Genomic DNA, 72089 nt, shown 5'->3' on the forward strand with positions numbered 1-72089 from the left:
TCAGGGAGCGGGAACAGACACAATGGATCAAATTACCTCCATCAGCATTGTAAATTCTATCCTTCTATGAAGATTATTTTATTTGATTCCTTTCCATTTGTCTACCAAGGTATTTGTCATAGATGTGAGTGTATTTGTAAGTGAAACAAATGCAACATCAAGAAGAAAGTACATCAAGCGCTACCCCACATGAAGGGTGCTACATAAATGCAAGTTGTTGTTATTGTTATTGTGCATTCCTTAGGTTTCGGTAGCTAAGGCTAAAATTAGACAGCAAGAGCAGGCAATCAGGCAGTAAGGTTAAGAGGGTAAAGTGTAAAATTAGAAGCATTAAAAAGCATTAAAAATAAAATGGTGGAACTAGAGGCACCAGAGATAACAAGTATTTATAATGTGGAAGGAATCACAGAAACATTGCTAAACCAGGATGTTGAAATTGAATATAACGTATAAGGCTACAAGTTATATTCAGGTATATTTAGGAATGAGAGAAGGGATAGGAAAGGCAGAGAGGTGTCATGTATGTAAAAGATACCTGGGAGGTTAAGGTTGTTGAGCCAACATTCCATAATTGCTCATGATATGAAATATTTTGGCTGGATGTGCTCAACAAGAAGAGCCAAAATAATATTTGGGGTTTGCTACAGATTGTCAGGCCAACGTGGGGAGAACATCTTGTTATTTTATAATAATATTAAGTGTATGGGAGAAAAAGGAAGTAGTATTGATGGGGAAACTTTGATTAATCCAATGTAAAACAAGTAGGAAGGACTATGAGCTTGAATATGAGGGCATGAATATACGATAACTAATAAGAAATCTAATAGTGAATTTAGGAGGAGATCAGATGGAACTCATTGCCAAAAGCTGTGGTTGAAGCAAATAACATCAATGTATTTTAAAATTACTTAATGCCAAGGTGAGTGAGGAACGAAGTGAGGGTATAGGTGAGGGTGTTAAATTCTGATTGCGATTGCTTTTAAAGACCTGAAAAACTCAACATGGAGTCAGTGCAGTAAACACTTTATTTCATATATGAGGTGCAGAGCGGTAGCAATAACTCTTTCAAGATACTGCTATCCACACTCCACACCAGATAAAACCAACATCTGTCTTTTATACAGGTTCCACTTTCCAAAATTGTCCCGAGTTCACTTCGTTCCTCACTCACCTTGGCATTAAGTAATTTTAAAATACATTGATGTTATTTGTCCCGAGTTCCTTAGCACAATAACATATACATTGATAGTTGCAAACCAAAACAAAGCTATTCTTACACCAAATGCGAAAACATGTTTTGTCTCATTGTCTTTGCTTATTCTATAACTTTTGCGATTGCCCAAAGATGAACAACATTACCACACTTTTCACAAGGGGAAGAGGAGACGTGGGGGCTTATGTGGTGCATAAACACATAAGGAGTAGTTGGACCAATTGGCTTGTTTCCATGCTGTATATAAATACCTATGTACATTTGCATAGGTATTGCTCATGATTTGAAATGAGCAATACCTATGTAAGTGTAAATAGGTAGCTATCTTACCTGTGTAAATTCTATGTAGCTCTATACATTACTGATTGGAATTGTTCTCAACAACAATTTGGGGAGTGGACACTGAAACAGTAGCCTTTTTAAAAAAATTAACCGAATCATACAAATTCATTAATAACAGATTTTTGCTAACTTTTTAAACTTTTAATAATTGATATATGGCAAAACAAATGTGAAATCTGTGTTGCGATTAAAGAATCTTTCATTGCTGTAAGTAAAGTGAAGATGTGCAAGGATCAACAAAGCCTTTAGCTAAGCTGCAGAGTACAGATTTTACACTTCTTTTTTGCCAGCTAAATAAACAATATTGTAAAAGTTACAATTTCAAGTTAAAAACCATTCTCAGAATATTAATTTGAACTAAATGTTCATTTCCATGGCGCTTTGGTTCACCAGTTGCTCAGATCATTATTTACTTCACTCTGCCACCATTATCCTCCCAGCCACTATTCATTCAAGTCTCTCTCCTTGTTACTACCCTTTTCAATTTCGTGCACTCTGCCTCCATTAAAAAAACTGAAACCATCAAGTTACCTAGAGTCATACAGTGGAGAAACAGGCCATTCATCCCAACTAGTCCATCCAACTAGTTTATACTCCACCCCTCCTTTTCCTATCCTCTATACCCAGCTATTCTCTTCTCTCTCATGTACCCATCAAGTTTTCTTTTAAATACATTGATGCTATAAAATTGGTTATTCAATGCATCGCTGTTGGTGGGACACTGCTGTGTGCATATTCGCTGCCTCATTTACCTACAAATTCACAATCACTGTATTCACAGTAAAGTGCTTTGAGACATTTCAGCAACATTATAAGGCACCAAAACAAAATGCAAGGATTATTATTATTAGTGGTATTTGTTTTGAGTGCTGTTTCCAATAGTGAGTTCCACATTCCTTCTGCATGAAAAGTTCCCTGGGATGTCTTTAGAATGGTTCGAAAAATAATTGGTTCATTTGTTATGAAATGTTGCCCTTTTCATCCCAAAGTTTCACATGTGCAAATTTTAAAAAAGTAATAATTTTAATAGCAAATTGATTCTCATCAACAGTCCAAATTTGTAGCTTTTTTTGTCAGCTGGGTGTCTGACACATGCGGAAACCCATTACCATGCTTAAGAGTATCCAAACCAAACTGAGAATTCTATGCATTCCACCTACACATGGAAATTCCAGAAATGTTTATTGGAATGCGCACTCTCTCCCTGGAGGGAGGCATCATGCTTACCTAATTCTGGAAAGTATTAATAATTATAATAATCCTTGCATTTGGCATAGCATCTTATCATGTCGGAAGGACATCTCAAAGCACTTCACAGGATTTACTGTGAAATGGAGTGATTGTTTATGGAGACAATTGCGGCAGCACAATTACACAGAGCAATGTCCCACACACAGCCATGAAATGATTGATCGAATTTTTTATTTTGGGGGTTTGTTGGCCAGGAGAAACTCCCTTCTCTCTTCAAATAATGCCATGGGATCTTCAACATCCACCAGAACAGGCAGTTGGGGCTTCGGTTTAACATCTCATCTGAAGGGTGGCACCTCCGACAATGCAACCCCACCCCCCCACCCGGTACCGCATTGGAGTGTCAGCTTAGATTATGTGAGTTCAAGTCACAGCATGGAATTTGAAACCACATCTTCTGACTCAGAGTCAAGAGAGCTACCACTGAACCAAGCTGACATGCTATTAGGCATAAGTTGGCAAGAGCTGGAGCATGGGGAACCTAAAGTGTGCGCTAGGGTACTGCTGGACTCTAACCAGCTAAAATTGCAAGGCTTGCCATTGAGAGCACTGCCTGGCAAGCGTTCCCACTAGTTGCACAGTTAGGACGACCCTACTCATTTAGGCTTTTGCTTGCAAGATTAATAGGAGGTGAGTGGGATGGCTCCCTCCCCCAGTGACTGGTCTGGTCTTCCAAGTCCTGCCAATGAGCCAGGCTGGCTGTGCTGTCATAATCAGTGCCCCAGAATACTGAGGACCATCCTGGCTCAGGAACTGGACTACCGAGACACAGAGATCTGGCTCAATTCCGACAATCCTTTGCTAAGCATGCCAGCTTGAAGCCAATTCAGCTCCAAGGAGACTCCGCTTAACCCCCCCACCCCCCCGAGGAGAAAATGTTAACATTGATAGGAAAAGTCATTGTATCAATCTTTTTCATGGCTGATGGTATTGTACCTGTGTGGCAAAGAAGCTCCGAGCACACAGGGTCTAACCTAAACTATGTAATGGGAACCTGTGTTTGAGCAAGGGTGCTGGTGAGAAACGTGAGATATTCTAAAACACTGGCATTTCTACGTCTAGGTCAGTAAATTTTTTTTTACTTCTCAGACTTTTCCCCAAAAACCTAATTGTTATTCTGGTTATTGCACCCCACACATCCCCAAATTGTTTCTCTTTCTAAACAAGGATATATTTACATAACTTACGTTGAAAACAAACATGCCATTTTTGTAACAACAAATGCAACAGAAAATTAAGCAAAGGAGATCTGTGGGGAGATGGCATGCCTGGTGGCATTGGTCCTGGTACTTAACATTGTGGACGCAAACTGGTGCTTGTCAGATATCAAATGACCAACTAGTGACTACCCTCCTTGGGGTAGGCAGGAAATGGGTGGAAGCAAGCAGGGTCTCCTGATCTGCTTGGCAACCGAGTGCCATAAACCCATTTATGGGATATAGCAGTGCACAAATTAATCGCTGTGTACAAATACTATCACTCTACTTTATTGAGTAAATCTGTATGTCAAATACCAAGGATTTTTATTGTTTTAAAAAAATAAACACGGTATATTGTCTTCGATTCTTTTAGGTCCAAATTCCATTCATTGTTCCATACATGTCTTTTGGACACTAATGGAATTCCCCTTTATAGCTGTGCATTGCCATGGCATATACTGATGAATAAAAATTTACTGTATTTTAGAAATGGGATCCCATGACATTTAGGTGTACAGGCAGCCGTGCCACATGTCTTTAATAAAAATGAAACGAGCAGTTATTGATTGTAATTGAATTCACTTTTCTTTACCAATTACTGTTCTGATGCATTTAAAATTCTGAATGAATATAATTATTTTGCAATGATTTGGTTTCACTTTGCTCTTGGCAGAGAGCGGGGAGATGGGAATCTGTTTTCCCTCAAAGTGAAAATTATCTGTGGCATTGAAGACTCGAAAAGGGGAAAGAAAACAACTTGGTGATATATGGCTATCATGGGAAATCCCATCAGTTCCGTCATTGCCTACAGAGTACACAGTCACTAAACTTTCGTGCAAATCCAGTGAAGCGCTTTGAGACGTACTCCCAATGTGAAAGATGCTACATCAAATGCAAGGATTATTCCTACTATTACTAATTGTATAAAATGACTAAAAATTATGGAACTAAAAAGAAATACACAGTCCTGAGACAGTCCTGAAGCACATTCTGAACTTATTGTTGGAAATCTTGTCCAGGATATGTTGAACTCTTGATTGTACCAGCATTTACCTCTATTTTTAATTTATAATTTATTTATTAACTTGTTGGGAATAATATCACAAGGTCAGTCTGGATGAAGAAGACCCTCCAGCCTATTCAAACTCTTCCATCCAGGACTCCCAGCCTACAGTTCCCACTATCACAAGATTGCTCTGATGAAGAAGGCGTTTCGGCCCATTTGATCTCATCTCATCCCTTCAACAGATGCTTTTTAAACAAGTCCAGTGTCTTGGTCTTTATCACCCTTCCTGACCACCTGTTCCAGTAGTCAATTCGCCTTTGTATAATGAAAAACTTCCTAATATCTCTCTTGAAATTGTCCTTTACAACCCTAAACTCTTAGAGGTCACTTTGTTCTACTCTCTTGTTTAAAGTATTTATCTGGTTTTACTTTTTCAATCTCTTTGAGGTCCCCTCTTAGGCATATTCTCTCAAGACTGAAGAGTTCTAGCTTGTATAATTGTTGCTCTCTTTGCCCTCCTCTGCACTTCCTCACGGAGACCACAACTGTACGCAGGATTCAAGGTGCGGTCTGTGCAGAGTACTGTAAGGCTTGGTTATATCTGGGGATCTAAACTTGACGTATTTAGCAATATAGCCCACCATCCTTTGTTTATTTGTTTGCCTTGTTTATTGTTGCCGCAAGTTGATTTGACATAGTGGCAAAGTCAACAACACAATTACACAAATCTCGTTCAGCTTCCCCTTAGCAAAATCAATTCTATCCATGGAATGCTTGTGTTTCCTATTCTTGCATCCTATATGTAGTACCTTGCATTTATCTGTATTAAACTTCATTTGCTATTTAAAGGATAAGTATTTTTTTGATTATTGTGTGCAATAGGAAAACAAGTGAAAAAAGAAAGTCCAAAAATTAAATTTTTACTGCCCTCATCACATCAAAACATCTCAATTTATCTTGTAGAAAAGTTGCAAAGTTCTTCACTGCTGATTTCAAATTTAGTGACTGATTTTGCAGGAAAATGTCAGCCATTTGCACCAGCACGGTTCCACAAACAAATTAGATAAATAACCACTTAATCTGGGAGATTGTTAGCTGGGGTGATTCTCTTTTCAAATAACGTTGCATGATCTTTTAATGTCCAACTGAATGAGCAAAGGTAGGCCTCAGCTTAATGTCTCATCCAAAGGATGGTATTGCCATCAATGCAGAGCACTCCCAGAAATGCCACAGGAGTGTCATCTTAGACAATAAGATCAAGAGGCCAAGGGGATTTGAACCCAGAAACATCCAGTCTCTCAATGGGCAGGCATTTGGTCATTTTTAAAGGAAACTAGTTGACCAAAAGTTAGTATATTGATTTGGTGGGTCACTGACAGGCCAACTCCAGCCTGGGTTGCCTTACTCAGGTATATTTAAAGGTATGCTGTTTTTCTATGTTATCAGCGCATAACAGCCTCTTATTGTCTCGAGGAACCTGAAGAATTTAACTGGTGCTACTTGTGACAGTGCGTTCCTCTCTCGAAGCTCGTCTCTTATCTTGCAACTAATGGGCTGTTAACCTTTATGGCTGAACCAACTTATCAAGCAAATTCCTAACATTTTATTCCTGGTCGAAATCAACAGTTTCTAACAGTTTCTATTTTACCTTGGTGCTACAGTCTTATTGTTTACATACATGGCGAATATAGATACACATATATATATATATATTTTCCTTTACTACAACCCTTTATAATACTATTTCAATTTCAACCTTTTCTAACATTCCTGAACATCCCTCCCAATGTTGACAAACCACGTACTGGGTTTCCGCAGTGGAAACATACCTGCAGCTTTGACCCAGCTGATATGGTTACAAGGTGGGTCTACCTTTGTGAGAGTTCGGATCCCCAGTCGTATTTTGTTAGGCCTGAGACTTGCTGTTTTTCCTTCCTGAAACCCTAAAGTGGTTGGAAGAGAGTGGGTGAGAAGAATCATCTGGTTTTCTGCCCCATGTTGGGACCAGGCCACTGAGAGCAGACTACTGACTCATGGTGAGTCATTAGTGAGCACCTGCAGCCCTAACTCAAAAAAGTTTAATCTGCAAGCATGGAGTTCATCCTGCATTGAGGTACACTCCAGATAAAGGGATCGCAGTGCTACCTCTCAACAGATAGAACCTCCCACAGGTAAGATGTCCTGCATTAAAACGAACTTTCTGAATGGGGCAAGCTCTCAGCAGAAGGCTGGATGGACAACAACAACTTGCACTTATATAGTGCCCTTCATGCCTGACGGCTTCTTGGAAGGCTTGGATGGTGGTGCAAGGCTCTTCCTGAGTGGGCTCATGTCTGCAACTGGGTCAAGAATGAGAGAGTTGGGCGTAGACACCGGGACCTGGATTTTGGTATGAAGACCATGCTGTCGCCTGACACCGGGACCTCGAAAGGTTCAGTTTGAGATTGGTGTTCAGGAGGCGATGGAAGCTCATGCCCTTGATACTCTGCAAGCCAAAGGATCATAGGTGCTAAGTGCCCCCCAGCTGGACGTCGTACTGGTCAGCATCCTCAACCTACCTCGACAATCTCATCACAAAAGAAATGTAAGAACATCTCTCAAAGGCCTGGTCTGGTCTCTCCTTCACCATTTGGAATGCCAGTTCCTTGGGATGTGAAAGATCTGAGTGGGTGACTCCCTGCCCCCAGTGACTGGTCTGCTCTTCTAGGTCCTGCTGTTGAGTCAGGCTGGCTGTGCTGTCATCAGCAGTGTCCTGGAATACTGCGGCCCCGCATGACTCGAGAACTGGATTACCAAGACCGCCACAGAGGGCTGTCTCAATTCAGACATTCCTTTGCCAGGCATGTCACCTTGGAGCCAGTTCAGCTCCAAGGAGACACCACTTACCTTAGCTAACCTTGTCTGGTCAAAGGTATTCTTTAGAGGATCTACACCCTGGCTCATGGGTTAGGCGTACATTCCTCAAAAGCTGCATGGTGCTGAGTGCCCAGAGATCCTTAAGGCCATGGGTACCTCATTGATGGCCTTCACATTGGTTTTCTGACTGTGCTTGCTCATTATGGGAGACTGAAACATGTCAAAACTGAAACTTCAAAGGTGGAGCAAAATCATTTGATCGCGGTGCTCACTGCTTCCGTTCCGAGGTTCATCAATTACATGGCATCAAATCGAGTGCAGAATGGAAAAGCAATTGATCCTGTGGTGGTGATTGGCTTAACACGTCCTATGCTCTCCTATTGCAATGTTCGGCATCACTGGGAAACCTCCGACCACCGGCTACTCATCTTCTGTGCCAAAAGAGCAGCCCTTGGTCTTGTAGGGCATCTGCTGACCCTGAAACTGCCAGGGTGGAAATGTTGATGTGCTTTGTGCTATGAGTCGATCATGCCATGGTACTCCGCCATGCAAGGGGTATTGACGATCATGAAACCTATTCTGTGCGAGCACGGACTTGATGACTGATGATGTGACCTAGCCTTTCTTGCTTCTGCAGCTGAGGATGTAAAGAAACTGAAGCTACAGACTGCAAGGCACTGATACCTGAAATGGGACTGAAAGGGAAGGTAACCACAAAGGGAAGGAGAGCTTTTAAGTGAAAGCCAGGGCTTTTAAACCAGTTTCGGAAGCTTTCTTGGAGCAAGCTAAAACTGCACAAAGGCAATTTGTAATCAAACATGGCATGAAGCCAGAAAGGTTATGAAAGAAATGAAATGAATCAATGGTGTACATCGCTCCCAAAAAGGGGTGCAACTGCACAACAAACTATTCCATAATCTTTTTTCTGTTGGCTGAAGTTTGTTGTCCTTCATGGCCAGAGTCAAGTCCAGTCTTCTCCCCATGAGATATCCTTGGGGTCTGGAGGAAGCGTTATGTGGCGTTGGTGTCTGACCCAACAGACCATAGTAGAGATCCATCTGCATGGTGAATGGAAGGGCTGACAGGAGGTTGTTAAGGCCTTCAATCTGTTCTACACCTCCTGCTAGCTTTTCCAATATCCATGCAGATAGATCTCTGCTACTACTTATTGATTTGTACTATTCAAGTGAAGAAGGAAGGAAATATTTTAGTTTCAGATCACTGGAGGTCCAGAGGTAGGCATACAGCTAATCCTTGGCAAACTGGATGAGATTGTTTCTTGGTTAGTCATAGCACCTTTAAAATATATATGTTTTCCCAAACTATTTTTGTTTGCTAATCAGGGTGCTATGATTCATGAGTAAATGTGTCACTGCACTATGAAAATGTGCAGAAACGTGCCACAAAACAGAAATAGCCAGACATGGGATACTTGAGAGCTCCACATCCTGACAGTCTTAGTTTCAGCGATCTTGTTTTGGGTCTGGATGTGTTAAGACTAAATTATAATACAATTTACATTTATATAACATCTTTTCGGTTGGGAGAATGTCTCAAAGCCCTTATTACTATTGTCTGGCCACTCAAACTGGAGGAGAGGAAAGATAACCAAAAGCAAGGTCAATGGAGATGATGGGAAGGAGCGAATCAGGGAAACTGTAGAATGGAATTCCAGGAGTGGGGGTTGAATGGTTGGAAGCCTACCTGCTGATTGTAGGAAGCATGAACAGATGCTGAATGGGAAGAAACCCAGCTCTGAGTGACTGGTCTGCCCTTCCCAAGTCCTACAGATGAACCAAGCTGGCCAGTCTATCATCAGAGTGCCCTAATGTTTGACTAAATTGTAATGTTCAGAGATAAAATGGTTCTCCAAAAAGGTAAATGGTTTTAAGGTTGGTAACTGGTATGTATCTTTCCCACCAATCCCGAGGAAGATAGGGACTTGACCTAAATTCCAATTGTGTTCTACTACTGCTAATAATGAAGAAAACACACATACATTGAAGACAAAGTAAGATAGCTTGTTGAAGGTGAAATGCTTTGAGTGCTGTAGTTATAGATTAAAGACTTGTGTCATGATTGAGTCCTGTAGTGGTTAGAGCACTCGCCTCGGAAGCGAGAGGACCTGGGTTCAATTCCCAGGTAGGGCGAAATGTTGGGCAAGTTTCCTTACTCCACATACCTGTTTACATAGTAAGTAGGAACTCAGTTGATAAGTCGATTGATTAACCGTTTCCGGGCATAATAATAATCCTTGCATTTGATATAGAGGTCTCATGTTTTCGAGACCTTTCAAAGCCTTTGACAGAATATACTGTTAAGTTAATTGACTGTATATTTTGTGGTATAATCCCTTCAAAAATTTTTAAAAAAAATTATAATTTGGTCACTCAATCCATGATTGTTTCTGGGACACTGCTGTGCACATTTGGCTGCCACATTTTGCGCATGCTGCCCATCATTCGCCCATGGTGCCCATCTTTGGCCCATGGTGCCCATCTTTGGCCCATGGTGCCCATCTTTGGCCCATGGTGCCCATCTTTGGCCCATGGTGCCCATCTTTGGCCCATGGTGCCCATCTTTGGCCCATGGTGCCCATCTTTTTCAGGGCTTCTATTGACATTCCCTGTTCTCCCCTTGGACTGGCCACTTGTTTTCCAGCCGTTCCCTTGCCGTTAATCGCTTGGTCACTTGTGCGGGAATTTTAAATTACAAGACAGTGAAAAGGGCAAGTTAAAACCCGTACTCCTCTTCACCGGATTTCAGCATGTATTTTCAAAAAAAATGATAGGATGATTAATAAAGCACAAATTAAAAATTAGTAAAAATGGTTTAAAAACGAGTATCAGAAATAGCTAAACGGTTGAAAATCCATGAGCCTAAAAGAACAATCATTCCACTTCACAGTGAAGTGCTGAGATGTGAAAGATGAAGTCACTGTATTGCTTAGTGAAAGTACATTCTCGTCATACATTATTCTTACTTCAAAAAACTAATAAGAACACATGGGTGAGATAATATCTGATGGTTGTGTACTTTTGCAAAGTAATACAATGGAAAACTGACCTGTAACCTTTGCTGTTGTGAGTCAAAGAGTCAGCATTTGTAATGTGTAGTGTGTGAGTCTGCCCTGTAAAATAATAATAATCCCTGCATTTGATATAGCGCCTTATCACAGCTTCAAGATGTCTCAAAGCTCTTCACAGAATATACTGTAAAATAAATTGACTGTATATTTTATGGACGAAACACAGCAGCAATGATGCACACAGCAATGATCACAAACAGTTGGGGATTGAGTGACCAAATTATTTTTGAGTCCGTGGAGTCCTGTAGCTCAGTGGTTAGGGCACTTAAACTGGCTGTCATGTTTCTCCCACAAAATATACGGCCAATTCACTTTACAGTATATTTTGTGAAGCACTTTGAGACATCTCAAAGACGTGATAAGGCACTAGATCAAATGCAAGGATTATTATTATATATTTTTCTGCTTGTGCTCTCTAATATCTGTATTTGCAAAGCTCTTTGACACAATCATCCTGTGTGAAGAATGTTATAGAATGCTAAGTTTGGTGTTGTTTGGGGGATATTGCCTAAACAAGGTCAGAATATTGACCAGACAAAAACTGCTTGATATTTCTTGCTGGTTTGCTTTAAATCCAGTGAGCGATTTGGGCAAGCACTGGTGTTCCTTTTGAAAAGCGTATTATTTTAATGAGGTAGACAGATGCAGCAGGAACGTTTTGCTACATTGTGCATGGAATATTTAGGAGAACTGCCTATTCCATTTTTAAATATACCAAATGCAATTTTAAGAAGTGCAGAAATTAAGCTTCAGTAAAATAATGCAGAAGTCGAAAAGCTTTTTACAGTATGTGGAACACATTAATAATGTCTTTTGATTAATACCCACAAACACTGAAATATCAAAACACAAACTACTTGATATACTTTTGCTCCATTGAATTGTTCACATTGGAAGTACAGTCATTTATTCTACCCTGCAGCAAATAGCAAGGAGACTCTAATAAGATGTAGCATTTTCAAGTTCTGCTACACCATTGGCCACAGTAACTCTGTCCTGAGATGAACCATAGAAATGTACAACACAGTTGAAGTCCATTTTTTTCCTGTGATGTTTGTTCATTCACAATGCAATCCATCCTGACTCTGCTACTTCTCTCGCCCATAAGCCATCACACACACAGCCAGGCAGTCAAATTATGACATTGATGTTTTCTGGCAAATTTCCATATTTTTGTGGTCTAAGATTTAAAAAAGAATCTCCCGAGGCTTGAAATTCGACCTTGGTTTTTAAGATTTGAGGAATTTAACATTGGAAGATTCTTAAATTCAACCTTCATTTTGTAATTGTGTAAGCACTCCTTGACACCACCTCCCACAAAGAGCACTATATAACTGCAAGTTGTTCTTGTTGTAAATCAATTTGTCATTAGGCATTGCAAGATAGAAGTTGCCAAGCTTCAGACTGAATTTAAAATTGTTCCAAAATTCTGTGCAACCTTAAATTTTTAGACAAAATAGTCCTTTGATGGAATGTTAAAACTTCCTTGTTAGGGTACTGTAGCTTGTTTATAAGGGTTATGCTTTGTGAGTCAAGGCACTGTCTTGATACTTAACCGAGTTAGGCTTAAAGATGACAGATTGAAGTTTGCTCTGTGCTTAGTTAAATAATCTCAGCCGAGGCTCGGCTTTGGGGCTCGGTGTCCCTGGCTCTGGCCTGTTACCAGCATGGCCGTGATGAATTGCTGTATGCCTGTATTTATTCGTTTGGTTAGTAGTTAATTTTTTGCCAACATCACTTTATATTTATGGGCGATTGTGCACAGCACTTTCCCACAAACAGGCGTGGATTGAAGTAACCAATTTATTATTGTTTCTTTTATCTTTAGGGATTATTATCAGGCAGGTGAACATAAGAACATAAGAACATAAGAATTAGGAGCAGGAGTAGACCATTTGGCCCCGCCATTCGATAAGATCATGGCTGATCTTCAGACCTAACTCTAATTACCTGCCCTATCCCCAGGGGAACAGTCCCTCGGTGTCTACTTTATCCAGCCGTTTAAGAATCTTATATGTTTCAATAAGATCTCCCCTAATTCTTCTGTACTCTAGAGAATATAGGCCTAGTTTATTCAGCCTATCCTCATAGGTCAGTCCCCTCATCCCAGGAACTAACCGAGTGAATCTACGCTGCACTCCCTCTAAGGCGAGTATGTCCTTTCTTAAATAAGGAGACCAAAACTGCACACAATACTCTAGATGCGGTCTCACCAAGGCCCTATACAGTTGCAGCAAGACTTCCCTACTCTTGTACTCTAAAACTTTTGCAATGAACGCTAACATGCCATTCGCCTTCTTAGTTGCTTGCTAGTGGAGTAAGGAATTTTGTCCAAGGTTTCATCTTGGCGGGGATCAAACCCAAATCTTCTACTTGAGAGGCGAGTGCTCTAACCACTGAGCTACAGGACTCTTATTTTGTTCACCCACAAAATATAATCACTCCAATTGAAGCGCCTTGGCTTTTGGTGTTCCTGAGGTGAAAGGCTCTACACTAATTGTAATTATTATTCTCCCTACCCCAGAAATGCTGATTGTAATTTCCCTAATGCTACCCAGAATGATTTGCTAACTCAGCACAGATCAGAGTTCCAGCCATCTTGTTTGTGTGGCCCAGTACTGAAGTGGGCTGTATCTTCACTCGCTAGGCATTGGACTATGGTTTGGTTGCTGGTTGCATATAATAATAATTCCTGCATTTGATACAGCACTTTTCATATTGGGCGAGGGTCTCAAAGCACTTCACAAAAATGAATGTAGAATGTAGTGACTGTGAATTTTATTGGCGAATGTGGCAGCCAATTTGCACATAACCATGTGCCATAAAAAGCTATGGAGGGAATGATTAATTTTATCTGCGTGATTGTTGGCCAAGATCTCAGGAGCTTTCCTTTCGACCGCAGCTTCGGTCACCCACCTACTTGCACCTTCCCTGCCCTACACGCCTCCTGATCCTAACCCTCAGCTTGGGTGCACATCCTTGACGATCCAATACTTTGGGTAGTTAGCCTGATGTGAAAGGCACTATACAAATGTAATTTGCTGTTTTTGATCAGAACACTGGGAGCAACTTCCTTCTCTTTTCGGATAGTGCCATGGCATCTTTAACGTCCACCTGAACAGCCTGACGTTTTGTGACAAGTATAAATTTACATGTAAATGTAAATGTAGAAACAAGAGAAAGCCATTCAGCCAATCGGATCTGCTTTGCCACAGACCTGGAACTAGGCAGCATCACCTCCGCCCTCACCATATCCCAAGTAGAAATCCATTTGATACTATGGGAAATGGATTTTCTGGAAATGCACTCCAAAATCTTAATATGATCTGTGAAAAGAAATTTCCACTGGCCTCAACCTAACTGTGCTTGCCCTGATATTAAGGCAATGTTTCTCTAGTAAAGTTTGGGAAATTATACAGGAGGTAATTTGGGGTTTTGCATAGATAAGTGCACCAAAGTAGGTTTAGGTTTTGATTTAAAACAACTAGTTCTCTGATATTTGAACATGACATATTGGAAGTTATATTTGTTTATCCTCCCATTCCTAGTCCAGGGCATTGAATCACTCACCACCACCTTTACTGAACAAAGCGCAGAATCAAGACTGCCGTGGTTTATGGAGCTCAATGCTGTATTAGCCAGCGCATTTACCTACTAAGCTGAAAGGCATGCTGATTTTGTTTACAATAGTAAATTATTTAATAATAATACAAGTCCTATTATTTTTCATATCTACATGTAATTATTAGACAGCTGAATAGATAGATGACAATTCAGACCACAACTACAACAACAATAAGATTACATTTGTATAGTGCCTTTCACATCGGGAGGACGTCCCAAGGTCCTGGACAGTGTACAGAAAGAAAGAACAACGGTTCTAATTCAAGAAAGATATTTAAACTTTTCACCTGAAGTGCAGTTTTACTGTCACAAATGGCAACTCCTTCACCTTGGCTCAGTTGGTTACACTCTCGACTCCGAGTTAGAAGGTTGTGAGTTCAAATCCCATAATATTCCAGGATAACACTCCAGATGTGCTGCGTTGTCAGAAGTGCCTTCCTTTGTTTGAGATGTTAAAATGAGATCCTGTTTGCATATTCAGGTGGATGTTAAAGATCCCATGGCACCATTTGAAAAGAGAAGGGAATTTCTCCCGGTGTCTTGGCCAGAGATTCCCCAGAGAGAGAAAAAATATAATTCACTCCATAGATGTTTGTGAGACATTGCTGTGTGCAAGTTAGCTTTTGCTTTTGCCTACAAGCAAAAACAGTTGCTACACTTTATAGCATATCCTATAAATTTTCAGACATGCTCCCGACGTGAAAGACGCTGTATGAAATGTGAAGATTATTAACAATAGTTTCCTACTGAGCCACAGGTTCTGTTAATCAGCTGTGCCATTACTACATTGTATTACTACATTACTACATTGGATGCCGTTACTACTCCCTTCTTTACCAACAGCGCTGACACAGGCAATAACGACATTGCTACACCGCAATCTTAAGCTTTCAATCAAACTTGTAACACTTAAGATGATTATTGAAGAACCTGCAGAGACCAGAACTTTCAGAAAAGTTGTGATCGACTTAGCGGTTAAGAGCAATTACACAAACATACTTGCAACCTTTTAGGTTCTATCTAACATCCAGTCAAAAAAGTAGTCCTGTAGCTCAGAGGTTAGGACACTCACCTCACAAGGAGAGGCCTGGGTTCGATTCCTGGCAAGGGGAAACGTTGGGAAGTTTCCTTACTCCACAAACCCTGTTTACCTAGCAGGCAGTAGGAACCTGGCTGTTAGTCGATTGGCGGATCGCTTTTACCGAGGGTAATAATGCCTTAAAAAAAATCAGTCACTCAATCCACGACTGTTTGTGGGACACTGCCTTGCACAATTAACTATTGCAGATCTTCACAAAATATAACAGTCAATTCACTTTACAATATATTCTGTGAAGCGCTTTGAGATGTCTCAAAGATGTGATTAGGCGCTACATCAAATGCCAGGATTATTATTATTATTATTCCTCATGCCTTTCAGTTATTTATTTCACTGCACCAAGCTATTATGGCATCCATCAAGAATTGTACAGTAGTGGGAGTGAATATTCTGTTGGTGATAAAGAAGGGAGTAGTAAAGTAATGAAGCCTATTGTCTGGTTGCCAATTCCTTGTTTTACTCCCTAAATACCATTGGCAGGTTGGTCTTCAGCCACTCTGCCTCCACCCTCCGGAACTCCATCCTGCAGTCCCTCAGCCTCGCCCCTTCCCTTCTTCAAGACTTGTCTCAAGACTCTCCTCTTTGACCATACCTTCGGTCACCCTCCTTCCCCTACCTGCCCCCCATCCTCTCTCCAGTTTGGGTCTGAAACATTGATTGTCCAGCGCCTATATTGATCAGTGTATTCACATCTCTGAACTCTGTCCTATGCCCAGGGTCTTAGAAAATTGAGGGTAGAAGTAAGCTGTGTCAGTACACACAAAGCCTGCCTCTAATAGCTATCACAGATGCAAAAAGCTGTTGGTATGAGGAACAAGAGGTATGTGTACTTATGGAAATATTTTAAAAAATCAATCAGCTTGGTAGGAAAACTGATTAAAATAACATGCAAAACACCGAAAGCAAGGTCACCCTCCTTTCCCTACCTGCCCCCCATCGTCTCCCCAGTTCGGGCCTGAAACACTGATTGTCCTGGGGCTTGGGATGTCCTCCTGACGTGAAAGGCGCTATACAAATGTAATTTTGTTGTTGTTGTCAAACGGTCCTTTCTGTGCAAGATTGTGATTGGTTGCACCTCTTTCAACTTGTTGGATGGTACTATTGCCAGTGTATTTGAACTCTACTTAATCAGTGCACAAAAGAATTTCCCTTCATAGTTTGACATCCAGAATTTCTCTCCTTGGGTGTCTAGTGGTGAAAAAGCAGCTGCACTGACTCAGTGAACCAAATGGCCTGTTTTTGTGTTGTGACATTATATAATACTATGCGCAGATATGAGCTAAGAAGCCTATTTCTGAAAAAGTGTATTTTTCAGATGGTCTATTTAGAAAATATTGAAGCAGCAAGAAATTGATAATTGTGAGGATGTGTAGTGTATTCACATCTCTGAACTCTGCTCTATGCCCAGGGTCTTAGCAAATCGAGGATAGAAGTAAGCTGTGTCAGTACACACAATGCCTGCCTCTGATAGCTGTCACAGATGCACAAAGCTGTTGGTATGAGGAACAATTTAAAAAAAAAAAAAATGAAATACAAAGGTTATTGGATCCAAATACATAAGAAACACCACTTGATGAAGCAACACTTCTTATGATGATAGCATAATGTTTACCTATGTGCTTGGGTTCTGTTGTTCTTTCTGGTTGCTGCTAAGCAACTGAGAGCTATTTTTGATCAATATAGCTTTTCAGGCTCTAGATTCAATGCACAAGAGAGCAACGGGGAAAATCCACAACGGTAGAGGAATGAGCTATAAGCAGGGCCAATAGAAAACTATAAATATTTGGCAAAAATTGCAGGGAAATTTGACAAATTTTGTGGAAAATTGCGGGGGGTTGATTAGTGCTATGGAGAGGTACATTTTACTGCCAATCTATCTTTCTTCATTTTTTTGCTATAAACTAAACATGAAGAAATAACACATTTTAGATTATTTAATTTTTTTTATCAATACTACCTTTACCAAACCTGAGTGGCCCTCTCGGGGGAGTTTGGCTTGACTCAGAACACCTGGCGGGCACCACCTGCTGCCCCTCGGAGCCTGCCAGCCTACACAAACATAGAGAGATCACACTCAGACACAGAGAAAGAGACACACACTCACAGAGACACACACACACACTCACAGACACACACTCTCACAGAAAGAGAGAGACATGCACGCACACTCACAGAGACACGCACACTCACAGAAAGACAGAGACACACAAACACTCAGACACAGATAGAGTGAGACCCACACACACTCAGACACAGAGACATAAACTCACACACACATACATTCACACATGCTCACAGATACGCCACACTTTTCTATTGGCACGGCAATGAGTAACAATTAGACAGTTAATAATTGTTGTTAATAATAATAATCCTTACATTCAATATAGTGCCTTATCACATCTTCAAGACATCTCAAGTGCTTCACAGAATGTACTATAAAGTGAATTGACTGTATATTTTGTGGGTGAAACATGGCAGCCAATTGCACATTACTTTTTTTTGAAGGAATTATTATCCCCTGCAAAAGCAATCCGCCAATCAACTAATAACCGGGTTTCTACTTCCTGCTAGGTAAACAGAGTGGTGTGGAGGAAGGACACTTGCCCAACGTTTCACCCCACTCAGGAATGAAACCCAGGTCCTCTCGCTTGCAAGGTGAATGCTCCTACCACTACAACAACAACAAAATTACATTCATAGAGCGCCTTTCACGTTGGGAGGATGTGCCAAAGCGCTGAACAGTCAGATGTTGGGGCCCCAAGCATGGGAAGGGGTGGTGTAGGGGTGAGGGAAGGCAACAACAACAACAAGATTCCATTTATAGAGCGCCTTTCACGTCAGGAGGACGTCCCAAGGCGCTGTACAGTTGGGTCAGGACCCGAGCAGGGGGGAAATGGTCAGGGTGAGGGGAGGGAAGGGAGGAGGGGGTGGAGAGTCGAGAGGGGAGCTGAAGGCATGGTCAAAGAGAAAGGTCTTGAGACCGGCCTTGAAGGAGGAAAGGGAGGAGGCAAGGCGAAGGCACTGGGGGATAGAGGCAGAGAGGTGGGAGTGAGACCAAAGGCATGGTTGAAGAGAAGGGTCTTGAGACCAGCCTTGAAGGATGCAAGGGAGGAAGCAAGGCTACGGGACCGTGGAATGGAGTTCCAGAGTGTGGGGCAGAGAGGCTGAAAGCCCGGCCACTGATGGTAGGGCGGGTCGGGCGGGAGACATGGAGCAGGCCGGAGCCTGATGAGCAGAGGGAGCGGGCAGGTTGGTAGGGAGTCAGCAGGTCAGAGAGGTAGGAGGGGGCCTTAAAGGTGGACGGCCACCTTTGGACGGCCTTAAAGGTGAGGATGAGGATCTTGAACTCGACTCGGAGGCGCTGGCGAGAGCCAATCAGGAGGGCCTCGGTCTTGCTGACGTTGAGTTGGAGAAAGTTGGCCCTCGTCCAGGACTTGATGTCGGACAGGCAGTTGGTCAGGACACCAGTAGTGCTGGAGTTCAGGGTGGAGGCAGAGAGGTAGAGTTGGGTGTCATCCGCATACATGTGGAAATTTTCCCCATGTCTGCGGATGACGTCACCAAGGGGGAGCATGTAGCTTTCCGTGGAGAGATAAGGGAATTGAATTTGCAAGCTGCAGTACTCCAGATCTTCAGCCTTGGAAAGAGGTGGCTCAGAGAGGATTGTGTAAAGGTAAACAATTTAAATCAGGATTGAGAAAGTAAACCCAGACAATAGGTACTTGTAAGACAGCAGACCAGGATGACATAGGTTTAGGGCTGCAAAGAGCAATTTTAGGGCATACACAGAAATACCAAAGTATTTGTTTACCCAGAGGATAATTAACTGGAAAAGGTTACGAGAAAGTGTAATTGAAGCCAGTTACTGAGCCAGGCGGGTTATCAGTATTTCACGGCACTGCTGATGACAGCACAGACAACATGGCTCATCGTCTGGAAGAGCAGATCAGTCACTGGGGTCAGGGAGAAACACAGCTCCAGTTCACCCTGCAAGCTAAAGCCTTAATGGGTAGAATGGTCCTAGCTGGACAAGCAGCGGGAAAGCTTGCCAGACCTTCGGCATCAGCTCCTCTTAAAGAAAGCGACTCCGAACTCTTTACCAAACATGGCCACTCTGTGCAGGGCTTCGCGATACACAGTCAGCAAGTGCCTCACATCCACATCCGCACACATTGTATTCAGTGTTGCTGTCTGAATTCGCTTCCCGAGGAGAGATGAGGGGATTGAATTCGCAAGTGTAGGCATTCATGAAATTCTGTCATCGAGGTAGTGCTGATTGATAGCGCACTGAGGTAATACTGATAGCCTTAACGCTGAAACATGGACAGTAGTTACATATCTTACAGGCCTCACAGACCTGAAAGCCGTTTCACTTATTTGATATAATTCCAGATTAGCAGCCAGGAAATTAAGTGTGGCCTGATTTCTAGTCCCTTTACCAACTGGATATTATCATAGAATCATAGAATCATACAGCACAGAAAGAGGCCATTCGGCCCATCGCGTCTGCGCCGGCTCCTAAAAGAGCAATCCAACTCAATCCCCCTGGTCCGCTTTCTCTCCACAACCCTGCAATCCTGTCCTCCCCAAATATCCATCTACTTCTCTCTTAAAAGTTGTTATTGAATTGGCTTCCACTACCCTTTCAGGTGATGCATTCCAGATCCGAACAACTCACTGGGTGAAAACATTTTTCCAAACCTCCCCTCGGTTTCTTTTAACAACTATCTTAATCCTAGTTTAGTTGTCCATCTGTTCCTTGCATAGGTTATGTGCCTAACTCTAGTTAATGTATGATGACAAAGCTACAGAGAATTCAGATAGGGATTCCCAACCTGGAGGGCTGTCATCCCCTGTGTTTTCAGGTTAACAGCCAAGTAAAGTATGGGACATTGGAGCCAGATTGTGATGGCACCAATGTGCAGGGTTTCTGTGTGAGAACATTTCTGGATATTTGGAACCAAAGAGTACAGCAGTTTCCGAACGCTATGGAAGCAAGGTTGCGCCCAAGCTTCGCTCTTTCCTCTCCTGCCATTCGCACTATGAACCCCTCCAATTGGGTTTCCGTGCTGCCCAAGCACTGAAACAGCCCTGGTCAAATTCACCAATGACATTCTGTCCATCTGTGACCAGGGCTCTCTCTGCCTCCTGTCCTCCTCAACTTCTCTGCTGCCTTCAACACTGTCGACTATTCTATCCTCCTCCAGCGCCTGTACTTTCAGCTCAACCTTCATGGACCCGTCCTTGTTTGGTTCAAATCCTACCTCTCTGACCGTCTCCACTTAGTCTCCACTAACTTCTCCAGCCCCCATACCATCACATGTGGTGTCCCTCAAGACTCTGTCCTTAGTCCCCTCCTTTTCAACATTTACATGCTCCTTCCTGGTGACATCATCCATAGACATGGGGTCAATTTCCACATGTATGCGGACAATAACCAACTCTACCTCTTCGCCCACAGGACCACTGCTGTCCTCAGACTGCCTGACAGAAATCAAGTCCTGGATGAGAGCAAACTTTCTCCAGTTGAATATTTACAAGACCGAGGCTGTTTTGCTTGGCTCCCATCAGCACCTCCATACCTTGGACACTTACAGCATCACTCTCCACGGATACACTCTACACCTCACGGAGCCAATAAGGAACCTCAGCATTCTGTTCGACCCTCAACTGTACGTCACCCCCACATCAGCGGAGTCCTGTAGCTCAGTGGTTAGAGCACTCGCCTCACAAACGAGAGCCCTGGATTCGATTCCCAGCAGGACAAAAACGTTGGGCAAGTTTCCTTACTCCACACGCCACTGTTTACCCAACAGTAAGTAGCAACCCAGTCAATAGTCGATTGGCGGATTGCTTTTCCAGGGATAATAATCCCTCAAAAAATACAATAATAATTTGGTCACTCAATCAATGATTGTTTGTGGGACTCTGTTGTGTGCAATTGGCTGTTTCACCCACAAATATACAGTCAATTCACTTTACAATATATTCTGTGAAATGCTTTGAGACGTCTAGAAAATGTGAAAAGCGCTATATCAAATGCACGGATTATTATTATGATTACTGTTATTATGACCCGGTCTGCCTTTCCCCATCTCTGCAATATTGCCCAGCTCTGCCACTGTCTCTCACTGCAAGCCGCTGAAACCCTCATTCACGCATTCATCAGATCCAGGTTTGACTACGTAAACTCCATGCTTGTCGGCCTTCCCGACTCTCCCTCCAAAGGCTGCAGATCATCCAGAACTCTGCAGCTCGTATCCTCTCCCACACCAGGTTCCATGACCCTATCACTCCCATCCTTACCTGGCTCCCTATCACTCAAGAGAATACAGTTCAAGATCCTGATCCTCGCCTTCAAAGCCCACCTTGGCCTTGCTCCTCCCTACCTCTGTGAGCTCCTAACCCCCTACCAACCTGTCCACTCCCTCCTCTCAGCGGGTTCTGGCCTGCCCCACCATTGGCAGGTGGACCTTCAGCCTCTCTGCTCCCACTGTCTGGAACTCCATTCCAGTCCCTCCGCCTCAGCCTCTCCCTCGACTCCTTCAGGACCCGTCTCAAGACCCTCCTCTTCAACCATTCCTTTGGTCATCCTCCTACATCTACCCTCCCTGGCCTCCACCCATCCTGATCCCAACCATCAGCTCAGGTGCGGATCCCTGACTGTCCAGCACCTTGTATGTCCGACATGAAAGGTAATTTGTTGTTGTTGTGGCAGTCACAGCTGCCTGGTTCCTAAGCTTGGGAAATTGGCAAGGCAGAACCAGCTAGTCTGTCACAAAACCAGGACAAGTCACTGAATGCTTGGATTCTTTCCACTCATCTGTCAAATCTGGAAGCCAGGCTTAACAATCAGTGTTCGCGATTGCAAACTGCATGGATAGTTTGAGTTGATTAAATTCCAGGAGTACCACAATGCTCTTCATATTCAATTGAAGGTAACAATTTTAACATTTGCATTTAGAATTTATTGTGCATTTCTGGATTAATTATATCCTACAATCATCCAATTCATAGTATTTAAGTTGGAAGCATTAAAAAGATAAATGAAGATCTAAATACAAGGAAGTAAAGAGGATTTAATTAAATGTTTCAGCTTCTTGACCTTGGATATTCTGTGCACCAACCCATGACAGCATTGTTTTTCTACAAACAATCACTGAAGCTGCTCCTTCTCCAAACAAAAGCGTGTTTCATTAAAATTCAGTGATTACCATATAATGTAGGCTACTGAAACAAGATAAAGGGTGAAAGAAAACTTTATTAATGCGGTAACCCATGTATGCATTCTGAAATGACATTTACAGGGTTGTTGGATCAGTTATGCAAACAAAAACATTTCAGAAATATGAATCATTAATGAAAAAGTTGAATACTGCAGTTGATAATATTGAAAATAACATTCACATTTTTTAGCACATAAGTTTGATTGATCCACAGAAATGTGACTGGAATACTTGCTGATCAGGAAAGTCCACCAACACTTGTTAAATCAGCATTTGAACCATCATCAAACTGTTGCTTGTCTCAAGAGTCTAAATGAAGGCTGTGCCAACAAGCGGAATAATTACATATTTTTAAATATTCAGATATATAACAATGTACATCAACTTACTAAATAAAGTGATATCAACATCACTTTGAGCCATTCCATTTCAAAATGTATGGGAATTAATACTGAGCTAAAAATACATATTCTTATATTACATTCTTCTGAAATCAGATTTGCAAGGAACAAATTAAAAGGGAATATTACACGATAACTTTATCAAATTAAGTAACTGGCACATATTGTACCTAGTACAATTTTAATATTTTCATTCCATTACTCCAAACCATTTGAGAGCAATCACTTGTACATAGTTCTGTATTGAATCAGACAAGAGCATAAACATACAGAAATTGAACTGATTTGTTTTTTAACTAAGTCCAATACAATATGCCTTGCAACGCAAGCAAGCATGGTTACAATGCTATCATGCGTGGAAATAACATTAGCTGTGTTTCTTGCGTGCGTACGCAGCACACAGGATGTAACCTCAGTGGGGGCCATTTGTCTTTGTATTCCATTTCAGTAAGACGTCTAATGTTTACAAGCCCTAAACAGCCATTTTCCTGCTTATGTAGTTGGAAGTAACAGGTGGCCGTAATAATTGAAATGAAAGGTATTTGAATAAATCAAAACTTTGAAAACAAGCAAAGGATACCTCGCCCACATCACTACATTATTTTGGCTAGGTCAACTAAATGTTCTCATGTAGGGTTTGTTGAAACAGTTGAAGCTTAATTGCAAAGCACATGAGTGACTCCATAACAATGTTTGTACGAAATGCATGTCACTTTGGGCACAAGTTCAGTGTAAAACTATCAAAATCTTGATCACAATGCACCTGTTCCCATTATATTTGTTAACCTCCTATGATGCCTAAGTCAAGGCTGGCAGCTAAGGTCAACAATATGTAACTTTTAAAACTACAGTATTTTCTTTGTAAAAAGAGCAATTGTTTAAAGAGCCCAAAGAGCACTGATCGAAATAATAGACAATAACAAATTATTACTGAATCAAGTCACATGATGCACAAGCACATGGCTGGAATCAAAGTGTGTCAGCTTGGCTCAGTGGTAGAACTCTCGCCTGAGTCAGAAGATTGTGGGTTCAAATCCCAAGTAAGGAATTGAATTTGCATAGTCCAATCTGACACTCCAATGCAGTATGGAGGGGCGGGGGGTGGGGGAATTGCATTATCAGAGGTTATACTTTGCATAAGATGTTAAACCGGGGTCCGTTTGACTTTCAGGTGGATGCTAAGGATTCCGTGACACTATTTGAAAAAGAGAAGGGAGCTTTTCCCAGTATCCTGACCAATAAATCCCCCAAATAAAATTAGTGACTCACTCCATGATTGTTTGAGGGACACTCCTGCCACATTTGCTCATAAAATACAGACAATCCACTTTACAGTAAATTCTGTGAAGTGCTTTGAGACATCTCGACGATGTGATAAGTCACTATATCAAATGAAACAATTATTATAAATTCTGAAGTTAAATTAGGAGAAATGCTTCTGATAACTTATCAAAGACTATCGTTGGAAGGGCATGCTCAGTTGCATCAGAGTCCTTGGTCCATTGGAGGACCGTTCTGTGGCCTCCCTCCCTACCCTGACACAGCTCTCCAATAGGCCAGAGGCCTCTGCGATGCAACTGAGCCCAACCTTCGCTGAATACCCGCACCAGACACAGGATAGGGCAGGAGGCCTCTGTGATGCATGCTACTATCTTAAGGAACGAATTATGCAAAGTAAGTAGTTACAAGAATTTCTAGAATGCAACTAGGTATATATTAAACAGAGTGATAAGTAAAGCAAAGTGCTTTATTAGTATTTTGCAAGGAAAACTGCTATGATAGATGGCATGGCTTCTTAAGTGGTAGTGATAAGTTAAACCAGGACTGAATTATATTTTGGACAATATGTACCAGAAATCACACCTGGACATGCTTTAGTGACCTCGGAGACTAGAGCTGTAGCTATATCTTTTACATTTTTCTTCCCAAAATGACAGATGGGAGAGACTTGCCATAAACACGCCTGGTTGAAAGATACAAGTGTTTTACAGAGTGAATATTAAGCTCCTCCATCACTCAAACCACTACAATATGGAGTTATATTCCAATAACTTTGTATTTCCCAATCATATTCATCAGTCTCATTAACATCTGATAGTCACAGTCACTGGTAAAAATATGTGTTTTATCTTATTTTACAATTCTCACATGAAGCCTATACTTTATAGTAAATGTAAGACCTTGAAGATCAGGTCTACAAATAACATACATTAAGTATTAACAGCATTTGAATATTCTTAAATTTGCCACATTTTCTCCATTGTAAAAGGCTAGAACCATCACCAGTATTTAATGAATGTGTCCCTTTAAGAAAGCCAAAGCTAATACAAACCCTTGATCTTTTCATACATAAAATGAAAATGAGTCTGACAATAATGTGAACATTGTCATCCATGAAAGCTGTAGGCAATGATATATAAAGCAGATACAATACTTGCATATATATTGTGCATGCTATTTTGATCAATTTGAACCGTGTGAGCTGAGATTCTCTTTTCTGCCTCCAAAAGTTTGTTAAATTTAGTATATTCCATATTGCATTTTAAAAAGTTTAGAACTTCAGCACAATCCAGCAAAAGGGGTAGTCTCAACCGGTTGTAAATCTAATTAGCTCCAGTCACAATATTTCAAACTAAATTAAAACACAAAAATAGTGGTTGTAACCCAAATTGAATTTTTCTTATGCTTTAGTTACTGCAATGCTCATAATATATTCCAGAATTAGAACCAAAATGTCTTATTTCTATTGCAGTGTGAAAAATACAGCAGAGCAAATGTTAATAAAACACATGCAACATATATGCTGGTGACCAATTTCTTTTCTAAAGGAATCAAAATGCAACTAATCTGATTAGTGAAAGATACAGCTTCCCCTTTTATTCAGTCAAGTACAACCTGCAATTAACTCAGTAAACCTCCAAATTACAAGATGAATGCAATGTTATGTTTTAACAAAAGTGTAGTAAATAAAACTCCAGTAAACTCCATTGGAAACGGTATCAGACTCCAGTGGAAACAATACCTTCAGGTTTCAAGACAATTTTTTGATGTGAATACTATCATACCATGCAATGTATTAAAAAAGTATACCGGAATTTTGTTCAAACGTTTTAAACCGACATCTAAACAGTGCCTCAGCTTAAACCGACTTGTTTCACTGACCTTGTCACGTTCCTGTCCAAAAGCATTACTTAAAATATTATCCAGGAATGTGATGTCAATTTGTTTTCTCACAATATTGTGGACAAGATTTGAAAATGATTAATGTAAGCAAAACCATGGGCTGTATTCTAAAGAATGTATCGGTATTCACCAAGTACAAGTACTGCAATTATATTCACTCAGAATAGCCAACAATTTGTACCTTTGGAACATTAGTTTAATTTATAGTCATGGTTGCTATCAACAAGAAATTAGCTTCCTCCCCCATTAGTAAATGCACCATGTTTTGGGACATAAAATCAGACTGTACAAGTCCTACATTTAATCCAGGGTCTGTATTTAGTTAAGTAATATTAGTCAGGGTAACAGTGAGGACATTGACTATCCTCCTTGGGGAAGAGTTAAGCGAGGCTCCTTGAAGCTGACCTGGCTCTAGGATAGCATGCTTGCCAATGGAATGTCAGAATCAAGTCAATCTGCTGTGATGGTCTAGGTAGTTCGGTTTCAGATCCAGGTTTGTCTAAAATATTCCAGGGCATTGCTGACAGCTTTGTCAAACTGGCTTGTCACCTGGAACTCTTCCCACTCAGCTCCTGTTAACCTGGCAGGCCAAAGCCTTGGGTAGGCTGGTCCTAGCAGAACAGGCAATGGAAAGCTTGCGAGACAGTGCTTTCAATGGCAAGCTATGTGGTTTTAGGTGGTTAAACTCCAGCAGTACTCCTAATGCACACTCTGGGGTCCCAAAGCTTTGGCTTTTGCAAACTGGAACTAGGTAAGCAGAGCGTGTCCCTCCAAGGAGAGCGTTCCATTTAACACACATGGTGATTGATTTCTGCATTGATTTCACACCTATCTGACTAAAAAGGAAGTGGGACCGAGATAAATAGACTAAAGTCTTTAAATTTGGAAAGAACAAAGTCCCACAAAGTTCTTGGTTCTAAATGCTATCCAGTGCAAAGTTATGTAAGTTATGTTCTTGGAAATCAGTTATATACAAGATTAGATTTTCATACAATTGCCCCTCCCTTGCTAAATCAAACAGCCTGCCAATTATCATGGTCCAAAAGGAACGTCATTGAACGAGGCAGTGGAGGGCCATTATTGTCCAAACTTTACCACCAATATAGGTGATAAAGAAAAATTGTAGGTGAGTGAGTGGGGAAGGAGGGGAAATTAAACCAATGTTATGTCTTGATTCAGTGATGTGAATATTATGGCCTTATCATTGACCTCCTTGTATATTCTGTGTCCAATTCAAAATCGGAAGCCATGAGGCAATTCCCACTTGCCTCACAGCCCACATAACAAAGAAATACACATGTATCACACACCATCTTAGCAGTTTGGTCTAAAATTATTTCTACTACAAATAAACACACAAAGCTGTACATTAGAGGTTCTGGTTATTACCGAACTGAACTAGCACAGATAGCATCTAGGAACTTTGGCATTAAGAAATTTCTTTAACAATTCTTGCTTTCTATATTACAGATACCTAGCAAAGCAATTAACGTAATTCTTCAAGAGGAAAAGGATAATAATGTGGTTATTCATTCACCACAATTAATAATTGAGAACTATTACTCTATTTATTAAGAAATCTGAAGAGTCTTCCGGAGGAAAGTTCAACAACTATTGAAAAAAGAAAACTACCAGTTACAATATTCATGGGATAGTTGGATAGTTTCAAGTGTAGCATTCAAGATAAAAATCAATCATTGCTAGACAAGTTCTAAAAAATGAAAAACATTTAAAAAATGCAACTCAAACCCTATGGATTATTTTCCACAAACAAACAATATATTATGTATCCACTCTGGTCAAACCTACAAAACAATTTATTAATGGAATTAGTAAGAACAGAAATAATACTTCTCTGCTTCATTAAAATACACCTGAAATCTTAGTTCAGAGGGATTGGAGTCAAAATCACATAGATTTTTAATGGGATTCCTTAATAAGTAAATCAAGCTGATTCACAGCGAATCTAATTTCACACAGCCTACTTCTAGAGGGAAATTAAATTGGTCAATGTGAAGAGCGAATGGTTACTTGAAGGAATAGCCACTCAGATTTCTTACAAAACAATCACGTTAGAAATTGCTGTACATTAGATACCAATGTTGGAAACAAAGTTTAAGGATCAATTATGGGTATCAACTTGGGTCTTTTAATTGAAGTCTCAAATAGCAAATATAAACTGTGCATCTTTTGCACAGTTGGTGGTATCACTAACTTAATGCTAATTAAAATTGTAAAGTAAAACAATTAACTACATCAGTACAAGTCACAGAAAATTCAAAAACAATACTTAAAAAAGACTTGGAACTTGTCTCTTAAGACATATATATTTGAGCAGTGCAGCTCACCCATGTGACTATGCAGTTCTACCAGTTATTTTACAAACAAGGGTTAATCATGACTGCTCATTTCAACACATAGACCCTAAAGTTAAAAGTCCTGAGAACTCATTACTTCATCCAAACGTTAAATAAAAATACACTCAAAACGCTCTGTTCAGTCTGATACTTATTCATCACTCAATCAACTAAAAAAAATCCACAGGAGAACAACAGATAATAAACGGTGTTAGTTCCTAAAATCCATACATTGCAGGCTCATATTGTTATTACATTAATACAGTAAATAAGTCTCTACTTCACATAATTGGACTTAAATATTTGATTCTACTGACCTCTTCAAAAGGACTGAAGAAAAAAATGGAAGGGTTTTTTAGCCTTCAGAATTGTGTTGACATCAGTGAATAAAATATCATCCCTATCATAAAACCATTCTACAAGAAAGTATTAATTTTCATGAATGCTCCATTAATCTCATCATACATCTGTGTCCACCTCTACCTACATGGTGAGCTCTCAATTTCAACCACTGTACCAGCTGTCAACTGGAGTCCAGACATTTCTCTAAAGGTGTGGGGGAAGAAGAGAAACTACAGAAATATTACATCTGTTGAAATCAGAGGGTCCATTCTTTAAAGAACCTTTTCAGGTATCTTATAGATGGCTGGATAAATCTGCCTCAATAGGATTCTCTTACTTTCTGTCACTGAACAGCAGGGAAGGATCAATGCCACTAAAGCAAGTTTAGATGCTACTCAGTATAGAGTGCCATAACATTTTTTCAATAATCCAAACTTGAGCAATTCCAAAAAAATTTAAACCGTACTCATCTAGAAAAGTAAAATCACACTCAATGGCTCATTGAAAAAATGGATCTGATGAACAACACAGACTGAAAGGACTGAACTGGGGTCCCTGTTACATGTTGAGAAAGTTAATCTTTACTGGGATATCACAATTGGCTTCTATATACTTCCGAAAAGAAAAAAAAACAGTAGGGCTGACCTCGTGATTGAATAGTGACCTATACTGGAGATGCACAAAGTGAAGACAGGATTGAGGTCTGCACCTCCTGATGTGAAAGGCGCTTTACAAATGTAATCTTGTTGTTGTTGCTGCAGTGATTCTGTTCCCACTCCGATTTGTTGAACAGCCTGGCAACATTCACTGCTTCGAGTTGCATGAAGAATAGCCATTTGGGTAAGCTAACAAGGGGCTGCTAGTTGGAGAAATTTATTCAAGGTAAATCAAGACACTCAAAAGCAGGAAAAAAGGGCAGAAAAACAGGACAAATCAAAAAGCAGTTTGCAAAACCTCATTATTCAAACAGATGATGCATCCTTTCACAATGCACCAAGTCTCTAAATGCTGCTTTATAACTCATTTACACCCAAAGATTCTTTATATTATACCATCATTTCTGACTCACTATTCTGAAGCCATATGATAAGCAACAAACATATGAGAAGCAAACAAAGATCCTTCATGCCACTCATTGGAAGATGTTATGGTAATAATTTCTGGTGCACCAGAAGATGCACTCTGGTAATTTCTGGCTGGTCTCTCTCAAAAACGTGACGGTCGGTGTCAATAATCGAGCAATTCCTCAAATCGTAATCAAAGACAAAAACAGAATCACATCAACCACTGCTCTTTCTCTTGCTGAAACTTTTCTGCCCACTTACGAGTCAGCTCTAAATAGGCATCTGGTTTATGAGGCAGATAATCAAGATAAGTTAACTGGCCTGACTTTCTGGGCACTGCTTTTTCAATCTGAGTTCCTTCATGCCACTCATTGAAAGAGGTTATAGTGATAATTTCTGGACGCACCAGAAGGGCAGTATTTAAGGCAGTCTCATAGTATTTGCCATTGACACGGTTCCTGGTATTGTGGTTGTTCCAAGCCCTTATGTTTGTGTCTATGTAGCCTGGTCCTACACTTGGAATAAACATAAGATTATTACCACCACAAAAATCTTTGATTGTCTGCCAATTATGATGAGAAGAACCATAGGAAAATCCATTTGTTGCAAAGTATGTGTACATTCCATCAAATCCAGCCTGAAGAATTTCATTTTTATGCTTTTCTTCGACAAGTAGAGCAATGAAGAGTCCATCATATTGACTGTTTCGGAGGGTGCTTGATCCAGTTGCAGAAAAAAGGGTGGCCCAAGATACTGGACTTGTTAAATATGAGTCATAAATGTAGAACATAGGAAGATTTCTTCCTGTGCTTGTTTTATACCTGTAAAATGCAGGATGGGACCCATACCTGGAGAAGAAAAATAAAATGGATGTTTTCACAACACATCTATCACTTTTGCAGAATCAAACTTCAGCAGATTTTCCAAATTATGGCAAAAAAGGTGTGATACATAGTGAATCTAAACAAAAATTTAAGCAGTGAAAAGCTTGCTGATGAAGTTTAATCCTGTAAATTATTTTAATTTTGCTGAATTTGTTTAGAAAGCAACAGTTGGTGGAGAACATACTTCCAATGTGTACTTAAAATGAAGGATCACATTTTGAACCATGCAATAATTATGCCTTTCATGTCGGGAGGACGTCCCAAGGCGCTAAGCAGTCAGAGATTAGAACCCAGTGGTGGGGGGGGGGGGGGTGTTGGGATCAGGGAGGGTGGCGGGCAGCCAAAGGCACTGTTGAAGAGGGTCTTGAGGTGTGCCTTGAAGGAGGGAAGGGAGGGAGTGAGGTGAAGGGAATGTGGGATGGAGTTCCAGAAGGTGGGGGCAGAGAGGCTGAAGGCCTGACCGCTGACAGTGGGATGAGCCGGGCGGAGGACATGGAGCAGGCTGGAGCCTGCTGAGCGGAGGGAGCGGACAGGTTGATATGGCGTTAGCAGGTCGGCGAGGGCAAGGCCATGGAAGGCCTTGAAGGTGAGGACGAGAATTTTGAACTCTATCCTATGAGACATGGGGAACCAGTGCAGCCGGGCGAGGGTGGGTGTGATGGGGTCATGGAGTCTGGTGGGGGAGAAGACACGAACTGCAGAGTTCTGAATGATCTGCAGCTTGTGAAGAGAAAAGTTGGAAAGGCCGACAAGCAGGGCAAAGGCATCATCGAGCCTGATTGTAATGAAATCCATGTATGAGGGCTTTGGAATCCTGAGGGGTGAGGCTGTAGCAGAGTCGGGTAATGTTGCGGAGGTGGGGGAAGGCAGAGCAGGTCATGGGACGGATGTGGGGGAGAAAGCATAGTTGAGGGTTGAACAAGACGCCCAGGTTCCTGACTGGTTTGATGAGGTGGAGTGAACATTGACATAGGATCTTTAATGTCCACTTGCACAGGCAGATGGGTCCTCGACATTTGAAGGGCAGCACCTCCAAAAATGCTTCCCCATCAATCCACTAGAGTGTCTGTTTAGACTATATGAGTTCACTTTACAGTATATTCTGTAAAGCGCTTTGAGACATCTCAATGAAGCAATAAGGCATGATATCAAATCCATTGTTGTCCCTTAGAATTTTACTCAAATGTTATTCTAATTGTTTTAAGGTTGCTCATTAAAATTAAGTGTGAGAGAATTGCTATACATGGATAATTAATAATTCGACTATAATGATTGCAGATTTAAAGAAACTCACTTGTCTATGATATACTTGATATTACCATACAAACTATTACCATCTCGACCTTTGTACGGCTCAATGTGGAGGGTGACCTTCGAGGAGAAAGTGGGAGAAAAAACAATTAGTTGAAGCATGTTGGTTTGTTTTGGGGAAAATCCAAGTTTATATTCAATGTACTAGTAGTGTTCAATACACTAGTGTTCAACTTTTTTGGGAATGAGATTTTTAAAATAATCCCCTATACAGAAAAATTCACGTAAGTCATATCAGTTGGGACCATAATTTAATATGACTTATGCAAAGTATGAATTATGTGAAACTTGCATAAATTGCATCATATGTGACTTATGTAAAGTTATGTATAAGTCAGATTTGATATTTGATATAACTAACACATAAATACAGAAGTCTTTCCATATACGATACTGCACAGCAATGCACCTCATACACAGAAAACATGTACTGTACAATGAATGGCATAACCAAACTGGTTACAGACAGAACTGTTTTATTAGAATATGAACTGTTACAAAGATTGTTTCCATGGAGCAGGATGGTCTAACCTTTTGAGGGCAGGATGATCTGTTAAGAGAACCGCGAAACACTGCTCTCACTTCCCCTCTCTCACTCGCTGTTTCTCTCACTCCTTCTCTGCCTCATGCTCTCTCTCTCGCCCTCTCTCCCTCCCGCAATCCTTTTCGTTTTATCTCCCCCCTTTATCTCTCTCTCTCAATCAGCCACGTGGCTCACTATCTGGCAGAGGGAACGGCCGCTCTCCCAGACGTGCCACGAGGTGGTTCACTTTCTGGTGGCGGTTGGTAACGTTTTCACTTTCCTCTCTCAACCCCCCCGCTACTGTGTGCAATAACATTGATCGTCGATGTTATGCCCCTGGGAGGAAGGCGTGGAGAGGGTTATGTGGCGTGTGCACATGTGGTGTTCAGTTTGAGACAGTCACAGATAACAAAGTTTTGACCTGGCTGCTGGTAAGTGTGGTAGCATCAAGTGCAGCTGTGATGTTACAAGTTACGCGGTGGTTAATATGATTAGTGCATGTAAATTTAAGTGGATTTAATACAAAATTGAATGGGACTTTGGTGGATGTACGATTTTATGATTCATACAGATCAGACTTATGCAAGTTTTTCTGTAGTGAGAATGGTCATCAACCTGCATGTTAGTCAGGTTACACTTGTCCTAAAATTCTAAAATGCTTTGCTGCAAAAAAGCTTTTTTTTAAAATGATCCTTATATTGTTTGACAGTTTCAACAGCACGAAAACTGATTGATAAGAGGCATATGTGATTACAAACGGAATAACTGTGGATACATTTCAGATTGATTGAAGTTTAAGATGGGTTAGGCTTTGGCATCACAAATCAAGGCATTACTTATTCACATATAAAGGCAGTTAAAATATGTTGCAGGTTGTGTATACTGTATGTTCTTTTTGGTCACCAAGCCTGAAATAAGACTATAAATGATTGACTGATATTGCCTTGGAGTTCACAGCTCTAACATGATAAAATTGATTATAGCTTACAGCTTCAAGGGCTAGAGTGGAGAAACAAGCAGGGAAACCTAAACAAAACAGAACAAATCTATTACCAAGAATGATATTATGATAAATAATGCAGGATTTAAAGACTTGCCTATACTGCAACATTTACAAGGCTTGACAGAATAATTTCTGCTCTGTGTTCATTCCTTTTAAAACAGCTTTGGTGATTTTAAATTTTTTTGTGTGGGATTTTTAAATGAACAATACATTGCAGTATACGTAGATAAGTGGAATCACAAAACAGAATCCAATACGTCCTGCAATGCTTTTCACCTTTGAGCCCCATCCAAGTCAGCATTTGAAACAAAATAGACTTAATCCTCCTGAGCTTCCAAAGTGATGTTTTATATCTTAAGAGTGTAGTGACTGTATTTGCAAACAAATGCAACAAGACAATTTGTGCACAGTAATGTCCCACAACAGCCATGAGTGAATGACCAATTTTATCTAGAGGATTGTTAATCAGGATACCAGGGAGAAACTCCCCTCAGTTTTTGCATAGTGCCATGGCAACTCTGACATCCACTTGAACAGGCAAACAATTTAAAATCGCATCTGAAGGATGGCACCTGCAACAATGCAGTACTCCCCCAATACTGCACTGGAATGTTACCCTGGGCTTTGAGTACAAAGTCCCGACGTGGGGCTTGAATTCACAACCTTTTGAAAAACACTACCAAATAAAGCAGTGTGACACCTAAATTATTGTGCATTTGGTGTTTGGGCACAGATATTTACTTATCCCAACTATCCAAAATCCCTGCTCCAATGCTGCTTCACCGCATGCTCACAGAATGAAGACTAGCTGGTGTGAAGGCAGGGGGAATTTATTCAAGTCAGGATATTTAATAATTTTTCTTTTTCAATCTGATCAACACACTTCAAAACACTCCAACTGCTCACTCCATTCTTGAAAATGCCACCAATATATTTCTTCTCATGGATACCATCAGATAAATTTGGAATTATTTCCCCCTAAAGAATATTTCAGCATCTTTTATCAACTATTTCTTCATTCACCTTCCACCTGTCTTCCTAATTCCCACTCTACTCAGGCTCTCATTCGGTCTCTACAAAGACTTCCAGATGTTATTCTATATGAAAGTTACTGCATAAGTGCAACTTGTAGTTATATTACTAAGGAAAATTCAGGGCCTTGAATAGCTCAGTGATAACTGAAACACTGCGACCTGCAGTATTTATATATTAAAACTGCACTTGGAATAACACATTTCACATGGTTACACAAATTACAAAAATAAGTGAACTTACTCCATCTTGTGGCCATTTCCAATGCAGAAGCTTCTCATCATGTACTGTAAAATCTATCTCTTCAATCACACCTAGGATCAGTTTCCTCCACATCCCCCCTCCCTCTCACCTGCTCAGTGTCTAACCCTGCATTGTGAAGTGTTTGGAGACATTATCCTACCTGGAATTATATAAATGCAAGCTGTTGTACTGACCTCAAAAATGCCTCTATTTAAATGGATGCACAACCAACGACATTAAATGTTACAACACAAACTGGTTTTCTTGTTATCCTTTGCCTCTAGTTATTGGCATATAGATAAAATTTGAAGATGTGAGATTTTAATCAGTAAAAATTGGTATCTGCAGGTTTTTGAATTTTCTACAAATTAATGAAATCAAATTCCTACTTTTTGTTTTGAACTACAAAATGACAGGCTTCAAGGTCATCAGTCACTTTCGGCAAATAGCACAAGTATGGTTTGCTCAGACAGAGATGTCAACAAATTATCCATCAAATTATTAAAAATAAAAATTGAAAAAGAATTATATAAATGGACTTTCAATTCCACACTTACAGTCACTTATAAGACCCAAGTATTGCAGAACACAAGATGAAAGTCTCTCTGTAACTGTGCTGCTGCAAAGGTCCTGTGCGTGATATATTTGAATCGTGTCAGCCTGATGCTCAGAGATTGAACAAACTAGGACTGATATAGGAAGCATAACACTGAATTGTACAGGCATCAATCACAGCCGGATTAGAGATGGCTGGTTTTCTGCATAACTCTTGCTTAAGTAATAATAATAATCCTTTCAACTGATACAGTCCCTAATATAGGGAATTTCTGTAAAGTGTACGAAATTTGCAGCCAATTTAAAACACTGTAATAAGCCACAAACAGCCATGAAGTAAATTTATCTGGGGGATTGTTGGCAAGGACACCTCCAAAGAAAATACTGTCTTTTCGAACAGCACCATGGAATATTTATCAACATCTCAACAACAACAACTTGCACTTATATGGCACCCTCCATGCAGGATAGTGTCCGAGCCGGGGGGTGGGGGGAGAGTGGTGGTGTGACTGTAAGCGTGTTCGAAACAGAAGGTTTTCACTTGGGACTTGAAAAACGGGAGAGGGGGATAAGGCGGAGGGATTGAGGGTTGAGTATTTCCACAGTTTGTGGGGCGTAGTGGCTGAAAGCGCGATCTCTAATGGTGGAGCGGATGGTGCGAGGGACAAGCAGGAGGCCAGTGTCAGTCGAGCGGAGGTGCCGGGTGGTGCATTGGGGAGTGAGGAGGTCAGAGACGTAGGGAGGTGCCAGTGGATTTGAACATGATTGTGACGATCTTGAAGTCGATCCATTTGGTGATAGGGAGCCAGTGGAGCCTGGCCAGAACTGGTAAGATGTGGATACGGAGTTTGGTCCGGGTCAGTATGCAGGTGGCAGAGTTCTGAATGAGCTGGAATTTTTGAATGGTGGAGCTGGGGAGACCGGCGAGGAGTGCATTTGAGTAATCCAGGCAGGCGGTGATAAATGCATACACGAGGGTTTCGGCTGCATTTGAGGTAAGGTATGGTCGGAGGCGGGCAATGTGGAGGAGGTGGAGGAAGGCAGTCCAGGTCAGGGAACGGATGTGGGGGAGGAAAGACAGCTGGGGATTGAACCGGATGCCTAGATTGCGCACTAGTTCGGTGAGTCTGAGGGAGAGTCCAGGTAGGTTGGGTAGTTTAGATCTGCAGGAGTGAAGACACTGACGGGAGCCGAAGGGTATGGCTTCCGTATTGTCCACATTCAACTGCAGGAAGTTTACACTCATCCAGGCCCTGGTGTCTGCCAGACAAGCTGATAGAACATCGACTGACCTGGAGTTGGTACTGGAGGAGGTACCAGGTATCTGGAGGAACCTCTGTTTACCTAGCAGTAAGTAGAAACTCACTTGTTAGTCGATTAGTGGATTGCTTTTCTGGGGATAATAATCCTTCCAAAAAAAAAAAAATTGGTCACACAATCCACAACTGTTTGTGGGAAACTGCTGTGCGCAATTGGCTGCCGTGTTTCGCCCACAAAATATACAGTCAATTCACTTTACAGTATATTCTGTGAAGCACTTGAGACGTCTCAAAGACATGATAAGGCACTATATCAAATGTAAGGATTATTATTATTATAAGCAGACAGATTCACAAAGGGTTGGTCAGCCACTACCTGAAATGGCAGAATAGACCATGATTTTATGTCACATGTAAAAGGCAGCACCTTTGCCTATGCAAGTGTTCTCCAACTACTGTGGTGGATTTCACCCTGGTCTATATTGTAATTGTTTGAAACAAACAACAACAACTGGCACTTATATAGTGCCCTCCATGCAGGGTAGTGTCGCAGAGCGCTTAACAGTGGCAAAGCCTGACTCTGAGCCGGGGGGAGTGAGGAGGCGACCATAAGCACAGTCGAAAAGGAAGGTTTTCAGGCGAGACTTGAAAGAGGAGAGGGAGCAAGGCAGGGTCATTAAGGGAGAACATTCCAGAGTCTCGGGAAGTAGTGGCTGAAAGCACAACCTCCAATGGTGGGGAGGCGGGTTTGAGCGATGAGCAGGAGGCTGGTGCCAGTTGAGCAGAGGCGCCTGGTCGTGGATTGGGGAGAGAGGAGGTCGGAGAGGTAGGGAGGTGCCAGGGAGTGAATGGATTTGAAAATGAGTGTGAGGATCTTGAAATCGATCTGTTCGGTGATGGGGAGTCAGTGGAGCCTGGCCAGAACTGGTGAGATGTGGATACGGGTTTAGTCGGGTAAGAATCTGGGCAGCAGAGTTATGAATGAGCTAGATTTTTTGAATAGTGGAGCTGGGAAGACCAGTGAAGAGTGTGTTCAGGCAGGAGGTGACAAAGTAATCCAGGAAGGAGGTGACAAATGCATGCGCAAGGGTTTCGGCTGCATTTGGGGTAAGGTACGATCGGAGGCGGGCAATATGGAAGAAGGCGGTCCTGATCAGGGACAGGATGTGGGGAAGAAAGGACAGCTGGGGGTCGAACCAGACGCCTAGATTGCGCACTGGTCCGGTGAATCTGAGGAAGAGCCCAGGGAGGTTGAGGATTTCAGATCTGTAGGAGTGAAGACATTGATGGGAGCCAAGCAGTATGGCTTCTGTCTTGTCCACATTCAGCTGCAGGAATTTTGCACACATCCAGGCCCTGATGTCTGCCAGACAAGCTGGCAGGACCTGGAGTCGATGCTAGAGAAGGCAAAGTAGATTTGTGTGTCATCCGCATTCTTGTGGAAGTTTACCCTGTGTCTGTGGATGACATTGCCAAGAGGGAGCATATAGATATGGTAAAGAAGAGACCCAAGGATGGAGCCCTGGAGTACCCCGTAGGTGACTGGGCAGGGTTGGGAGGAGAAATCATTTGCCGAGTTGAAGTGGAGGTGGTTGGTTAAGTAGGACTTGAACCATGCGAGTACGGTCCCACTAAGATGGATGAGGGAGTAGAGGCGGTGGAGGAGAATGGTGTGGTTGACTGTGTCAAACATGGCAGAGAGATCCAGGAGTACGAGGAGGCAGAGAAAGCCTTGGTCACAGATAGAGAGGACGTTGTTTGTGACTTTGACAAGCGCTGTCTCTGTGCTGTAGGCAGGGTGAAAACCAGACTGGAGAGGGTCGAGGAGGGAGTGGAGTGAGAGGTGTGACCGAAGTTGACCTGCAACAATGCACGTAAGGACTTTAGCAAGGAAAGATAGGTTGTAAATGGGACGGTAGTGTGAGAGATTAGAGGAAATAAGGGTGTTTTTTTNAAGGAGAAGTGCGATTACAGCGGTTTTCAGACAAGAGTGGAACAGAGCCTGCGGAGAGAGACTGGTTGACCGTGTCAGCCAGCAGAGGGGAGAGGAGGGGGAGTTGAGTGACCAGCAACTGGGTGGGGAGGAGATCAAGGCAGCAGGTGGTGAACTTCATGCGCATGATTGTGGTTGAGAGGGAGGAGGGAGAAATGGGGGCAAAGAGTGTAAGGAGGGGGGAGTGGCATGAACTGTGGCTGATGGGAGAAGGCGGTGTGGATGGTCTGGGTGGGATGGAAGTGGACATGGGGGCGGGGGGTGTTGAAGGACGATGCAGCCTAGCAGATGTTTTCAATCTTTGAGCCAAAGAAGTCGAGGACCTCTTCGCATTTGACGTTTGATGTGAGGATAGAGGGAGCTTCAGGGGGTGCGCAGAGGAGGTGATGGACAGTGGAAAACAGTGTCTTTGGGTTGTTTCTGGCCTCCAGGATGACTTTGGAGTAAAGGTCAGTTTTGGCCTGTGAAAGGGAGAGGCGGTAGGTGTGGAATTGCTCGATCCACAGCTGGCAGTGAATCGTAAGGCCGGATTTCTGTCATCTGCGCTTGAGCATCCTGGTTTGGGTTTTAAGTGAGCGGAGATGACTGTTGCACCGGGGGAGCGGGTGGATTTGGAAACAGCCCTGGATTTCAAGGGAGCCAGAAGGTGAGGAGGGCGGTGGGAGAAAAGGACAGAGTGGGAGTAGCAGAGTGTGGGGCGGTAGGAGCAGGAATATTTTCAGAGGGAGTAGCTCAGCTTGAGCATCTCATCTGAAGAACACCACCTTAGAACAATGCAAAGTTCCCCCAACAACGTATCAACTATCAACCAGGACTATCAACTTAGACTATGAACTGAAATCAAAATCCCCACGGTGGCTTGAACTTACAATTTTCTGACTCAGATGTAAGAGTGCTATCTACTGAACCAGGTTGATACATTTTTAAAACTTCACATTAAATTGTTCTTGCACAAAAGAATGAAAGTATCATAAGACTGATTTGGATGAAGAAGGCTCTGTAGCCCATCCAATTTCATCCTTCTAGAATATCCACTCTTCCATCCTACGCATCACAGATGACCTAGAAACTATAGCGGCAAACCAATTATTCACACTAAACAGGACCAGCCCCCTTGCAGAAAGCAAACAGTGCAAATCACACAAAATATAAATTGGCAAAATTGCTCACTAAAAATGTGTTCCATCAGGAGATATACTGTTACTGTAGTATCACACTGTGCCCGTTCTCTGTCCCTCTGCTACTTGTGCTCTACGTGCTGTTTGAGCCTGGCTCAACTGGTAACACTCTCACCCGAGTCAGAATTACATGGGTTCAAACCCCACATCGAGACTTTGAACTCAACAGTCTAGGCTGACGCTCCAAAACAGTGCTAGACAAGCGCTGCGTTATCAGAGATAACATTTAAAGCTAAGTCGGTAAACCAAGATCTCGTCTGCCAATTCAGATGGACATTAAAGATCTCAGGTACTCTTGGAAATTGGAAGGGAACCTCTTTCCACATTCATGCCAACAATACCCAGATAAAACTGTACATTCATTTCCTGGCTGTTTGTGGGGCACTGCTGTGTGAAAATATCCTGCCATATTCACCAACTAAATACACAGTCATTACACTTTATAATCGATCCTGTGCACTTTGAGGTGAAAGGTCAGCTGGTTGTCTGACACTTGAAAAGCCATTACCACCAACAACAAAATTACATGTGTATAGCCCCTTTCATCTTGGGAGGACGGCCCAAGGCGCTGGACAGTCAGAGTTATGGACCTGAGTTGGGGGTCAGGGTGGGGGAGGTGGAGGGCAGGGGGGAAGCAGGGAGATCGAAAGTACAGTCGAACAGGAGGGTCTTGAAGGTGGCAAGGGAGGGGACGAGATGGAAGGACAGCTGGATGGAGTTCCAGAGATTGGGTACAGAGTGGCAGAAGGTCGGCCGCCAATATTGGGGCGAGCAAGGTGGGGACTGTGAAGCAGGCTGGAGACCGCTGAGCGGAGGGAGCGAACAGGGTGGTAGGAGGCTAGGAGATCAGAGAGGTAGGGGGGAGCAAGACCAGTGAGGGCTTTGAAGGTGAGGCTCAGGATCTTGAACTGTATCCCCTGTGTGATGGGAAGTCAGTGGAGTTGGGCAAGGATGGGGATGATAGGGTCTAGTGCGGGAGAGGACACGGGCTGCAGAGTTCTGGATGATTTGCAGCCTGTGGAGGGAGGAGTTGGGGAGGCCGACAAGCAGTGAGTTTGCATAGTCGAGCCTCGACGTAATGAAAGTATGAGGGTTTTGATGGCCTGAGAAGTGAGACAGTGTCGGAGCCAGGTGACGTTTCGGAGGTGGGGGAAGGCAGAGCAGCTGTGGGGTAGAAAGGATAGTTGAAGATCAAACAAGACCCCAAGGTTGGGGTCTGGCTTAGCAAGGCGGAGTGTGCAACCATGGATGGTGATGCTGTCAGCGCCTGAGGTGAGGAGGTGCTGATGGGAGCCAATCAGTAGAGACTCGGACTTGTTGACGTTCAACCTGAAGGAAGTTAGCTCTCATCCAGGACTTAATAATAATAATAATAATCCTTGCATTTGATATAGCGCTTTTCACGTCGGGAGGACGTCCCAAAGCGCTTCACAGAACACACTGTAAAGTGAATTGACTGTATATTTGTGGGCGAACGCGGCAGCCAATTGCGCACAGCAATGTCCCACAAACAGTCGTAGATTGAAAATGACCAATTTATTATTGTTTTTGTTTTTTTGGAGGGATTATTATTAGGCTCTGTGTGGAGTAAGGAAACTTGCCCAAGGTTTCGCCCTCTGCCTGGAATTGAACTCAGGTCTCTCGCTTGCAAAGCGAGTGCTCTAACCACTGAGCTACAGGACTCCACAGACTTGATATCTGACAAGACATTCTCTCAGCACAGCAGTGGTCCTGGAGTCAAGGGTGGGGGCAGAGAGGTAGAGTTGGGTGTCACCCACATACATGTGCAAGTTGACCCCATGTTTGCGGATGATGTCACCAAGAGGGAACATATAGATATTGAAGAGGAGGGGACCAAGGACAGACCACCGAGGAACGAGACGGTCCGGGGGCTAGAGGAGAAGCCGTTTGAGGAGATGAAGTACAGGCGGTGGGAGAGGTACAATCTGAAACAGTCAAACCATCCTTAAGAGTCTCCAAACCAAACAGCTTCCATGAATCCCAAGTACACATGGAAATTCCTGTGTGCCTAATGAAATGCACATTCTCTTCCTAGAGGGACAAACTCTGCTTCCCTGTTTACTTAATTCTTCTTATCTAATTCTGAAGAGTATCAGGTGTATTTGGAGTATTTTGAAAGACAGATGCTTGTAGGGATATGGGGATTAAGCGGGGTGGGGGGACTGAAGCAATCTCTTTGCTTTGATTGTCCAGATAGGACAACCCTATCCACTTCATCTTGCAAGGTTAACAAGGTAAATCCGTGCAAGGACTATGATTACCATTATTTTAGAATAGCTCTTTTAGGAACACACATTAAAATAGACATTCAAGGAGTTAATCTTTAATGATTAAGAGATCAGAAATCTGACCTTTCACTTGAAACATCAGGGTTTGAATCTTAAATAATAAAGTCTTTTCATTTAATACAGCACCTTCCAGATTCGGTGCACGTCTCAAAGTGCTTCACAGAATATAGTATAAAGAGCTGTGACTGTCTATTTTTTAGGCAAAACTGACAGCCAACTTGCGCAAAGCAATGTCCCACAAGCAGGAAGCTGCTTGACGATATCAATTTTGCTCAGGTTGATGAGTTTCCTTTCCTGCTCAGACTAATCCGGGCCAAACAGAATAGTTCTGGGGATTTTCAATTCCTACGAACAGTATCGCTCAAACAAGTGCCAAGGATGGCTGGCGTGGGAAAACAAGTTTCACAGAATTGGTTGCCACATTCACCTACAGAATACAGTCACTACACTTTACAGTAAATCCCGTGAAGTGCTTTGAAATGTTCTTCTAACGCAGAAGGTACTATATTAAATGTAAGCATTATTACTGCAGTAGAAAGTGTTTACATGAGGCTAAGGTGGTTTTCCGATTTTTGAAACTGTATTAAATAGTGTCCGACAATGCCAACCGTATTCAATAGTACATGGATAGAAGCCAACAGAAATGAAAGAGTCGACCAATCTTTGATTGCTAGAATCGATTCCCTTCACTTTGATGACTGCACTTTTTAAAATAATTACCTTTAAGTGATATTTATGTGCAGCTTCTAGTACATCTGGCACCAGATCTTCCATGGGTTCACCATTATCATCAGACATTCCAGGTGGGTACCAGGATAGAGCCACCACACCTGCATGGTGACATGAACAAGACAAAACATTAATAACATACAGTTGATATTAGACAGAATTATACCATTAAAAAAACAGCACTCCAGGTTACTCAACTATTCTTGTATTTTAAAGCTCCAAGGTGATGAATGGCAATGGTAGTTGGAATCGTGTCAACGCTCTCTGGTGGTGTCAGTAGTCTGGTTGCTGAGCCAGATGGATCATGCTGATGACAGACCAGCCATCCTGGCTCATCGACAGGCCTTGGAGGAGCAGACCAGTTACTAGGGGCAGTGGTTCTTAACTGCTTAGCTCCTATTATCCCTGCAAGCCCAAACCCTAATATGTAGGGTGGTCCTAGCTGGATAAGTAGAGGGAAGCTTTCCAGACAGTGCCCTCAATGGCATGCTACGTGGTCTTAGCCGGTTAAGACTCCAGCAGTACCCTAACGTATATTCTGGGCTTCCCAAGCCTTGGGTCTTGCCAACTTGTGCCTAATACTCTCAACAAATATACAGTTACTCCATTTCACAATAAATCCTGTGAAGGGCTTTGAGATGTCCTTCCAACGTGATAAGACTCTATACTAAATGCAAGGATTATTATTGATAACAACAACAACTTGCATCCTTCACACAGGGTAGCATCTCGGACCTCTCTGGAATTAGGTAAGAAGCGTTGTTCCTCCGGGACAGAGTGTATTACAAAAATGGAATTTGGTACTCAGTCTAGGTTGGATAATCTTAAGCATGGTGATGGGTCATGTCATGTGTCAGACACCTGGCTGAATGAAATAAAGTTTCAGTTGCCAGCCTAATTTAGCAAAAACACAGAAAGACCATGAAACAGCAATTATATTTTGCGAGAGAATTGTGGATTACATCAAGCTACATGTTCAGATCTGCAAACACTCCCTGCCAACAAACTTATAAATGGATAACAATTACTTGGATAGGATACTGGAGGGCTAGTAATGCTTGAGAAACTATACACCTGTGGAAACAGGAGTGACAAAAAGCGGGAAAGGGGAGCAAGCTGGTGTGGAAAACTATCAAAAAAAATTCCAGGAAAGTATTAGGTGCATGTGGCAAGAGCCAAGCTTGGGGATCCAGAGTGTGTGTTGGGGTACTGCTGGAGTCGAACCAGCTAAAACAAGATAGCTTTCCTTTGAGAGCCCTGCCTGGCAAGCTTTCCTGTGCTTGTCCAGCTAGGATTACCCTATCCTTAATAGCTTTGAATCCGTACCTTCCAGGACTGGTCTGCCCTTCTAAATCCTGCCAATGAACCAGGCTGCCTGGTTTGTCATTAGCAGTACCTTGGAGTACTGTGGACCCGTCCGGTTCTGGAACTGAGCCAGCTGGATTATCAGAGGGTGGGCTCGATTGTGACATTCTGTTGGCGAAGTATCTTAGCTTCCAAAGAGATCCCATTTTCATCCTATCTTGAAGCTTAAATTACTCATCATGATGTACTTTCAACAAATCATTTTCTGGAAGAATCCCATCATAGTAAAGCTTTTACTGCCCAGGTATACAAATACACTCAACTGGCAATATAAAGGTTAGCTAGCAGTTCCTTAACAAGTAAATTATGAAAAACAAGACAGTAAGATGTATCCTTGGACCAGAGGAGGATGAACTCTAGCATCAAACTTAAATTACACTTAATAAATAAATGCCAAATGTAATAATCCTGTTACCTATCGCAGCTGCTTGAAACTGTTTCATATGTGCATTGATTACTGCAGGATCCCTGGAACTGTAAGCTCCGAGTTCAGGATAGAAATTAGCACCAATATCCTCTGGAGGGTTGTGCCTTCCTTTGGGGTAACTGCCTGCTATTTTAGAATCCCAATGGGGAACCAGTGGGTGGTTCCAGTGTAAATATTTACCATCAAACTTTGGATTTCCATACCACATGTAATAAAATGCATGTAGATCAGAATTGACGAGACGAAAGTTCTCAGGTATTGAAGCAGACATTGGTGCACTTTTAGTCACACGTTGGCCTGCAATCAGTTTTGAAGCCTGAGGAGGAGTTGCACTTTTGGAAAACTTTGAAATATTAGGGAGATCTGGTTTACGCTTATCCACAGCCGCTCGGTGATGAAGTTCTGGTAATAACTCCAGGACTACTCCATCTCCAAATCCAGCTCCTTCTGGTCGTAAGGTCTTTAAACCCATCATGATACCAAAAACAAACAAGAGAAAAACAAACAAAGTGATGCACATTTTTCTGCGAATTCTAGCCATGATGACATACTTCAGAAGTCACCAATTGTCCATAAGTATGGTATAACGTGAAGAAAAGACTGTCATGTATTCAAAGTGTCACGTATTCAGCACTTTTGTGCAGACTAAGTGCAGGTGCAAAAATATGTTGTTTACAAAGCAGAAATCCTAAGAAGCAATTGGACAATCATCTTCCTCACAGTTTTCTATTACACCAAAGTGATGGTTACTGAACCAATGCACTCCTCAGCAGATGCAGTGAAACTTGTAGTAATTGTTGCATCAATATTTATATCTTCCAAAATTCTTCTGTTGCAAGTACATGTTCTATGAATGAATGCATCCAAATGTTGGAATCAAAAATGATTTGCTTGTATGTGCAATGACCTGAAATAAAGAAGAAAGGATCAATATTTAATATTTGTTTCTGCCAAGAAGCATTTATATTCCTGTATATTTTTCAGCTACAATAAAGACATTTCAGGTATTTCAACTGTTCATTGGAATGTAATGATAATTGGTTGCAAAGGTAACAGTAACTACCCTTCCACAACAGTATAAGCATACTTTGCCACAAATAGCTATTGAAGCTAAGACCCTAACATTTAAAAGAATTGAATAAATATTTGAAGAGGAATAATGCAATAGGTTACGGTTAAAGGCTATGGATAACACTAGATAGCTCTTGTGGAGGAGCTAGCATCAAGATAGAATAAAATCACCTCATGCTATAATTTGTTGTTGATTACTCCCGAAACAAAGCTCTCAGATATCTTGTTACCAATCACATAGAATATCAAAGACATTGCAAAAATAAAATCTGTGTATACATTTCAAAGATGTATACTTTCCTACTTTAAAACACTGAAGTCAACAGGAAACAGCTCCAAGTCAATTTCCATCCTATAAAAGCCACATTCTAAACTCATTTAAAAAAAAGTTAAATTATTTAAGTAATGGCACTTCCATTCGCGCTAGACAGTTCTCTTCGATTTCACTTCTACTTCTATTTCAGATAAGATTATTGATGGTTGGCATGGGCCACAATGAATGAAGCATTTGGTCAAAAGTACACTGTCAACAGAAGCTTCAGCAATCAAACATAATAACGACAACAATCTTTGCATTTGAGAGCCCTTCAACTTGTTGACTCTTTACAGAAGTTTTACTGTGAAGTGTAGTTTGTAGGAAAACCTGGCAGCCAATTTCTACACAGCAATTAAGTGAATGAATTTTACCTGGTAAACAGCAGCTAACAGCATAGAACCCACCCTGCCAGATACAATAACTTGCTATATTATATAGGGAAGGCGTTGAAAAGAGTGCAGCCACAACAACAAAAATTACACTTGTAAAGCACTTTCCACGTCGAGTTCCAAAGGGTGGAGGCAGAGAGGCTGAAAGCACGACTGCTGATGGTAGGGCAGGTCGGGCGCGAGACATGGAGAAGACCGGAGCCTGTAGAGCGGAGAGAGCAGACAGGTTGATAGGGGTTCAGCAGGTCAGAGATGTAGAGGGTGCAAGGTCGTGAAGTGCATTGAAGATGAGGACAAGGATTTTGAATTCTATCCTCTGAGGGATCGGGAGCCAGTGGAGCCGAGCGAGAATGGGGGTGATGGGGTCACGGAGCCTGGTGCAGGAGAGGACACAAGCTGTAGAGTTCTGGATGATCTGCAGCTTGTGGAAGGAAGAGTTTGGGAGGCCGATAAAGAGGGAGTCGAGCCTTGAGGTGATGAATGCACACACACTTAGACCTGTCCAGTGAGTAGCAGGAAGTAAGCTGGGTGACAGTATTGCACACAACTTCTAAAGCACAATCGTTTATCTTGTTAAGACTTTAAGCCTAGTGACAAAGTTACTGCAAGCAGACAGAGTACAAATATGCATTAGAGGAGCTATGACAAAAAAGTAGATGGTGACTTAGGACCTCAAAGTATCTGTTCAAAACCTATTGCAATTCATCCCTCCACCACCTCAATCAACCCAACTAAACTATATTTTCTTGAAGCTGCACAGAAGCTTAAAAAAAGCACAGCTCCATTAGAATGTTAAAAAATTATAGCACAGAAAGATGCCATTTGGCCATTGTGTCTAAGCCAGTTCTCTGAAAGTGCTACCCATTCAGTCCCACTTCCACGCTTTACTTCAAACTCCTTAATAGTTTTCTTTTTCAAACCTTTTAAAAGTAGGATGTTACTTGGCTTAGTTAGCAGCATTCTCATCTTTGAGTCAGAAAGTTGTGGGTTCAAGCCACATATGGCTAACACTCCAACACAGTACTGGGGGAATGTTGTATTGTCAAAGCTACGGCCATTCAGATGAGATGTTAGATCATAAGACCATTAAGATGTAGGAGCAGGAGTAGGCCACTCTACCCTCGAGCCTGTCCCGCTATTTAATAAGATCATGGCTGATCTTCTAACCTAAGTCCATTTTCCCGCCCTATCTCCATATCCCTTAATCCCTCTACCCTTTAGAAATCTATCAACCTCAATCTTGAATCTCGAGCATCCATAGCCTTCTGGGGTAGAGAATTCCACAAGTGAGTGAAAAAATGTTTCCTCAACTCAGTTCGAAAAGGCTGATCCTTAATCTTGAGACCATGACCCCTAGTTTTAGATTCTCCAACCAGGGGAAACAGTCTCATGGCATCTACCCTTTCAAGACCCTTAAGAATCTTATAGGTTTCTGTAACATCACCTCTAATTCTTCTATATTCTAGAGAATATAGGCCTAGTTTACACAACCTATCCTCATAGGTCAACCCCCTCATCCCAGGAACTCACCTAGTGAATCTACGCTGCACCCCGTCTAAGGCAAGTATGTCCTTTCTTAAATAAGGAGACCAAAACTGCACACAATATTCTAGGTGCGGTCTCACCAAGGCCTGATACAACTGCAGCAAGACTTCTCTACTCTTGTACTCTAACCCTTTTGCAACGAATGCCAACATTCCAATGTTAACCCAAGGTCCTGTCAGCCTCTTTAGGTGGATGTTAAAGACCCCATAGCACACCTCAAAATGAAAAGGGAGTTTTTCCTGGTCAACAATCCCCTGGGTAAAATTGGTCATTCATTCCATGGCTGTTAATGGAACATTCCTAGTTGGGACTTGAACTCACATAGTCTTGCTGATACTCCAATGCAGTGCTGTGAATGTGTTATCAGAGGTGCTGTCCTTCGGATGAGATGGTAAGCTGAGGCCTGTCTGCTGAAAGTTGGACACTAAGGATCCCATGGCACTATTCAAAAAGAGAAGGGAGGTTCTACCAATGTCCTGGCCAACAATCCCCCAAATAAAATTGGTCAGTTGTTTCATGGCTATTTGTTAGACATTACTGTGTGAAATTATGCTGGCACGTTTGCCACAAATACACAGTCCCTCCATTTCACAGTAATTTCTGTGAAGTGCTTTGAGACATCCTTCTGACACGATAAGACACTGTATCAAATGCAAGGATTATTATATTTTTATTATTGCCTTCCTCTCAACCTTTGCTTCAATAAAAACAGCCCCAATTTCTCTCATCTCTCTTAATAACTAAAACTTCTGAATCCTGGTATCATCCTAGTGACACTCCCCTTCACTTTTCAAAAGGGCTGAGCATCGTTCCTAAAGTAGTGGCAAGGACTAGTAACCTTACTTTATAGAACTGCAAAATTATAGAGTAATTTTGGGGTTGGCATTTGCTCCTCCAAAAGCTATTCCTCCAAATTCCAATTTGCACACTAATACCTTTCCTCCACATGTGATTGTCTAACCATGCAACAAAATAAGTAGGCTACCATTTTGAGAGAACAACTATTTTTTCAAACTTACCCAAGGAAATCAATCAGGTTTATTCAGCAGATTCTTCCACCTTTTAAATCTTCTGCAGGAGAGATACAACTGCTCTCCATCAATGATGTTGCCACAGTGGCAGGCAACCAGATTCCTCCAGATCAGAAATAGCAAGTGAGAACATTCTGAAAGAGATATTTTTAAGTGAAAGCACTCCACTTAAGACTGCTTAAATCAAGGTGATCCGAGAGTAAAACCTTAAGCACGAAGTTGTATGACTTTTATGGACATGACAAGGCCATCTCTGATCACCATTTCATCTCCCTCAACTCCCATATCCCTCTCCTCACTGCCTCCAAACCTACCACCATCTTCTACCGTCCGTGGAAGAAGATCTCCCCGCAATCCTTCTCCGCTGCCCTAGAGTCCTCTGAACTCCTCCCCCTCTGGTCCACCTCTCGCACCAACCCACTCGATGCACTTACTCTTGTCCACAGCACCCTCTCCACCATACTCAACACCCTTGCGCCCCTCACCACCCGAACTGCCTCCTATTCCCAATCCTCACCCTGGTTCACCAGTCACCTCTGCTCGCTTAAGGACCAGGTGCAGTCTGCCTAAAGCACTTGGCTCAAAACCGGCATAAGGGTCCACCGTCACATCTGCCTGGAGCTCATCAAGATCTACTGCTCTGCTCTCGCCTCGGCCAAATCATCCTTCTGTTCCAGGTTAATCCTGGAGGTGAAGGAAAACCCCAGACTCCAGTTCTCGACCACCAACCGGTTCCTCCGCCCTCCCTGACACGGCTCGCAGATTCTTTCCTCTGACATTACTGCGAGAAAATGCTGGACTTCCTCGAGTCCAAAGTCGAGGGAATCCGCTCAGCTGCCACTGCCCTCCCAACTTCCACCCCCTCCCTTCCCCCACCCCACACAACTACCCCTCCGATAATTACCCATCCGTCCTTCCAGATCTTTGAACCTGTCACCACCTCCTCTGTTTTCACCACTGTTACCTCCATGAAGCCCACCACCTGCTCCCTGGATCCCATCCCCACCCCTCTCCTTAAATACCAGCTCCATCTCCTTGCCCCACGACTCGCTAACATCATTAACCTCTCCCTGTCATCTGGCACTGTTCCTTCCCCTTTCAAAACAGCCACTATCACCCCCACCTTGAAGAAACCTTCCCTTGACCCATCACACCTATCTAGTTACCGGCCCATCTCAAATCTCCCTTTCCTATTCAAGATTCTTGAGAGAGCCATTGCCTCCCAGCTTCACTCTTTCCTCTCCCCCCACTCCCTCCATGAACCCCTCCAATCGGATTTCCATGCTGCCCATAACTGCTCTGGTCAAGGTCACAAACGACAGCCTGACCATGTGTGACCAGGGCTCCCTCTGCCTCCTCACCTCTCCACCGCCTCTCCTCCCACCTCAACCTTCAACATTCTGTCCTTGACTGGTTCAGGTCCTATCTTTCACACCACCTCCACTTCGTCGCGGCAAATGGCTTCTCCTCCAGCCCCTGCACAGTCTCGTGCGGTGTTCCTCTGGGCTCTGTCCTCAGTCCCCTCCTCTTCATCCTCTACGTGCTCCCCCTCGGTGACATCATCCGCAGACATGGGGTAAATTTCCACATGTATGCGGATGACACCCAACTCTACCTCTCTGCTGCCACCCTGAACTCCAGGACTACTGGCGTCCTGACCAACTGCCTGTCCGACATCAAGTCCTGGATGAGGGACAACTTTCTCTAACTCAACGTCAGCAAGACCGAGGCTCTACTGATTGGCTCGCACCAGCGCCTCAGCACCTCGGGCGCTGGCAGCATCAGCCTCCACGGCTGCACACTCAACCTCACTAAGCCAGTCAGGAACCTGGGTATCTTGTTTGACCCTGAACTGTCCTTTCTCCCCCACATCCGCGCCATGACCGGCACTGCCTACCACCACCTCCGCAACATTGCCAGACTCCGCCACTGCCTCACCCCTCAGGCTTCCGAAACCCTCACCCATGCATTCGTTACTTCAAGGCTCGATTACACTGCCTCCTCATCGGCCTTCCCAACTCTTCCCTTCACAAGCTGCAGACCATCCAAAACTCTGCAGCTCGTGAACTTTCATGCACCAGGCTCCGTGACCCCATCACCCCCACCCTCGCCTGATTCCACTGGCTCCCCATCCCCCAGATAATCGAGTTCAAGACCCTCGTCCTCACCTTTAAGGCCATCCATGGTCTTGCCCCCTCCTGCCCCTCTGACCTGCTGACTCCCTACCAGCCTGCCCACTCCCTCCGTTCAGCGGGCTCCGGCCTGCTCCATGTCTCCTGCCTGACCCGCTCTACCATAGGTGCCAGCTTTCAGCCTCTCTGCCCCACACTCTGGAACTCCATCCCTCAGTCGCTTCCTCCCTTGCCTCCTTCAAGGCCGGTCTCAAGACCCTTCTCTTCGACCGTGCCTTTGGTTGCCCTTCCACCTCACTGCCTTCCCTCACCCCTACACCATCCCTCCCCCATTCTTGGTCCCCGACACCTGACTGTTCAGCGCTTTGGGACGTCCTCCTGATGTGAAAGGCACTCTATAAATGTAATTTTGTTGGTGTTGACTCTACAATGATACATCAGCTAACACAACAAGACCTGCAGTGGTATCACTAAATCTTACTGGTCCTGTACAAAAATCTGTGGCACATTTTGAGTGTCAACTTCGTTGCACAGTATGGGATCATAAGCCCAGTTGGTGCTTGAGCTCAGCCAAATCTTCCAGATGGTAAAACGGGAAAATATATAAAGCTGATAATGACCCCATGCTCTACACTCTAGTGCATAAGCAATATTGAAATCACAAAGACAGATAACAAAAACAGATTTTTTTTGTTAGAAATAAGAAAACAATTCCAGACAAATGCAAATACAGAGATCAAATGGTCAGCCAATGCAGGATTTTAGGTTGTATAAGACTGTAAAGCTTGTAGAATATCCACTAAGCTCAGTTGAAAATGACTGTACCAAGAACTTCACAAATAAAAAAAAACTAGGCTTCAAAGTAATTAATAGTATAAAAGCTAGAACGTAGAACAGTAAAAAGGACCATAGCTTTACATTGTGCATGATGGTCATTAGTTCAATATTAATAAAAGCAAGTAAGAAAAAAACACTAGATGAAGACATTAATAAGAGATTGCATGTTATTAGAGAGCAGACTGTGAATAACTGGTTTAATCTAGATCAAAGGTTTCAAGGAGCACACCAGATGCTGATCTGATCCTGCACTTTGTTTAAAGCACCATCTGATCAAGGAGGCACATGGGTCTTTATATCATGGTGAGTTCATTCGATGACCACAATACAGTAAACTCCTGATATATCTTCACTCCAATGGAAGAAAGATCAGTGACTCTATATCCGGAGCCACGAGAGTGAGCACTGTGGCCGGGAGGATCTACAGCAACATACACTGCACATGCACAGAGTGAGCAGCTGTCACTGTGACCGACCCCACAACTGTCAGTTTATTTGTTAAAACTCGTTCAAGTTTTAAGGGATATTGATAGCATGATGATACATGCCATGTGATGATATAAGTTAGGGTCTTATCAGGAGTTCACTGTATAAAGAATTCTCTAAATAAATGGTTGTTAACATGCTATGATAGCAAGAGTCATTTTGGCAATGAACATAGCATTTATTATGGTTATGGCTGCATTTGCTTGAAGGCAAACTACCGAACAGTTAACATAGCATCACATGTTTCATCTGTCCTTGCCAACTGAAGTAAGCTAAGTGTTAAATGGCATTATTTACTAGTCTTGCACTTAGGCTGATTATGTGGCTGTAGCTGTACCTTTTAATTGAATTGGTTTATAAAGAACACCTTCAGAAGCATAATTAAATATCCCAATGAAGCCTGAGGGAAAGCTTAAGAAACCTCTTACGTAATGTTGACTTTTCTAGGATGATAACCTGGTGATAAGGTCACAAATATAAGTTGTGCTATAAGTAGGACAAGTTTAACAAGAACTCTTTTAAAACACAGATGCACCCAGGACTGTCTTTGGCAGGCTTGAGAAACTTGGACAGAAGAGTAGCCCCTGAGTTAACACACTGTATTATGTTTAGACTTGCTGCATTGTAAAATTGGCAAAAATTTTAAATAGCCAGTTTCCAAATGACTTCAGATTGAGGGAAATGAATTCCCCCAATTAAACCGGGTCTTGCACAATACAGATAGCTCACTTTGGAGTTGTAATGTTTCACTGGGACTTCATTTTCCGTGTGGGAGGCGAGCGCTCTAACCACTACGCTACGGTAACAAACAATAATGACATTATTGCCGTCTCTCACAAAACACAGAGTTGCATCGCGCGACGGTACCGTCTGCGAAGCGCTTTGAGGCTTTGACGACAAATGCGAGGATCAGTTCCAACTCTCTCGTCTGACCGAACTGCCAGGATTCTGCTGACTGGTGACCGGCGTAAGATGGGTCTTTGCTGAAATGTAGTTTCGGCCATCAAACCCGTGAAGGGAGGTGTACCCCCCCCCCCATTCCCCCCCCATTCCCCACAACACTTTGCTGAGCAGTCAGAAGCAGCTCATAACAACCAGGTATCATGAGCAATATTTGAAAAGAGTTTCCAGGGGAGGGGGCAGTTACCCACACACAGCGCGGTCTGGGCCGCAGAATCTTAAAGATCCCCATTTGATTTGCAAAGAGAAGGGAGTTTCTCTTTTCCAATGAGAGGCTGTTGGCCAGTGTTTCCCCCTCTTTCAAATAAAACGGGTCACTCATTTCACCGCTGTTTCGGGCGGGGGTTGAGGTGCGCGCATCGGCTGCCGCATTCCCCCCCCGCAAAATCCGCAGTCACTACACCTGACAGCAAATGAGGCGAAGCGCTCGGAGACCATATCTCAGCGACACGACGAGGCGCGACATCCGATGCAAAGATGGTGAAGATTATTGTTATTGTGACTCAACCGAACGAGGAAGTCACTGTCCTTTTTAGGGGCACAAGGCGGCAGAGGCCGGGCTCGGGGCTCGGGGCTTCCCCCCCCGCAGGCCCGGCTCTCCCTGTCCCTCTGCCCCGGGGCCGCCCCTCCGCCGCTGACTCACCTCCTCCACCTCGATCTCATTGTAGTTGATCTCCTCGAAGTCCAGCGCTTGCGGCGCCTCGATGATCTCGGCGGATGAAGCCGACATCCCCGGAGCAGAGGCTCAGCTCAGGCCTGGCCTCCGCCGCGGCGCCTCCGCACTCAGCCGCTCGAGTTGCCGCTGCCGGAGGTGAGCAGCGCCGCCGCTTCCGCCACCAAACCGCCGACAAACCACCCGCTTGTGCCGCGATCCGCCGCCGCCACCGGCTTCATCCGGCATCTCCGGGGTTAATCCGCCCCGCAAACATCCGGGCACCGCGACTCCGGCGCCTGCGCGCGACGGGGTCACGTGCCCCTCCCCTCCCCTCCCCCGAGACAATGGTACCATCGCACGTCACAATGGCCTCAGGACTGGGGGCCGGAGCCACAACAACAACAACAACAACATCACATTTACAGGTCCTGTCACGTCGGGAGGACGTCACAAAGCGCTGGAGGAGGGGGGGGGGAGACCGAAGGCACCATCGAAGAGAAGGGTCTTGAGACCGACCTTGAAGGAGGCACAGGGAGGAAGTGAGGGGAAGGGACCATGGGATGGAGCTCCAGAGTGTGGGGGCAGAGAGGCTGAAAGCCCGGCCACCGGTGGTCGGGCGGGAGACATGGAGCAGATGAACGGAGGGAGTGGGCAGGTTGGTAGGGAGTCAGCAGGTCAGAGCGGTAGGAGGGGGCAGGGCCATGGGTGGCTTTGAAAGTGAGGACGAGGATCTTAAACTCGATCCTCTGGGGGATGGGGAGCCAGTGATGGGGTCGCGGAGCCTGGTGTACCAGAGTACACGGGCTGCAGAGTTTGGATGATCTGCGGGTTGTGAAGGGAAAGAGTTGGGAAGGCCGATGAGGAGGGAGTTCCCGTAGTCGAGCCTTGATGAGATGCAGGTTTCGGCAGCCTGAGGGGTGAGGCAGTGGCGGAGTCTGGCAATGTTGCAGGAGTGGTGGTAGGCAATGCCGGTCATGGCGCGGGGGAGAAAGGACAGTTCAGGGTCAAACAACACACCCAGGTTCCTGACTGGCTTAGTGAGGTTGAGTGAGCAGCCGTGGAGGCTGATGTCGTCAGAGCCCGAGGTGCGGAGGCGCTGGCGTGAGCCAATCAGGAGGATCTCGGTCTTGCTGACGTTGAGTTGGACAAAGTTGACCCTCGTCCAGGACTTGATGTCAGTGTTCCAGCCTGGCTCAGCTGACCAGTCACTCAGCTTCTGTTAACTCTGCAAGCCAAAGATCAAAAGAGTAGGGTGGTCGTAGCTGGGCAAGGGGCAGGAAAGCTTGCCGGATAGTGCTTTCAATAATAATAATAATAATCATCATCGTTGCATTTGATATCACTCCTTTCATGTCGTCAAGTTGTCTCAAAGTGCTTCGCAGGACATACTGTCAAGTATTTTGTGAGCAAAATGGGGCAGGCAGTTGCTCACAGCAATGTCTCACAAACAGCTGTGAAATAAGTGACCACTTTTATTTTGGGTTATTGCTGAACAGGACTCTGGGCCTTCTTCTCTTTTTGAATGGTGCCATGGGATCTTTAATGTCCACCTGATGGGGCCTCGGTTTAAAGTCTCAGGACAGCACCTCGACAATACAAACCCATCCCCCGCACTGCATTAGAGTGTCACCTTAAATTATGCGATTCCAAAGTTACCAGTTAAGCCAATATTCCACAGGTTGGCAAATCCAATTTTTACCCAATAGCTACAATTTCAAATCTTTAAATGTTAAATGCTTAAACTGAATGAATGAGGCAAAGATTATTGATTACATTATTAAAATAGTGATTTGAAAGCATGTCCGGCTTCTTTGCTCAGGGAACACAGACTTCCCCCGATCTTTCCATGCCTCCATCATTGGCCATGCCTTCAGTTTTAATCTGTATTCTGTGAAGTGCTTTGAGACTTGAAGAGGTGATAAGGTGCTACATCCAAAGCAAAGATTATTATTATTTATTATTAACCTCTGGAATTCTGTCTTAATCCTTCTAACCTCACACCCTCTTTATCTAAATCCCATTTTTTAAGATTTACTTCTTGACCGTGCCTATAGTCACCCCCCCCCTCACCATTCTCCCTCTCTCAATGTCGACACCCCCCTCCCCCTTGTGCAGCACTCTGAGATGCTATTCCATGTGAAGGGCACTATATAAATGCAAGCATTGTTATCGTTCATCAATTTTACCTTAATCCCAGTTTAGATAGGATCAAGATGTAATTAATTTTCTTGAAGGACTGACTTTTCTGGCAGAAATAACTTCAAATGGCTCAGTTATTCACTTGTTTCTAATCCCAACGAACACCAGAAAGAGACAAATAAATAATTATCAAAATGTGAAAGCAAAAAAAGAAATGATGGAGAATTGCTGATGTCACTGCCATGTATTGTGAATGTGCAGTGTTACAAGGGGATCGTTTACAATGGAGTTCTATTGTACAGTGAATGTAGCAAATTCTCTACACTTTCATTTACATATTATTTAAAAAAAACTTACTTGTTTCTATTCAATTTGTTTCAAATCTTTGGTTTCTTTCTTTATTTCACTTAATTTAGAGATACCTAAAATGCACCATGCCTCATTGTGTTTAATTTCATTTATTCAGCAAAAATAATCCTGTCCCATCAGCTTGTTACATCTGCAAACCTTTTTATTTTCAATTGTTGTAGATTGTTGACTCTGCTGTTCCTACTGTGAGGCTTTGCTATGGTGGATTCATTCACATGTTGGAGTAATTGTGTGAATCTGCCAACTTACACTAGTTGCAAATTCCTGTGAGATAACAGATCCAACTGGTATGTTATTTAACATTTGGATTGTTAACATAATGTTATTAAAATAATGTTATTTAACATTTGGATTTGTTTTATTAACTGTTTTAGGTTTATTTCTAGGGTGCAACTTGTGATATGCTAATTAAAAAAATCTAATTTTCAAAACTGAGGCGGATAGATTTGTGGTAGGTATGAGTATCAAGGGATGGGGCAAAGGTGGGTATTGGAGTTGAGGTACAGATTAGCTTATTTAATAGGTACATTTAATAGAAGGCATTATTTAGGTACATTTAATAGAATGGCTGAACAGGCTTGAGGGGCTGAATGGCCTGTTCCTATGTTCCTATAGATATAATTATCACACAACAACAACAACTCGCATTTATATAGCCGGATAGCATCCCAGAGTGTTTGACAGTGGTGGAATATGATGCCGAGACAGGGGAAGGTGACCAAGTGCAAGGTCGAAGAGGAAGATCTTCAGGGGCGACCTGAAGATTGGGAAGGAGGGGCTAGACAGAGGGACAGAGGAATAGTGTTTCAGAGTTTATGGTCATTAAGGTAAGTTGATAATTAAAGACAGTCTATGAATTTGCCCGCACCCCACATTGGTTGGGCTCCAAGATCCATTGGATTTGATCAATTAGCCTCATGTATTGGGAGTGTCAGTTCACAGGTTACCAGTTAAGCCAATATTCCACAGGTTGGCAAGTCCAATTTTTACCCAATAGCTACAATTTCAAATATAGTTTAAATGTTAAACAGTTAAACTGAATAAGGCAAAGATTTATTGATTAAAATATTAAAATAGTGATTTGAAAGCTTGGGGAATAAACAATTCACAAAATGCATTTTGCTGTACTTTTAATGCATATTGTGTTTTTTTATCTTAAATGAAAAGGTCTTATTCTGAAAAATTATGGAGAATGGATTTTGTGTCACTTAGTGGTCTAATTCGGCAGAAACATTTGAAACTTCTGTTCCCCAGTATTTCCACATATGCAAGAGCTACTATATACTAAATAATAATAATCTCACCCAGGGAAGTGACTGTCCAGTGCCTTGGGATGTCCCTGCAATGTGAAAGGTGCCATACAAATGTAATTGGTTGTTGGTAGAGGCAAAATATGTCAGAAAATTCAAGAGAAAATCAAACTATTCGCAAAAAAAGTGGACTGCTGGGTATGAGGGAAGACAATGAAGGATTATTTGTTTTACTAGGTCTAGCTATATTAATAATAATAATCCTTGCATTTGATATAGCACTTTTCATGTCTTCTAGACGTCCCAAAGTGCTTCACAGAATATACTGTAAAGTGAATTGACTGTATATTTGTGGGCGAACGCGGCAGCCAATTGAAAATGACCAATTTTTTTTTTGAAGGATTATTATTAGGCGTGTGAAGTAAGGAAACTTGCCCAAGGTTTCGCCCTGTGCCTGGAATTGAACTCAGGTCTCTCACTTGCAAGCGAGTGCTCTAACCACTGAGCTACAGGACTCCACAAAGTGGATAACAAATCTCTTTTCTGGTCCTTTACATTCCTAAGATCCTATAATGTTACATCGGGAATACTCAATTCAATAAAAAGGGAAATGTACTTGGTAACAATCATTTTAGTAAATGTTTTTATCCACCCATCAGAAACAAGAATAAATGGTGCTGCATCAAAAAGCGAATAAATGATTTGAAAGGTTATTGGTGTTGGGATTTATTCTGTTTATATAACGTTTTAGAACATCCAGAATTTGGAAAATTGTTAAATTCAGTCTTAATTTTGAAGTTGGTTTTCCGTAAAACAAAGTTTCAAAATTGAAGCTCTACAGTCAAACTTGTCTTCAACAACCACTCAGGGGACTGCGCCAAAGTGGCCTTTGTATAAGGATGGCCTCTGAGTAAGCGTTCATTAGTGTGCAAACTCGTCTGTCCGGGCTGTTCCAAGAGGCAGTTGCTTGAACAGGTTACCACATTTTGGGTGCTATGAAATGCTGCATAATAGAGTAAATTTAGACCCAATAGACTTTCTCCCTATGTATTTCAGCACTGCCCTTTACTTTACCCCACAACCGTGCCATGACCTGGTCTGCTTTCCCCCATCTCTGTAGGATGGCCCAGCTTCGCCACTGTCTCACACCGCAGGTCGCTGAAACCCTCATACATGCATTCATAACATTGAGGCTTGACTATGCAAACTCATTGCTTGTCGGCCTCCCCAACTCCTCTCTCCATAGGCTGCAGATCATCCAGAACTCTGCAGCCCATGTCCTCTCCCGCACCAGGCTCCTTGACCTTATCACCTCCATCCTTGCCCGACTCCGCTGGCTCCCATCACATAGAGGATACAGTTAAAGATCCTGGTCCTCACCTTCAAAGTCCTCCATGGTCTTGCTCCCTCCTACTTCTGTGACCTCCTAACCCCTTACAATCCTGCCCGCTCCCTCCTCTCAGTGGGCTCCGGCCTGCTTCACGTCCCCCGCATCATCTGCCCGACCATTGGCGGGTGGGCCTTCTGCCACTCTGCCCCTACCCTCTGGAACTCTATCCCACAGTCTCACCACCTCATCCCCTCCCTTGCCTCCTTCAAGACCCATCTCAAGACCCTCTTCAACCGTGCTTTTGATCTTCCTGCTTCCTCCCCTGCCCTCCACCCTCCCCAATCTCAACCCCCAGGTCAGGTCTGGAATACTGGGGTGTCCTCCCGACATGAAAGGCGCTATACAAATATAATTTCGTTGTTGTTATGTGCCTTACATACCCTTTGACAGAATCTTTGCTAAATTAGCTCTGAAGCAATTTTAGCATCACCTCTTGATAAGGAAGAACCTGGCTAAGTAATTTTAGGGCCATATCCCAATCAATAATAATTCACCACTCATCATAATTTAATATGCCTAAAATTTTGATTCAACCATACATCATCTTATTTTAATTTTCATAGTAAGTAAATTTTAAAATATTAAAATTATTTAAATGCAATGCAAAAGAAGAATTCAATTAAATATACAATGTATTGGCAAATGTAATATGCATAATGACATAACAGTTAAAGTAAATGATAAATCAATTTGAGCTTTTCTTTAGATAATACACACTAACTAGAACAGAATATCTGTACAGTTGTCTGAACCCAAAATAACTGAGCGATTCCATTTCATTTTAAAGGAACCATCACAGTGGAATATGGAGTGCTATACACAGGACTATCTATACTGATAATTTAACAACAATCGGCCAATGTATATTTTGTCAAAATCCTCTAATTCCACAGTCACCCCCCAAGCTTGGTGCTACAACCAAATTTAACTGTTTTGCATTAAATCTGTGAATGAAGCTCATTTATATTCAGCGCTCCAAGACACTATCCTGCTTGTATGGTGCTGAATAAGCGTGCTGTAATATATACAAAAAAACAAACAGGAACATTCCCAGCTCAGATCAATGAGGCACTCCACTCAATACTGCGCCCCCCCACTTCCATTTCAACCTTGCGTCTCACAAATTAAGCCCAAATTATATGTTGCTTTGTACATAGCAGTTATTTGATTCCAACAGTAAAATATAAATATATTATATTTTCATGGTTCATGTACTTAACATAGTATTGCAGACCAATAAGAGCTATATAGGATGTAGTTAATGAGCTGTTTCTTTTAACTAAATCACTGCCAAATGTTTTTAAGGTACATTTTGTGCAATGTGCATCATTACCGGCACTGTCCAAACCCTGCAAGATGAGGTGGAAATCACCACTATGAAAGGTTTCTAATAGGAATTAAGACTAATTGCTGGAAACTAAAAGAATTCAAGGTAACTAAATGATGACATAGATGTGTCAATTAATTTTTTGAGATGATGCAAGGGCAGTTAAGTGACACAAGAAGGTGTCCATATAAAATTATCAGAAGTTGTCATAAGCAAATCTCTTGACCAGCACCGTCAAAGAAGTAGGCACATTCTCCTCTGTGTTCCTCATAGAACCACCAAGCTCTCAGAGTCCTTAATCTTACCCTTCATAGAAATAAACTGATACTGAACCATGCACAAAATTGACTTATAGGAGTGTTTGGTTACTGTCAATTCACCAGCTTGCCGCACCATCTCCAAAAAATAAAGCTTTAAAATGTACTATATGGAATAAAATATGGATGAGAGAATTAGTGATATAAAATGAATGCAGTACTGTTATAAAATTAATGCGGCTAAAATTCTGGAGGGCTATGACAAAAATTTCTATCAGAACTCAAATCCTGCTGCAGATCCTTCAATAGTTTGGTAGATTAATTTCCAGGTTATTATTGTATTTTGCAAAGTAAAGAATATTTATTTCTTAACTGCTGAATAGACAAATCAGCATATTAGAGCGATCTATTTACATACATCACACGACTGACAGGTGATTTTTGCAGCCACAAGAGAAAAACAAACTGCTAACCAAGGTCAAATTTACAGAAAAAATCTTGTCGGCTTGATTGATAGAAACTGCAGAACCTGAAGTGAAACATTATTCATCACAGATGGAGAAGACTGAACATAACACAGCAGGAACAGACTGAAAATGAAGGTACTTCAAGTAGGAGGAACAATAAACAAATAAAATAATAATAATCCTTACATTTGGAATGGTGCCGTTTTCGTCATGAGGATGTCTCAAAGTGCTAATGTAAAGCGTAGTGACTGTGTTTTGTGAGCGACACATCAGAACTTTTTGGTGGTTTGTAAGATTTTTAAAAAAATATGGATTCTTCGGGTTATTCTTGATGAATACATGAAAGAGAGCGGAATAGAGGGGTCTGGAAGGGAGATAGGGAGAGGGGAATACGAGGCTCGTGGAGTATAAACACCAATATAGCCGAGTTGGGCTGAATGGTGTATTTTGGTACTGTACAGTATAGTTAATTCTATTAATTATGATAATAATCTTTGCATTTGATATAGCGCCCTATCATGTCTTTGAGATGACCCAAAGCGCTTCACAGAATATACTATAAAGTGAATTGACTGTATATTTTGTGGATGTAACAATAACTGGTGCAACTTATTTTATCATGGCAAAACTTTATACAGAGTGGTTGATCTCTGAGAAGCTACCCTGCGTGGAGGGCGCTATATAAGTGCAAGTTGTTGTTAATCACTTTATATCTATGAGTTATGGATTCATTTTAAGTTCCAATGTTCACCCATTGCAGCACAAAAGAGCATGGTGTGAGAAAATCTATTCATATTAAGCCTGTCCTTCCACACACTGTAATGTTACATTTTAAAGAATGTTATTCCTTGAACAACATCCCAATCAATGAGATGCTAGGAGATCATAGCACAAATTTATATTACCTGCAAAAATGTTGTAGCATCATTGCACACTAGAGGTCTCCATGGACAAAGTATCTGAATCTCACGATTTTGATATGAGAATATGGAATTACTGTCTTATACTCCATCGAAGGACAAATTCAAGAAAGTACTAGAAATGAGAAGATAGTAATAATAATAATCCGTGCAGTTGCTTAGCATGTTATCACATCATCCAGACGTCTCAAAGTGCTTCACACTGTACAGTGGATTGACTGTAATTTGGGGGTGAAATTAGCAGTAGCAATAACAAAAAAGAAAAGACTAAAGTTTAAAGCTGTAAGAAAATCCCTGACTGCAATTTTGTTGTGGAAGCTACAACTTGCAGCACACAGCACAACTTGTTATAGTTACCACAACGTTTAATGATTACAGTGAGTTTGAGCTCCCATTGACACCATCCACCTCTCCATCAATCAATTCCATGCTTTCATTGGAATTTTCCACCTTGATCCACCTGGCTAGGTGCTGGGGACCTGGGCAAACACGAGGATGGATTCAGTTCCTGGGAGGTCGGGAGACCGAGATATGGGTGTTTAGTACCTAATCCATGGTTGCACACTCCACCTTGCTAAGCCAGTCTGGAACCATGGGGTCTTGTTTAACCCTCAACTATCCTTTCTATTCCAGATCTGTGCCATGACCCGCTCTGCCATCCCCCACCTCCAAAATGTCACCTGGCTCTGCCCCGTCTCACACCACAGGCTGTCGAATCCCTCTTACAAGCTTTCATTACATTGAGGCTCGACTATGCAAACTCATTGCTTGTCGGCCTCCCCAACTCCTCCCTTCACAGACTGCAGATCATCCAGAACTCTGCAGCCCATGTCCTCGCCCATCCTTGATTCCAGCACCTCCTTGCCCAACTGCACTGGCTTCCCATCACATAGAGGATGCAGTTCAAGATCCTGGTCCTTGCCTTCAAAGCCCTCCATGGTCTTGCTCCACCCGACCTCTGCAACCTCCTAACCCCCTACTATCACTCCGCTCAATGGGCTTCACGTCCCCCGCCTCGCTCGCCCCACTATTGGCGGGCGGGCCTTCCATCACTCTAACACCACACTCTGGAACTCCATCCCGCAGTCCCTCTGCCTCGCCCCCTCCCACGCCACCTTCAAGACCCATCCCAAGACCCTCCTTTTTGACCGTATTTTCGATCACACTGCTTCCCCACTGCGCTCCACCCTCCCCGACTCCTGACCCTCAGCTTGGGTCCGTAACTCTGTCTGTCCAGCTCCTTGGGACGTCCTTCCGATGTGAAAGGCGCTATACAAATGTCATTTTGATGTTGTTGTTTGAAGCATCGAATATCGAGGCCTCTCGGGCTGTCTGAAATCTGGATTTTTGCGGGGCCAGCACTCAGCCCAGGAAAGGCCTGTAGGCAGCAACAACAAATTGCATTGATATAGTGCTTTTCACATCAGGAGGACATCACAAAGTGCTGACTCACTGGTGGGTTTGGCATGAAGAAGGGACTGCATTCTCACTGTAGGTACAGAGACAGCGCTTGTCAAAGTAACAAATGATATCCTCTCTATCTGTGACCAGGGCTCCCTCTGCCTCTTTGTTCTCCTGGACCCCTCCACCGCATTCAACACAGTTGATCATGCCATCCTCCTCCACCGCCTCTCCTCCCTCATCCACTTTAGTAGGACTGCACTTGTTTGGTTCGAGTCCTACCCAACCAAACGCCAACATTACGTCTCGGCAAATGGAAGCAATTCCTTCATCTTCCTTCAGAACACCATAGTCCTTCGAGATGCACTTAGTCATGGCAGCAACGAGCGGAATAATAATGATTATTATTATTAGCTGCTGCTGCTATTGTAGTAGCAGCAGCAGCAGCACACCTAACACTACGACCATTACACATCCTACTTCCACACCTTTGAACCTGTCACCCCCTCCTCTGACATCACCACCATATTCTCCATGAAGCTCACCACATGCTCCCTGGACCCCTCTCTACCCCTCTCCTTAAATCCCAGCTCCAACTTCTTGCCCCACTACTCGCCAACATCATCAACCTCTCCCTGTCATCTGGCACTGTTCCTACCCCCCTCAAAATAGTCACTATCACCCCCAACTTGAAGAAACCTTCCCTTGACCCATCACAGCTATCCAGCTACCAGCCCATCTCCCACCTCCCTTTTCTGTCTAAGGTCCTTGAGAGAGCCATCGCCTCCCAGCTTCGCTCTTTCCTCTCCTCCCACTCCCTCCATGAGCGCCTCCAATCTCCTGCCTGACCCACCCTGTCATCGGTGGCCGGGCTTTCAGCCTCTCTGCCCCCACACTCAGGAACTCCATCCCACGGTCCCTTCACCTCGCTTCCTCCTTGCCTCCTTCAAGGCCGCTCTCAAGACTCTCCTCTTCGATCATGCCTTCAGTCGCCCTCCCACCTCTCTGCCTTCCCTCACCCCTACCCCGCCATTCCCCCATGCTCGGGTCCTGACTGTACGGCACCTTGGGACGTCCTCCCGATGTGAAAGGTGCTCTATAAATGTAATTTTGTTATTGTTCCTCCTCCTGCCCCCAGCCAGTCACTTGCGGGGTACCCTGAGGCTCTATCCTTGGCCCCTTCTTTTTCCTTATCTACATGCTCCCTTTCGGTGATGTTATCCACAGACATGGGGTCAACTTCCACATTAATGCGGATGACACCCAAATCTATTTCTTCTCTTCCAGCTGCGACTCCCAGTCCACTGATGTCCTGTCAGCTTGTTGGACAGACATCAAGGCCTGGATGACTGCAAATTTCCTGCAGCTGAATTTTGGCAAGAGAACATCGACAACTTGCATTTATGCAGCACTCTTCATGCTGGGTTGCATCCAGGAGAGCTTAACAGTGGCGGATTGTGACCCTGAGCCAGGGGGAGAGGGAGGGGGGAGGTGACCGGAAGCACGATCAAAAAGGAAGGTCTTCAGGCGAGATTTGAAAGTGGGGAGGAAGGGGGCAAGGCAGAGTTATTGGGGGAGAAAGTTCCAGAACTTCGGGCGTAATGACTAAAAGCACGGAAGCCATACTCTTTGGTTCCCGTCAATGTTTTCTCTCCTGCAGGTCTGAACTCCTCAACCTCCCTGGGCTCTCCCTCAGACCCACCAAGCCCATGCACAAGTTAGGCAATAGGTTTGATTCCTAGTTTTCCTTTCTGCCCCAAATCCATTCCCTGACCTAGACCGCTTTTCTCCACCTCCGTTACATTGCCCGCCTCCGTCCGTATCTCACAACCAATGCAGCCGAAACCCTGGTCCACGCCTTTGTCATTTCCCGGCTGGACTATTCCAGTGCCCTCCTCCCTGATCTCCCCAGCTCCACCGTAGATAAATTTAAATTAATTAAAAACTCTGTCATCTGGATATTCATCCACACCAAACTCCCCCATCGCACCAGTCATTGCCAGGCTCCACTGATTTCCAATTACCGAACAGATTGATTTCAAGAACCTCTCACTCGTTTTCAAATCCCTTCATGCCCTCGCACCTCCCTAGCTATCCAATCTGCTTAAACCCCACTTCACCACCCGCTGCCTCTGCTCAGCTGGCTCCAGCCTCTTGTTCGTCCCTCGTTCCCTCCGCTCCACCATCGGTAGCCGTGCCTTCAGCCACTATGTCCTGAAACTCTGGAACTCTCTCCCTCAATGCCTCCACATTGCCCCCTCCCTCTGCACTTTCAAATTCCACCTAAAGACCTTCCTTTTTGATCATGCTTACAGTCACCTCCCCCTCCCTCTCCCCTTGGCTTGGTGTCAGATTCTGCCACTGTCAAGCATTGCGGGATGCTACCCCACGTGAAGGGAGCTACATAAATGCAAAATTGTTGTACTAGAACTTGAAATGACTGCACCAAAATCACAAGTTTAACAAACCGTGACAACAACTATTGGTCCAAAAAATCATGACTTTCTTACAACCTTGCTAATTTTGAGGTATGGAGCTGCTTTCATTAAAATTGTGTGTTGCAAATGTTGTAACTCTGATGAATGCTAATAATTGCATTCGATACAGCACCTTATCAAATCATTGAGACATCTCAAAGCACTTCACAGGATTTTACTATGAGGTGTAATAGCTGTGTATTTTGTAGGTGAACCTGGCAGCCAATTTGCAAATAGCAATGTGCCAAACACCTGGCTGACTAAACAAATTAAGATAAATGAGATATGCTGTGAAAACTCTAATTGATATAGCCACTTTGTCTGCACAAAGTATTTCAGATTAGTTTCTCTCTATTCTTATTAAAAGTAGATAAAATGAATACATCGATCATGCTAGACTTGATCAGCCATTCTGATTGTATTGTTGTGCTCTCATAATCTGGTAAATTCCCTTGCAAGGTATAGCAATTTATTATGCAAGAATGGATCCCTGTAATACTAAATAGATTGAGAAATTTATGTATCAGATTTCTTTTCTTCACAGGAACGGAACATAGGAACATAGGAACAGGAGGAGGCCATTCAGCCCTTTGAGCCTGTTCCGCCATTTAATTAGATCATGGCTGATCTGTACCTCAACTAATCCTTTCAATTCTAATTTCTCGCTTTCTCCCCATATCCCTTAATACCCTGACCTACCAAAAATCTATCAATCTCACTCTTGAAGAAGTGGATGGATCCAGCATCCACGGCCTTTTGGGGAGAGAATTCCAGATTTCTACCACCCTTTGAGTGAAAAAATGCTTCCTGATTTCACTCTTAAATGGCCTGGTTCTAATTTTAAGACTATGCCCCTTGTTTTGGATTCCCGCACCAGAGGAAATAGCTTTGCTGAATCTACCCTATCAAATCCCTTTATCCCTTAGAAGGAAGCATTGCATGAGGAACAACAGTTTGGTTCATCAAACTGTTCCTACCACAGGTTCTGTCTAACCCATTTCATGTTCTCAGGAAAGTTTCTGCAAACTTTTTTCTTTACACCATCAGACACATCAGAGCAAAACTGTACAATGTATATGTAACCTTTGATCCTACTTTCCACATTCTGGCATATCTATCCAGACTTCTAATCTTGAATTCTCTACTTAACCAAATATTCCTCCAGATCTTTTTTAAAGTCTTATTCAATACAGTCAAAAAGAGAAGGGAATTTTTACTGGTGTCCTGGCCAAAATTCCTCCAAATAAAATTGGTCTTTCATTTCATGGCTGTGTGCAAAATTGGCTGCTGTGTTCACTTACAAATATACAGTCACACCACATTGTGACGTATCGATGATGTGATAAGGCATATACCAAATTATATTAATAAATAATAATAATAATAATCTTGCATTTGATATAGCGTCTTATCACGTTTTTGAGATGTCTCAAAGCGCTTCACAGAATATACTGTAAAGTGAATTGACTGTATACTTTGTGTGCAAAATTGCAGCAGCCAATTGCACACAGCAGTGTCCCACAAACAATGATGGATTGAATGACCACATTATTTTTATTTATTTTGAAAGAATTATTACCCCTGAAAAAGCAATCTGTCAATAAACTAACAACTGGGTTCCTACATACTGCTAAGTAAACAGAGGCTTGTGGAGTGAGGAAACTTGCCCAATGTTTTACCCTGCCAGGAATTGAACCCAGGTCTTCTTGCATGCAAGATGAGTGCTCTAACCACTGAGCTACAGGACTACTCCATTAAAATGACAATAATCATTTTGTTTGTTATAGCATCCACTCCAACTCATTGAGCAAGTCAGGAACCTAGGCTTCTTGTTGACCCTCAACTGGCTTTTCTATCCCACATCCGGCACATGATCCACTCTGCAATCCCCCACCTCCTCAACATCGCCCAGCTCTGCAACTGCCTCACACCTCAGACAGCTGAAACCCTCATTCTTGCGTTCATCTCATCTAGGCTCGAATACGCTAACTCTCTGCTTGTCGGCCTCCCCAACTCTTCCCTCCTCAAACTGCCAATCATCCAGAACTCCGCAGCTCATATCCCCTCCCGCATCTGGCTCCGTGACCCTATCAAGGCTTTGCTCTTTCCTACCTCTGTGACCTGGTAGCCCTTTATCAACCTGTCTGCTCCCTTCACTCAGCAGGCTCTGGCCTGCTCCACATCCCCTTGCTTGTCCTGCCCCACCATTATTGGCCAGGCACTTTTTGAGTAGTGTCATAGGATCTTTAACATCCACCTGAACAGGCAAATGAGATCTTGCTTTAATGTCTCATCTGAAGGATGGTACCTCCGACAGTGCAACACACCCCTAGCACTGCATTGGAGTGTCAGCTCAGACTATATGAATTCAAGTCCTGACGTGGGGCCGAATCCGCAATCTTCTGGTTCAAGGGCGAGAGCACTACGAATTCAGTCAAGCTAACACACTAACAATACGTTTGAGTCTGAAAAAACCCTGACTTCAGGAAAATGGTTATTCATGTCATTTTTTAACATTTAGATTGGATCAAGATTTTGATTTCTGGATGCCAGGATGACATTTTAAATTTAAAATATGAATAAAAAATTATTGTTAAGCCAATATCTGTCAAGGAAGTGCAAATTCTGCATTCTTTGTGGCCAGATTAAAGATTTCCTCATAGTTAGAAACATGAATTGTCACCATGCCATTTCTGGCACCACTGGGCTTTCATTATTGGGATAACTAGTAAAGTCGCCAGACTGTCCCAGAGAGGATTGATTTCAAGATCCTCATCCCTGTCTTCAAATCCCTCCACTCCTCTGCACCCCCTTACCTCTCTGACCTCCTCTCTCCTCAAAACAGTGCCCGTTGCCTTGTTTCCTCTGGGTCTGTCCCCCGAGTACTCCGCTCCACCCTCGGCAGCCGTGCCTTCAGCCACTATGCCCCGAGGCTCTGGAACGCCCCTTCCTCACTCCCTTCACCTCACCCCCTCTCTTCCTACTTTCAGGTCTGCTGAAGATTTTTCTTTTCGACCGCGCCTTTGGTCACCTTCCTCCCCCTCCTCCTGGCTCGCCGTCCAGTGTGGAGGGCGCTATATAAATCCAAGTTGTTGTTGTTGTTGTTGTAAAGTACTTGTATGGGAAATGTAATAATTGAATAATTCTCACTTGTGTCATTGCAGAGAAGTGAATCTAAAAAGTTTTCAAAAGTTAAAATGAGTGAAAAAAACAAGAGTTTGTTGCACCAATGATCATTAGTGTGAAACAAATCTCTTGTTTCAGGATATCTGTTTTGTAGAGAGTTAATTTACGTGAATTTCTATGTGCTACCAGCTGTTTAAAATCTGGTGCTGTAATTGCACTGCATTGCACATATAAATTAATATTGATTTGAAAGCTTTAATGCAGCCAGTCAACAGATCATTTGGGGGGAAATGATAGTTGTTAATGAATCTCTAAAGTAAGTTACCAGAACTGCAAATGTTTCATTCCTGCCTTTGACTGATTCTGTTTTCACTGTAACCATCTGCCACAGATCAACACATTGCGTCAGTTCTACATATATTATAGCTGCGTAGTTCATATGATCATAAGAGAGGTTCACATGAAATCCCTTCCATTCAGAAAGATCTAATTTTTCCATAATACTCACCTCTTATGATCCTCCCATCAGTAGTTTTTGAAATCAGTCCAGGGTCAAACGCTCATCCTGATACTTGTTCCAGATATTAACTTTCTGGGTAAAGAAATACTTTGGTGCCTCTCCTGAAACTGCCCTTTGCAACCCTCCTCTTATAAAATAAATAACAAAATAATAATAATCCTTCCATTTGATATTGTGCCTTATCACATCTTCGCGATGTCTCAAAGCAGGACCATCTGGTCCTTCAGATGAGACTTTATGCAAGTGTGGGAACTAAATATGTGTCCTACTTCTCCATAGCACTGTACTCTGGTGCTCCAGGGTATTCTCCCCTCCTTCTCTCCCATTGCAGTATTTCCATACATTGGGAGACCAAAACATTTGATAAATTTAGATTGCTTCAGGATAGCAAACCTATGATCCTGTTATTGATGCACTGAATTGCTATTTTCAGGCTGCTACAGATATTCAACACATGAACAATACAAGCTACTCCACTGCCGGTCATCCCATGTCTGAAAGGTTACTGTGAACTTGGTGTACCGCAGGGTTCTATTCTCAGCCCTCTCCTTTTTATCTTTTACAAGCTCGCTTTTGGTGATATCATTCTCAAACACGAACATAAAAAGCATAACAACAAAATTACATTTGTACAGCGCCTTTCATGTCAGGAGGACGTTCCAAGGTGCTGGACAATCAGGGGAGGGAGGGTGATCGGAGGCACTGTCGAAGAGGAGGGTCTTGAGATGGGTCTTGAAAGAGGCAAAGGAGGAGGGACTGCGGGATGGAGTTCTAGAGGGTGGGGCGGGTGAAGCGGTGGACATGAAGCAGGCCAGAACCGGCTAAATGGAAGGAGTGGGCAGATTGATAAGGGGGTAGGAAGTCGCAGAGGTTGGGGGGAGCAAGGCCATGGGGGCTTTGAAGGTGAGGACCAGGATCTTCAACTGTATCCTCTGTGTGATGGGAAGCCAGTAGAGTCTGGCGAGGATGGGGCTGATAAGGTCACGGAGTCTAGTGTGGGAGACGACACGGGCTGTAGGGTTCTGGATGATCTGCAGCTTAGGGAGGGAGGAGTTGGAGAGGCCAACAAGCAGAGACTTTGCACAGTCAAGCCTGGATGTTATGAATGTGTGTATGAGTTTTGGCGGCCTGCAATGTGAGACAGTTGCGAAGCCGGTCGATGTTGCAGAGATGGGGGAAGGCAGAGCGGGTCATGGCACGGATGTGGGGTAGAAAGAATAGTTCAGGGCCAAACAAGATGCATATACATAAAGCATAGAACAAAAAAGGCTATTTGGTATAAAAGCATACTCCAATCACCGTTACACAAAATCTACCCTATCAATGACCTCACCCAATTTGCTATCCTGGTCAAAAATATTATGTAGATACTTCTGAATCCCAAAACCAATTAAATAAAAATGCCAGATAATTCATCCTTGCCCACATGTCCGTTATTGAAACTTGGCTCTCTTCTCTCCAACAACAATTCCCACTCCCATAGTAAATATTCTGGGACAAAATTTCACTTGAATCTAGATTTACTCTATTTGTGTAGCATGTCAGAACATCCAGAATCAGACAAATTGTTAAATTCAGGTTTACCGTTCAAGTTGGCTTTCTGTAGTTCTTGCAGAAGTTGTTACAAATAAACAATGTAAAAATGGCAAATTCTGTATGTTCTGAAAGCTATATAAACAGAGTAAGTCTAGACCTGAGTGAAATGCCTACTTCATTATGCACTTGGAGCATTCGTCAGTATTAATAAATATTTCCAATAATGAAGCTGATTAAATAACCCAGAACTTACCATCTACTAACAGTAGTTAGTAGATGGTAAGTTCTACTTATCATTTCCACAGTGTTTGTGTGAATGCTGTTAGAATTTACACTCTTTGTATAATGTTAGAATCATAATAGATGTTGCGAACGGGTTAACTTTTAAGTTAAGTGTGTTGTGGGCAGCTGGACTGAAACTCC

At 42.8% G+C, this 72089-nt stretch overlaps 1 protein-coding gene across 4 annotated transcripts; it reads right to left on the reverse strand.

Moving 5' to 3' along the window:
- Nucleotides 1-30047: 30047 nt before the first annotated feature.
- On the reverse strand, nt 30048-54775 carry LOC103178280 (glycoprotein endo-alpha-1,2-mannosidase). 4 transcript variants are annotated; one of them, XM_007892923.2, is made up of 6 exons: nt 54476-54775; nt 49406-49551; nt 45246-45972; nt 43265-43374; nt 32433-32509; nt 30048-31102 (listed from the first exon to the last, which is right to left on the reverse strand). In XM_007892923.2, exons 3-6 carry the CDS (start codon nt 45604-45606, stop codon nt 30466-30468), a joined length of 1185 nt encoding a protein of 394 aa, XP_007891114.2. In that variant the 5' UTR covers nt 45607-45972; nt 49406-49551; nt 54476-54775; the 3' UTR covers nt 30048-30465. The 4 variants fall into 4 exon arrangements, with proteins under 4 accessions (XP_007891114.2, XP_007891112.2, XP_042188893.1 ...); XM_007892921.2 differs by having other exon boundaries at nt 45054-45972; XM_042332959.1 differs by lacking the exon at nt 49406-49551 and having other exon boundaries at nt 45054-45972.
- Between the last annotated feature and the right edge of the window lie 17314 nt (nt 54776-72089).

Source organism: Callorhinchus milii, unplaced genomic scaffold (assembly GCF_018977255.1).
Source record: "Callorhinchus milii isolate IMCB2004 unplaced genomic scaffold, IMCB_Cmil_1.0 Scaffold3, whole genome shotgun sequence".
Taxonomy (NCBI): domain Eukaryota; kingdom Metazoa; phylum Chordata; class Chondrichthyes; order Chimaeriformes; family Callorhinchidae; genus Callorhinchus; species Callorhinchus milii.

Coding starts and splice junctions, on each gene's coding strand:
- LOC103178280 (XM_042332959.1), bottom strand. CDS start 45,606: ATGGCTAGAATTCGCAGAAAAATGTGCATCACTTTGTTTGTTTTTCTC. Junction 43,375..45,053: donor GTTTCAAGCAGCTGCGATAG/GTAACAGGATTA, acceptor GTCACCATGCAG/GTGTGGTGGCTCTATCCTGG. Junction 32,510..43,264: donor CACATAAATATCACTTAAAG/GTAATTATTTTA, acceptor TTCTCCTCGAAG/GTCACCCTCCACATTGAGCC.